At 44.8% G+C, this 72,089-nt stretch overlaps 2 protein-coding genes across 2 annotated transcripts in view; both read left to right on the forward strand.

Annotated features, from left to right (window-relative positions):
* The first annotated feature begins 16,914 nt into the window (after positions 1-16,914).
* alkbh5 (alkB homolog 5, RNA demethylase) lies at positions 16,915-43,188 on the forward strand. The gene is made up of 4 exons (XM_060898544.1): positions 16,915-18,457; positions 34,346-34,426; positions 35,854-35,982; positions 41,474-43,188. Exons 1-4 carry the CDS (start codon positions 17,703-17,705, stop codon positions 41,661-41,663), a joined length of 1,155 nt encoding a protein of 384 aa, XP_060754527.1. The 5' UTR covers positions 16,915-17,702; the 3' UTR covers positions 41,664-43,188.
* Positions 43,189-70,829: 27,641 nt separating this feature from the next.
* The window catches only part of LOC132866653 (collagen alpha-1(X) chain-like), a 3,860-nt gene continuing 2,600 nt past the window's right edge, over positions 70,830-72,089 (forward strand). Inside the window, exon 1 of the mRNA XM_060899439.1 lies at positions 70,830-70,980. Coding sequence (XP_060755422.1) covers positions 70,830-70,980 — 151 coding nt within the window. The remainder of the gene's footprint in view (positions 70,981-72,089) is intronic.

Consider the following 72,089-nt stretch of genomic DNA (forward strand, 5'->3'; position numbering starts at 1 on the left):
CAGCCATCAGCATTCTGATTCGGATTCTATGATGATCCATGAGAGGATAAATACTGGATACTCCCTATTAGTCAGACAGAACTGAGGAAGCCTTTAGGATGAGAGGCGAAACGTTTCCAAGAATCTTCAAGCAAGTCCAGTTGCTCTCTTCAACCAACCACAGATTACTATGTACCTGGATGACTGAGATTCTTCACAGATAACCATTCACACTCACAGTCAATTTAGAGCCACTAATTAGCCTAACCTGCATGTCTTTGGACTGTGGGGGAAACCAGAGCACCCAGAGGAAACCCACGCAGACATGGGGAGAACATGCAAACTCCACACAGAAAGGCCCTCGTCGGCCACTGGGCTCGAACCCAGAACCTTCTTACTGTGACGCGACAGTGCTAAACACTACACCACCGTGCCACCCCTGTTTTAGACATCCATCCATCCATTATCCATAACTGCTTATCCTGTTCTACAAGGTCGCGGGCAAGCTGGAGCCTATCCCAGCTGACTATGGGCGAGAGGAGGGGTACACCCTGGACAAGTCGCCAAGTTATCGCAGGGCTGACACAGAGACAAACAACCATTCACACTCAATTTAGAGCCACCAATTAGCCTAACCTGCATGTCTTTGGACAGTGGGGGAAACTGGAGCACCCAGAGGAAACCCATGTAGACATGGGGAGAACATGCAAACTCCACACAAAAAGGCCCTCGTCGGCCACTGGGCTCGAACCCAGAACCTTCTAGCTGTGAGACGTCAGTGCTAAACACTACACCACCATGCCACCCCTGTTTTATACATTAATACGCAAAATTATATTAACTTGTTAACTTGGGTAATTCCACATGTCCTGCCCTTGAAAGGCTGCCATCATGTTTAACATGTAAATATAATTTATAGCTGTAGTTTTTAAAGCACTTACTAACAATGAATGAATTCTTCTCAAAGAACCCTGTGTTTCCAGATGGGGTTTGCTGCACAAATTTTTTTTAAATATATCATCCAGATCTTACTACTATAAGGTGACCAGATTTCTGAGAAGAAAACTGGGGACATTTTCGGTTTGGTGGTGAAAATATCATTAAAACATCTAATATTTTCATCTTTGTAATAAAAAGGGGGGGCATTTCTGATTTTCATGTATTTTGATCATGTATTGCATAAAAACTGGGATTTCCCTCACTGAGTGCACTGTAGGCCGATTCTGCAACTGCTTTAAGTTAACATTAATTAGACAATATGAAAATCTCTGGTAAGGGTACATCATTTAGATTTATAGACTTAAATTGTAGGCGAGCTGAAATAGAGGTTTTAGACCCATGAAAGTAAATATATTAAATTAACTACCATATATGCCACGAGTAATGGACAATGTATTTAAAAAATATACAAAAACACACAACACTGTTTAAATAAACAGGTCATTCAATCCAAGCAATTTCAAGGTACGGTATTTATTATTATTATTATGGGCAGCACGGTAGTGTAGTGGTTAGCGTTGTCGCCTCACAGCAAGAAGGTCTGGGTTCGAGCCCCGTGGCCGGCGAGGGCCTTTCTGTGCGGAGTTTGCATGTTCTCCCCGTGTCTGCGTGGGTTTCCTCCGGGTGCTCCGGTTTCCCCCACAGTCCAAAGACATGCAGGTTAGGTTAACTGGTGACTCTAAATTGAGCGTAGGTGTGAGTGTGAATGGTTGTCTGTGTCTATGTGTCAGCCCTGTGATGACCTGGTGACTTGTCCAGGGTGTACCCCGCCTTTCGCCCGTAGTCAGCTGGGATAGGCTCCAGCTTGCCTGCGACCCTGTAGAACAGGATAAAGCGGCTACAGATAATGAGATGAGATTATTATTATTATTATTATTATTGATACAAATGGTTCCCGATCTCCCATAGCCTAAATTGTAGCCATAGCTGAATTGATGACTTCGCCTAAATGACTAGCCTTAATCAAAATGTGTCGTCCGCTACACATCACAACAAATTATACAAATTACTGACACTTTGGTAACATTACCATAAGCCTACAGCTTTAACACACCAATTTGTGTGTAAGTTAGCTTATGCCATTGAACTGTTATAATTTTACCTCAGCTGGATTTCTGTTACAGCAACGCTACGTCTAACAACAACTTCAGCTGACTGATTGGCGCTGCACTGAGCTTTCTCCTGCTAGCATTAGCTGCAGTAGGGTACGTTTGTTAGGTCAACCGCTACATCTCCAATACAGCGTGACAAGCAATGTTATGTCATATACAACATCGCAAAATGTAGCTTACACATTTAATGGCTAAATAACAGATGATAAACAATGTCACTTAGGCCTACAAGAAAAGACTATGGTTCACCTGTCCAGGAGCGGATGAAGCGATCCGTCAAACCTGAACAAATGACTTTAGTTTAGGCAAAGATTCTAACGCGCCGCTAAAAAGTTGTTCCTCTGCTCCACCAATCAAAATACCGGAAAGGCTATCACCAGAGGTGTTCTAGAACGTCTCTGCTATCGGCCCGAGGCCGTCTTAAAGTGATCCGCAAAACAATACATGAGACGTTTGCTGGAACCTGGTAGATGTTTCGGTCTTCTTTTTTTTTTTTCCAGGTCTGTCCGTCATGTTTAAAACAGGGACATTTCCAGAGACAGGCCAACAAAAACGAGGACGTCTGGTCACCCTATACCACTATAATTAGCTATTTAATTAATCTTGCATGATGTTCATCTCCAGATTTACTGAATTCAACAAAGAAAAAAAAGGGCCAGTGCAGAGGGACAGAGCCACATTTATTCTTTCCTTAACTCAGACAAGGGACCGTGAGTTGGCCTAGTGGTTAGCGTGTCTGCCTCTCGATCAGGAGATCTACTCACAGTCAGGTCATACCAAAGACCATCATAAAAATGGCACCTACTGCCGTCTGGCAAGGCGCGCTGCAATACAGATGCGAGTGGGGAGTCAAGCTCTCGCGGTTACCAGAGGACTAGCCCCCCACTGTAACCCTAGCTATGTAATAGGCTAGAGGCCGAGGGCTACGGAGATCGGCACCGCCCTATGCGCAGAATGGCGTGGGAAGGACTTTTAACTCAGACAAGAGGTGTGCAAGTATACACCCAGGGCCATCCCAAGCAGGATTACCGTATATACTAAACAACTATCGATTTTAGTTTATTTGTCACAATTGCAAAATGTTACAGGCTAAAAAGATTATCTATATACACAAACACAACTCAAACAGAAAAAAAATACTATGAAACAAAATAAATTGTGACTGTAAAAGGAAACAGGACTCTCGTCCCAATTGACAACCCTTCCCATTATTATAGAATAGAATAGAATGCCTTTATTGTCACTATACACATATAGTGCATATATTATGCATCATAGCATACATATCGATGCTGATACTGTATGCTAATAGATAAAGGAGTGATGATCTTGCATTCCTTGCTTTGAATTCCTTAGATATAGCAATGCAACTGCTATACACTTGCTCTACTATACACTGCTAAACACTTGTTCAAAGCAAACTGGATGGAATGCAGCAGATAATAGAAGAGACTTGACTTGGACTTGCAAAAACGACTTAACAGCATGGCGACATAGTGGTTAGTGCTGTTGTCTCATGACAAGAACGTTCTGGGTTCGAGCCCAGTGGCTGATGGGGGCCTTTCTGTGTGGAGTTTGCATGTTCTACCCGTGTCTGTGTGAGTTTTCTCCGGGTGCCCCGGGTTCCCCTACAGTCCAAAGACATGCAGGTTATGCTAATTGGTGGCTCTAAACTGAGGTGGTGTTTACATTAGACCGTATCAGCGGATCATCAGATTAACGTTTTTAAAACGATTCGCGTGCACACAGCAACGACAATACAGGATACGCTCGGCTCTGCAGGCATCCTGCGCTCCAAATCACTCCGCCCTGAACAGCGAGTGCCCTCTGGAGGGTGCGCACTCCGGCCCTGCGCAGCTCACAGAACGCGCGAGTGAAGCGCACGAGCAGTGATTCGGGACAAATAGCAGGAAGTGAAAGTTCGCGCCGTTTTTCAGCAGTCGCGTCACATGACCAACGTGGCATGACCAACGCCAGCAAATCAGGAAGGTGGATGTCACAGTGACGTTGTCCAATGACGATGTCAGCTAGAGCTCAGCACAGCGTATCCTCGTTCCTCAATGTTTACACAGCACCGGATCAGATACATAATGGATTGAATACGTGGGCCCTGGCGGATTCAAGTTGTTCCGCCTGTGGAGTCATTTCCCGGCGTTTTGATGTGAACGGACAGTGCATCCGCGACGAAAACGAGACGGATACGGTCTAATGTAAACACCACCTGACCGTAGGTGTGACTGGATATTTGTCTCGGTTACCCGTTTTCCACCAAATCAGTTCCAGGGCTGGTTCGGGGCCAGTGCTGGTGCTGGTTCACAACTCGTTCAACTTGCGAGCCAGCTGAGAACCAGTTTGCTTTTCCATAGCTCGGGGTGCTAAGGGGAGCCATGTCATTACGTCGCTGTATACGTCAGTTACGTCGCTGCATTTGTATAAACCTTGGCGCGAACATCGAAGCAACAACAACACGGAGAAGCAGCAACAACAACAACAACAATAATAATGGATGACTTCGCGTTTGTACAGCTGCTGCTTCTCGCCGCTTAAAAATGGTGAACTTTCACGATCTTGCTATTGTTGTTGGTCTTAACAACTCCGCCCCCCCACTGACGTAAGCAGTTCTTTCCTCTGGCCCAGCAGAGAGTTGGTGCTAGCCTGGAACCGGTTTTTCTGGCCCCAGAGCCAGTTCTTTGTCAGTGGAAACAGAAAACCCGGTTCCAAACTAAGCACTGGCCCCGAACCAGCCCTGGAACTGCTTTGGTGGAAAAGGGGCATGTGTCAGCCCTGTGATGACCTGGTGACTTGTTCAGAGTGTACCCTGCCTCTCGCCCATAGTCAGCTGGGATAGACTCCAGCTTGCCTGTGGCCCTGAACAGGATAAGTGGTTACGGATAATGGATGAATGGACTTATCAGCATCTCTGGGACATAGTGAGAATAGTTCACATGCTTTACCTAGTGAGATATTTAAAAAAAAAAATCACACTGATTAGTGCATTTATTTAGTGGTGTAGTGGTTAGCATGGTCGCGTCACAGCAAGAAGGTTCTGGGTTCGAACCCAGCAGCCGGCAAGGGCCTTTCTGTGTGGAGTTTGCATGTTCTCCCCGTGTCTGCATGGGTTTCCTCCGGGTGCTCCGGTTTTTCCCACAGTCCAAAGACATGCAATTAGGTTAACGTGGGGCGGCCTTGGGCTGAGGTGCCCTTGAGCAAGGTACCGAACCCAGTGGCGGAACAACTGCACACAAGGCCCCGGGGCAAAACACCAATCAGGGCCCCCCCCCACGGCAAAACTGCAAACAAACAAATTAGAAGGCTTGCGGCATATAGGCCTACTCAGGCTATATCTAACAAAAAGCAGTTTTTAAGAACGTAGCCTTTGGACCTAGCCATAGCGAAATTGCAAACAAACAGAAGGTCTGCGGCATATAATCCGGCTATATTAGAACAGAACTTGCTCAAAGTTTTTATTATTATGATTATTATTTTATTTTTTATAGGCCTACATAGCCTGTATTTTCCATTCATTTTTTATTATGTTCCAAATAAACACTAAACAAAAAAAAAAAAAATCTAGCACTCATGAATGATACACCCTCATTGTGTAAGCACATCTTCAACTACAAAGCCGACACGGAAACCTGCGTTCGTCATTAAAAAGGCATTCGTCGACTATTTGAGGGATGTTAAGCGCTCTTGCTCGCTCATTCTCAATTGATAAAATGGCCAATCCACAGAGTCTCTCTTGACCCATTGTGCTCCTGAGATAATTTATCAATTTTAATTTGGAGAAAGAGCGTTCTGCTGTTGCAACTGAGACGGGGAGAGTGAGAAAAAGCAAGAAGGCCATGCACACCTCACTAAATGTAGAAGTTACTGCTGGATGATCTACTACCAGCAACCTGGCCAGGCTAAGCACAGATGTGTCTCTCGCTATCTGCTCCTTGAAACAAGCCCTAAATGACCAGGAAAGCTGGAGTCAATATCCTGACTATAGTGATCACACAGTCGACGGGCCACTTCGTATATAGCTCCTCGTCCTTGGCATGCTGGAGCGTATTTGGATGAATAGCAGGGTGCATCAGTTGCCCTCACTTTCATAAAATCTGATGCATTTTTGTTTGGGTGTTCCTTTTCACCAATAAAGACATCCTGTAAAATTTTTGACCATATTCAAAAGTCTAATGGTGGCACCATGAGGTTCTTTTTTTTTTTTGCCAAAAAACGCTTATTTTATGTTTTCGCGTAAGGTTTGAATCACAATGTTGGACTCCATTTATTGATTTCTTGTGCCCCAGAGATCATGTTAAGAACCTTTGCAAGGGATTGAGAAGCATTAATGTGATTCATAATACATTTGTACTGTTTAAAAGTAGTTGAACAATGATTCAATGAACAGCTAAAACTCAAACTGTGCTTGATAATATATTTAGAATATGTACTAAAAATGTGTATCTAAGATATTTGGTATACTCTATAAGGTGCCATAATGTTTCATGAAAAGTGATCGAAATTTTGTCATACAACCCCTGGCAAAAAGTATGGAATCACCAGTCTTGAATGAGCACTCATTCACACGTTTTATTCTGTAGAACAAACTGAGATCACAAACATGATACAATAATAAAGTCATTCCAAAGTGCACCTTCTTGGCCTTCAGAAACACTAAAATAAACGAAGAAAAAGCATTGTGGAAGTCAGTAAATGTTACTTTTATAGACCAAGCACAGGGAAAAAATATGGAATCACTCAATTCTGAGGAAAAAAATATGGAATCATCAATCAATCAATCAATCAATCAATCAATCAATCAATCAACCTTTATTTGTCCCCCAGTGGGGCAATTCGTTTCACAACAGTGGGGAGCACCAAACATACTATAAAAGCACAAAAGACACATAAATAAATACATAAATACATAAATAGGCCATATCATGAATAATGAAAGAGAGCTATCTGTTCCTCTTAGAATTAAGAAGAGAAATGGCAGCAGGAACAAAGGAATGTTTAAATCTGTTTGTTTTGACCAAGGGAAATCTAAGTAATGTACCAGATGGTAGAAATTGAAACTGTTCATGTAGAGGGTGTGAGTAGTCAGACAAGATAGCATTTGCTTTCCTAAGAAGCTGTTTGTTGTAAAGATCTTGTAAGGTTTCTTGTGCAGACCCAATTACTTTACTACTAATACTGACAACCTTATTCAATAGGCTTCTCTCTTTCACCTTCAAGGATTGGAACCAGCAAATAAAAGAAAACGTAATCACAGACTCTATAAAAGAACGATAAAACATACTCAACAGTGCAGGATCCACTTGAAATTTAGCTAATTTTCTAAGACAATACAGACGCTGTTGACTCTTCTTATAGATTAAGTCAGTATTATTCTGAAAAGTCAGCTTATTATCAAGACACATACCTAAGTATTTATAAGATTCAACAAGACCAACTTCCTGACCTTCTATCACTATAGCATCTGAAGTGGGCTGCACACGCCTAAAATCTATACACATATCCTTTGTCTTTAGAACATTCAAAACTAAAAATGAATCCTTACACCAGTTTAGAAAATAATCAACCACAGGACCGTGCAAGGATTCAGTACTATTTAACAGGCTAACTATGACTGTGTCGTCTGCAAACTTCAATATATGACGATTTTCGAAGTTACTACGACAATCATTTGTGTATAATATGTATAACAAAGGAGAAAGAACACACCCTTGGGGTGATCCCGTAGATGTTACAGATATTTCAGACAATTTACCATTCACTCTGACTCTTTGAGTTCTACATGTTAGAAAATCCAAAATCCAACCCACAATACTGCCTTGTAGACCAAAGTTATTCATCAATCGCTGTATCAATAAATGAGGCTGAATAGTGTTGAAGGCAGATGAAAAATCAACAAACAACAATCTAACATGGTTGTTAGGAGTCTCAAGGTGTCTATAGATATAATTCAACAGAGTTATGGTGGCGTCCTCAACCCCCCTCTTGGTCCTATATGCAAACTGCAGTGGATCAAGAAGGTGTTCTGTACGTTTCAACAATTCAGCTTTAATCAATTTTTCAAATGACTTCATAACTAATGAAGTCAATGCTATGGGCCTAAAATCATTTAGACATTTGGGATGTTTAGATTTAGCAGCTGGAACTATTGTAGACATTTTCCACACATCAGGCACCTTCTGTTGAGACAGAGATAAATTAAAAATATAATAAAAAATAGGGCCTAACTGTGCAGCACAACTAGACAATAATTGACTGCTAATATTATCTGGGCCGGGACTTGTTCTCCTTTTGCAATATTTAAAGGTGTTAACAACAGACTGAACATCAAAGAAAAAAGGGGTGTGTATAGAATATTGCATTCTATCTCTTAACTCCAATATATCATTCCTAAAATCATGTACATCGAATCTAGAATAAAATTTGTTTAACTCTTCTGCCAGAACAGTATCAGAGGTAAACCTATCTAATGAGATACTTTTCTTGGCATTATCATTTAGGCCAACCATAGTCCTAATACAGTCCCATGCTTAACCCATATTGTTATTGCTAAACTTATTTTCTAGTTTTCGCTTATAGGATAATTTAGCTTTCCTTATTTCCCGTTTGATTTCCCTTTGAACAGACACAAGCTCCATAGAATTACCCTGTTTAAAAGCCTGCTTCTTTTTGTTTATCAGAACTTTAAGATGACTATTTACCCAGGGTTTACTATTTGAGTATGATTTAACAGTCTTTACAGGAATAATAATGTCCTCGCAATAAGTTAACCATGAACCGACTACATCAGTGAGTTCGTTGATGTCGGAAGAGGATTCAATGAACTCCTCCCAGACTGTGCTATCTAGACAGCTCTGGAGAGTCAACGTGGCCTCTTCCGACCACACTTTGATGTTTCTGGTTGTCACCTTGCCCCTCTGCAAACATGTCTTATATGATGGCACCAGATACACACAGTTGTGGTCCGCTAAACCAAGGGGGGGGTAATGGAATTGATTTATATGCGTTTTTAATGGAACCATAACACTTATCCAAAATCTTGTCCTTTCTAGTGGGGCAAGAAACATACTGATAAAAATTCCTTAAGGATTTGTCCAATAAGCAATGATTAAAATCTCCGAGCACAAAATTCGGGGCATCAGGAGATATTGACTGCAAATTATGCACGCACTGTGAGATGAGCTCTAAGGCATTTTTTTCATTAGCCTTTGGGTGAACATAGGCGACCGTAACAAAGATCTGAGGGAATTCTCGAGGCAGGTACATTGGGCGCATAGACAAAGAGAGCAACTCCACATCCTTCGTGCAGAGTCTCTCTCTCACTAGAACATTTTTGCACCAGCGGTCATTTATGTACGCACATACCCCGCCACCGCATGATTTCCCAGTGGTCACAAACAACCTGTCGGAGCGAAACGGAACTCCGAACCCATCTATAGCCAACTCCACGTCAGCGTCCCTATCTCCGAGCCAAGTCTCAGAGAAAGCTAGGATGCAGGCGTCTCTGAATGAATGTTGGTGGCGAACGAGAGCCTGGAGTTCCTCTGTTTTATTACGAAGAGAACGAGCGTTGGACAGGATAATTGAGGGCAGCAGTATGCGGGACAGGTGTTGCCGTCTCATGCGCTCTCGAACCCCGCCTCTCCTGCCTCGCTTCCTCAATTTCCTTTTTGGAGATCTGAAATGATCCCCTTTCTCATAATCCCCAATTTCCTTCAGGACCGGAAAGACCAGGTCTGCAGGAGGTCCACTGATCACAGATTTTTCAACTTTGAGCAAATAGTCTCTTGAGTATTGAATCCTACTGGGTTTAGATGCTGCCAACAGCCCCAGATGCAATACAATCACAAACGCCGTCAGTAAAAGAATCGGAGTCAGATCCATAACGCCGGCCCGATTCTAAACAAATTTACATAAGCAGATTTACATACACATTCAAACAAAAAACTATCGAAAATGGCCTTGTTAAAAGAAACTTTGACAAACAAACAAACAAACTTGCTTCCCACTGCCGCCGGTCGCTGTGTACACATGCGCCCTACCGTCATCATGAAAAACAGACAAACAAAAGAACATTCAAAACACATCACTAGTACTTAGTTGCACCACCTCTGGCTTTTATAACGGCTTGCAGTCTCTTAGGCATGGACTTGATGAGTGACAAGCAGTATTCTTCATCAATCTGGTGCCAACTCTCTTTGATTGCAGTTGCCAGATCAGCTTTGCAGGCCGGAGCCTTGTCGTGGACCATTTTTTTCAATTTCCACCACAAGTTTTCTATTGGGTTGAGATCTGGACTATTTGTAGGCCATGACATTGACTGGATGTGTCTTTCACCAAGGAATGCTTTCACAGGTTTTGCTCTATGGCACGATGCATTGTCATCTTGGAAAATTATTTCATCGTCCCCAAACATCTTTTCAATTGAAGGGATAAGAAAACTGTCCAAAATGTCAATGTAAACCTGTGCATTTATTGAAGAAGTAACCACAGCCATCTCCCCAGTGCCTTTGCCTGACATGCAGCCCCATATCATCAAGGATTGTGGAAATTTGGATGTTTTCTTCAGGCAGTCCTCTTCATAAATCTCACTGGAACGGCACCAAACAAAAGTTCCAGCATCATCACCTTGTCCAATGCAGATTCGTGATTCATCACTGAAGATAACTTTCATCCAGTCATCCACAGTCCATGATTGCTTCTCCTTAGCCCATTGTAGTCTTGTTCTTTTCTGTTTAGGTGTCAATGATGGTTTTCTTTTAGCTTTCCTAGATGAAAATCCCATTTCCTTTAGGCGATTTCTCACGGTTCGGTCACATACTTGTACACTGACTCCAGCTTCCTCCCATTTATGCTTCATTTGTTTTGTTGTACTTTTTCGGTTTTCAAGACATATGGCCTTAAGTTTTTTGTCTTGACACTTTGATGTCTTCCTTGGTCTACCACCAGTACACTTGGCTTTAAAAACCTTCCCATGCTGTTTGTACTTGGTCCATATCTTAGGCTACATCCACACGACAACGGCAATGAGATGTTATTTAAAAATATATCGCGTCCAAATGGGCAACAATCAGTAAAATATCAGGTCCATATGGCAACGCAACGCTTGCTGAAAACGATGCAATACACATGCCACACCTCTAGGGGCGCTGTAAGACGGTCCCTTCGGAGACACCAGAACAATAGAAGTAGTAAGGACGCATGCGCATAAACTATTATGCGCGAGACTTCATATTAGCCACAAAGTCAGGAAAATCTCATCTCATCTCATCTCATTATCTCTAGCCGCTTTATCCTTCTACAGGGTCGCAGGCAAGCTGGAGCCTATCCCAGCTGACTACGGGCGAAAGGCGGGGTACACCCTGGACAAGTCGCCAGGTCATCACAGGGCTGACACATAGACACAGACAACCATTCACACTCACATTCACACCTACGGTCAATTTAGAGTCACCAGTTAACCTAACCTGCATGTCTTTGGACTGTGGGGGAAACCGGAGCACCCGGAGGAAACCCACGCGGACACGGGGAGAACATGCAAACTCCGCACAGAAAGGCCCTCGCCGGCCCCGGGGCTCGAACCCAGGACCTTCTTGCTGTGAGGCGACAGCGCTAACCACTACACCACCGTGCCGCCAGTCAGGAAAATCTGTTTGTAAAATTACATTATAATGACCAAATACAATGAAAAGTATTTTTCCAGTCTCACCTGTGAAAGGTAATCCCATGTGATCTCGTTTGGACGGCAAACCTGTTGGTACAGTTAAACGCAGCTAATCTTTATTCTCCACTTTGACCTATCCAAAATGGCGGTGAGGATGACGTATGATTCTACGCGGAAAGCGGCGTCTTTAATGGTCCGGAATAAATTGAATGCTACACGTTGATGGATTAATTTGTTGTTTCTCACCTGTGAAAGGTAATCCCATATGATCTCGTTTGGACGGTAAACCTGTTGGTACAGTTAAACGCAGCACATGAATCTTTATTCTCCGCTTTGACCTATCCAATATGGCGGCGAGGATGACGTATGATTCTACGCAGAAGGCGGCGTCTTTAATGGTCCGGAATAAATTGAATGCTACACATTGATGGATTAATTTCTTCTACACCCTTTTTGAGGAATGTATTGTAGGACTTAAACCCACATCTGAAGAGGTGAGATCGCTCCTTTTTTTCCCCTATTTTTGCTGGCGGGATTGACTCTGCCCTAAGGGCTATTCTCTCTCTCTCTCTCACTTTGCACCATTACACAATAAATATTCACAGTGAAAATATTTTGTAAGCGCGTTTCATGAACCAAGTTATAGGATTTGTTGACAACTCGCATCGCAATGAGAAGATCATTGGCACTACTGGTGTTAAGAATCAGACCATTTCATAAATGAATATTTTGCTGTAGAGCTGCAGTGTTTGTACAATTGCATGTTTTTGCTTCACTATTACTGTCACTATTCTGCTTCTTGCATTACTACTGTGAACTAACACTGAACATAATAATAATAATAATAATAATAATAATATCCAAGCTCGTGTTTCACTCTCACTAGTGCTCTGTAAGGCTTTTTCCTGGTGATATTCGTTACACTTCTACCCGGCGTGAAGCACTCACAGTCATGTGGTTGTGACGTCATCGTAAACAAATCCGTTCTACTCATCCAGACAACTTCACAACGGCAACGTTGCCAGATCTTTCCACTCTGGAACCCGTTCTCAAAAAGATTGCGTTTTGGGCACCCAAAACGCCGGTGCCGTGTGGACGCCAGGCCTAAACGATAAGCAATTGTATCGGAGTCACCTGAATCCATTGCCGTGTGGACAGGACCTTAGATACAGCTGACTGTGAACAGCCCACATCTTTGGCAGCCATGCGTGAAGAGTTACCTTCTTTAAGAAGTTTGACAATCCTCTCTTTTGTTTCAAGAGACATCTCTCTTGTTGGAGCCATGATTCTTGCCAATCCACTTGGTCCAACAGCCCTCCAAGGTGTGATAACTGCACTGTTTCTAACTGCAGACTAACGAGCAGATCTAATCTGAGGCAGGTGTCAATTTAGGGAAAGGAAATTGACTGGGCGAGTCCTTATTTTCTACCTGAAAATTGAGTGATTCCATATTTTTTCCTCAGAATTGAGTGATTCCATATTTTTTTCCCCTGTGCTTGGTCTATAAAAGTAACATTTGCTGAATATCACAATGTATTTTCTTCGTTTATTTTAGTGTTTCTGAAGGCCAAGAAGGTGCACTTTGGAATGACTTTATTATTGTATCATGTTTGTGATCTCAGTTTGTTCTACAGAATAAAACGTCTGAATGAGTGCTCATCCAAGACTTGTGATTTCATACTTTTTGCCAGGGGTTGTAAAAGTCATAAAATAGCAGCTTTTTCCATAACTTTGAGCTCCTGGTGCCACCATTAAACTTTTGAATTTTGTCAAAATATTTCACCCAGTGTGTTTTCTTACCAAAAGGAACATAAAAACAAAAATGCATCATGATCGGAGGAACTTTTCATTTTATGATGCACCCTAATGAATAGCCTCAAACAAATGAGCAGTCTGATTTAAATTGACAAACCTTTGTGACAGCTGCTGAATGATTACATCAAGGCATGCATAGAACACATTCACCCGAAAATGATGTTCTGCATCAGAAAACCGACTGTCTTCGCTAAGGTGATCAAAGTGACGCTTCACTTTTTTCAACCTGGTGGCTACAAATTGCGTTTGACTGCCCCATTTCACAGCCAATGCCAGAGTGGAAGCCTTTGCCTCATCAAACTGCTCCCTGTACTCCTGTAGAGTTCGTACAGCATTCTGCAATAATGCAGATGCTCTGAGGAGATCAGTGGTCTTCTCCTGTAGTAACCTTGAGATGGCATTAGTGCACTCCAAAATCTTTGTCTGAAGGCTGATTAAAAATATGAACTGAAATGTAGTAAGTGCATCTGCCTCATCTCGTTCATTTCGTTTTCTCGCTTGTAAGTGAGAGCTTGTGGAGAGCTTTAATGACATCTCCATATCTGTACTTGAACGCAACAAGCGCATCGTAGCGGGAGGACCAGCAGGTTGGGCAGAGGCGTTTCAAGGTTATGTCCCTGCTCTCTGGGCTCAATAAGTCGCCAAGTAATGCCATCTCTTAACACTGTTGGCAACCACATCATAAAGCTGTCTAATCTCTGGGATAGTTTTGACAGTACCAAATTCAGACAATGAGCCGCACAGTGCACGTACAAAGCAAGGGGCTCCCGCTCCGCTATTCTCGCTTGAACACCAGAATAAATTCCGCTCATGTTCGCTGCACCGTCATAACCCTGTCCACGGCATCTGGAGAGATCTAAGCCATTCCCTTCAATGCAGCTAATAATTCGGCCGTCCAGTTCAGAAGCAGATGTTATCTCGAATCCAAGAAAAGCCTCAACTATCCTGATTTCACAGGGGTTTTTTTTAAACCATGATAAGAATGTGTAGCAAAAATTTTATACATCAGCACGGTGGTGTAGTGGTTAGCGCTGTCACCTCACAGCAAAAAGGTCCGGGTTCAAGCCCCATGGCCGGCGAGGGCCTTTCTGTGCGGAGTTTGCATGTTCTCCCCGTGTCCGCGTGGGTTTCCTCCGGGTGCTCCGGTTTCCCCCACAGTCCAAAGACATGCAGGTTAGGTTAACTGGTGACTCTAAATTGACCGTAGGTGTGAATGTGAGTGTGAATGGTTGTCTGTGTCTATGTGTCAGCCCTGTGATGACCTGGCGACTTGTCCAGGGTGTACCCCGCCTTTCGCCCGTACCGTAGTCAGCTGGGATAGGCTCCAGCTTGCCTGCGACCCTGTAGGACAGGATAAAGCGGCTAGAGATAATGAGATAAGATGAGATATATACACTATATTGCCAAAAGTATTTGCTCACCTGCCTTGACTCACATATGAGCTTAAGTGACATCCCATTCCTAATCCATAGGGTTCAATATGACATCGGTCCACCCTTTGCAGCTAGAACAGCTTCAACTCTTCTGGGAAGGCTGTCCACAAGGTTTAGGAGTGTGTTTATGGGAATTTTTGACCATTCTTCCAGAAGCGCATTTGTAAGGTCACACACTGATGTTGGACAAGAAGGCCTGGCTCTCAGTCTCCACTCTAATTCATCCCAAAGGGGTTCTATCGGGTTGAGGTCAGGACTCTGTGCAGGCCAGTCAAGTTAATTTGGATGGGTGAGCAAATACTTTTGGCAATATAGTATATATATATATATATATATATATATATATATATATATATAGGTCAACTAGTCTGTAATCATGTGAAAACTTGTAGGTTTCAAGGAATTTCCAATGAAATCACGTAAGGCACATTTATTGGGAGGGCCTGAATGTCAAAGGGTGGGGCCCTGTACGGCTAGGGGGAGGGCCCAAGGCCCAGGGACAATGGCCCCGCCCCTGACTGCTCTAGTTTGGCTGCCCACTGCTCTGGGTGCGTGTGCGTGTGTTCACTGCTTCAGATGGGTTAATGCAGAGGATGAATTTCACTGTGCTTGAAGTGTGCATGTGACAAATCTCATCTCATTATCTCTCGCCGCTTTATCCTGTTCTACAGGGTCGCAGGCAAGCTGGAGCCTATCCCAGCTGACTACGGGCGAAAGGCGGGGTACACCCTGGACAAGTCGCCAGGTCATCACAGGGCTGACACATAGACACAGACAACCATTCACACTCACATTCACACCTACGCTCAATTTAGAGTCACCAGTTAACCTAACCTGCATGTCTTTGGACTGTGGGGGAAACCGGAGCACCCGGAGGAAACCCACGCGGACACAGGGAGAGCATGCAAACTCCGCACAGAAAGGCCCTCGCCGGCCACGGGGCTTGAACCCGGACCTTCTTGCTGTGAGGCGACAGAGCTAACCACTACACCACCGTGCCGCCCCCAATATAGTATATAGGTCAAGTAGTCTGTAATCATGTGAAAACTTGTAGGTTTCAAGGAATTTCCAATGAAATCACGTAAAGGCCTCTGCATGCTCTTGCGACAAGGCTTTCGCAGATAGCTTTTCGCCGACAGTTGTAATTTATCATTGAGCGGGGAGTAATAGGCGTGCGCGATGTTATTCACCGCCACAACGCAAGGGGGCGTGAAATCGCTAGGAGTAGTTGGTGGGTGTGGTTAGTGGAGTGTTTATCCTCCGGTTACTTATAATGACTAGAACTGGAGTCATATAGATGTCCGTACTTCCTCAATCAACCGCTCTTCGTGCTGCTCCATCTTCGCTCGTGTTTTTAAAAATGCCAGTCGTGAAAACAAACCAAACCGGGAAAGTAGGGAAGCGGAAGTGCGTGTACAGCAGATGTAGAGTGGACCAATCAGAGCCCTCTTGTCTGTGAGGCTGTCTGCGATGGTCACAATTTTTGGGAGGTGCGCGCAGAGCGTCTGTGAAGGTGGGGGGGGCTTCACAGACGCCATCTGCGAGGACTGCGTTGTCAGAATAAATTGGCCTTAAGGCACATTTATTGGGAGGTCCTGAATGTCAAAGGGCGGGGCCCTGTATGGCCCCACCCCTGACTGCTCTGGGTGTGTGTTCACTGCTTCAGATGGGGTAAATTTCACTGTGCATGTGACAAATAAAGGTTTCTTCTTCTTTCTGCTTAACTAGTTGGATCGAAGCTATACATTTTGGCAACTACGAACTAAAAAAAAAAAAAAATCATTGTGAATCCAGTACCAAGCTCAGCGATTCTCATGTTGCGTAGATCGGTGTCAAAACTAACCCACCTTTTACTCAGCAGCGCGCTCACGTGATTACTTTCTCGAGCTCTGTGGCGCATGCGCAGTACTGAAAACAGTTTACGGTAGGCGAGTTTACGCTGCTTTGTGCGCTGTTTTACGGCACCGGACTGAAAATTCCGTTTCCAGGGAGTAACCTTAAATCAGCGGGGTTTTATCATCATCGTTATTATTATTGCAAGATGGATTAGCGATACCGCTTCATCAGGCAGGAGAGATCGGTGCATTGTTGTTGTGTCGCTGTTTAGTTAGCAAAGCTAATCAGTGTTCGGTCCGTTACCGATAAATATCTCATTAGCAGCAAACCGTAACTTTCATTCTTTGGGAAATAATATCGAGCCAAGAATATTTAAGTGTTTGGTGCAGATACATCCGTTTAAAACCCCATCAGACTCGAGTTTCTTTTTTGTTTTGTTTTTTTAGTGTGCTTAGCTAACACTTTAGCATACGCAGTTGGTCCACAGCGTGTCCTCAGTCACGTCGCGTATGTTGCGTTCAAGTGCTGTCGGAATTATGGTTCAATACGAATCCCCAACCTAGAAGTTGCACACAAGTTAATAGCACGACTTGATATTCACAGAGTACTCGGGCTTAGGAAAGTTTCCGTTTTAGAGGTCGATCTTTTATTTATTTATTTTTAAGTTTCATGTAGTCACGGATTAACTTTGTATCTAAACGTTTGGGTTATGCATTTTTAGAGTGAATTAGAAGTCTATAACGTCTCGGTGCGCTTGAAGGAAAGGTCTTTTCTGTGAATTAGAGAATTGCAGGAGCGCTTGAATGCTGCATTAGTGTTGCTAGCGGACCGCTGAGGCGCGTGAACTAACATGGGCACATGAACGGCGCTTTTCGAAACATTGCAGCGCAGGGACTCGACCACATACACAACACAGAAACAAAACCGCGACCCAGAATGTCTACGAGTGGTTTCACGGATTTGCGCGACAAGCTGAAGTCGATGACTCCGCACAGGGAGAACCAGAAAATCACCAAAGTCTCCTCCGGGCTGAAGAAGCGCAAGCGCCGCGACTCCGGGGACGAGCACGAGCAGGCTGAGGAGGAGGCGCGCAAAGTGAGGAGCGGTATTACCCAGGCGCGCGTGTTCACGCCTGAGGAGTGCGCGCGCATCGAGGCGAAGATCGACGAGGTGGTGCTGAAGGGGGACCGCGGGCTGTACCGGGAGCACACGGTGGACCGCGCGCCGCTGCGCAACAAGTACTTCTTCGGCGAAGGCTACACGTACGGCGCGCAGCTGGAGAAGCGCGGCCCCGGGCAGGAGCGCCTCTACTCCAAGGGGGAGGTGGATGAGATCCCGGCTTGGGTGCACGAGCTCGTGATCGACCCCCTGGTGGCGCGCGGAATCATCCCGGAGGGCTTCGTGAACAGCGCCGTGATCAACGACTACCAGCCCGGCGGCTGCATCGTGTCCCACGTGGACCCCATCCACATCTTCGAGCGTCCCATCGTGTCCGTGTCGTTCTTCAGCGACAGCGCGCTCTGCTTCGGCTGCAAGTTCCAGTTCAAGCCCATCCGCGTGTCCGAGCCGGTGCTGTGCCTCCCTGTGCGCCGCGGCAGCGTCACTTTACTCAGGTGGGCACCGTGACAGCAGACTCCTCCCTCCCTCCTCCTGTCCGTCCGTCTCTCCTGTCCGTCTGTCCCTCCTGTCCGTCCGTCTCTCCTGTCCGTCCATCCATCCATCCGTCCCTCCCTCCATCCATCCGTCGGTCCGTCTGTCTGTCCCTCCCTCCTTCTTTCCGTCCGTCCCTCCCTCCTTTCCGTCTCTCCCTCCCTCTTTCCTTCTATCTCTCCCTTCGTCTGTCCCTCCTGTCCGTCTGTCTCTCCTGTCCGACCCTCCATCCATCCGTCGGTCCGTCCGTCCATCTGTCCCTCTCTCCCTCCCTCTGTCCGTCCTTCCGTCCCTCCCTCCCTCCCTCTGTCCGTCCTTCCGTCCCTCCCTCCCTCCCTCTGTCCGTCCTTCCGTCCCTCCCTCCCTCCCTCTGTCCGTCCTTCCGTCCGTCCCTCCCTCCCTCCCTCTGTCCGTCCTTCCGTCCGTCCCTCCCTCCCTCCCTCTGTCCGTCCTTCCGTCCGTCCCTCCCTCCCTCCCTCTGTCCGTCCTTCCGTCCCTCCCTCCCTCCCTCTGTCCGTCCTTCCGTCCCTCCCTCCCTCCCTCTGTCCGTCCTTCCGTCCCTCCCTCCCTCCCTCTGTCCGTCCTTCCGTCCCTCCCTCCCTCCCTCTGTCCGTCCTTCCGTCCCTCCCTCCCTCCCTCTGTCCGTCCTTCCGTCCCTCCCTCCCTCCCTCTGTCCGTCCTTCCGTCCCTCCCTCCCTCCCTCTGTCCGTCCTTCCGTCCCTCCCTCCCTCCCTCTGTCCGTCCTTCCGTCCCTCCCTCCCTCCCTCTGTCCGTCCTTCCGTCCCTCCCTCCCTCCCTCTGTCCGTCCTTCCGTCCCTCCCTCCCTCCCTCTGTCCGTCCTTCCGTCCCTCCCTCCCTCCCTCTGTCCGTCCTTCCGTCCCTCCCTCCCTCCCTCCCTCTGTCCGTCCTTCCGTCCCTCCCTCCCTCCCTCTGTCCGTCCTTCCGTCCCTCCCTCCCTCCCTCTGTCCGTCCTTCCCTCCCTCCCTCCCTCCCTCTGTCCGTCCTTCCCTCCCTCCCTCCCTCCCTCTGTCCGTCCTTCCCTCCCTCCCTCCCTCCCTCTGTCCGTCCTTCCCTCCCTCCCTCCCTCCCTCTGTCCGTCCTTCCCTCCCTCCCTCCCTCCCTCTGTCCGTCCTTCCCTCCCTCCCTCCCTCCCTCTGTCCGTCCTTCCGTCCCTCCCTCCCTCCCTCCCTCTGTCCGTCCTTCCCTCCCTCCCTCCCTCTGTCCGTCCTTCCCTCCCTCCCTCCCTCTGTCCGTCCTTCCCTCCCTCCCTCCCTCTGTCCGTCCCTCCCTCCCTCCCTCCCTCTGTCCGTCCTTCCGTCCCTCCCTCCCTCTGTCCGTCCTTCCGTCCCTCCCTCCCTCTGTCCGTCCTTCCGTCCCTCCCTCCCTCCCTCCCTCTGTCCGTCCTTCCGTCCCTCCCTCCCTCCCTCCCTCTGTCCGTCCTTCCGTCCCTCCCTCCCTCCCTCCCTCTGTCCGTCCTTCCGTCCCTCCCTCCCTCCCTCCCTCTGTCCGTCCTTCCGTCCCTCCCTCCCTCCCTCCCTCTGTCCGTCCTTCCGTCCCTCCCTCCCTCCCTCCCTCTGTCCGTCCTTCCGTCCCTCCCTCCCTCCCTCCCTCTGTCCGTCCTTCCGTCCCTCCCTCCCTCCCTCCCTCTGTCCGTCCTTCCGTCCCTCCCTCCCTCCCTCTGTCCGTCCTTCCGTCCCTCCCTCCCTCCCTCCCTCTGTCCGTCCTTCCGTCCCTCCCTCTGTCCGTCCTTCCGTCCCTCCCTCCGTCCCTCCCTCCCTCTGTCCGTCCTTCCGTCCCTCCCTCCCTCCCTCTGTCCGTCCTTCCGTCCCTCCCTCCGTCCGTCCTTCCGTCCCTCCTTCCGTCCCTCCTTCCGTCCGTCCTTCCGTCCCTCCTTCCGTCCCTCCTTCCGTCCGTCCTTCCGTCCCTCCCTCCCTCCCTCCTTCTGTCCGTCCCTCCCTCCCTCCTTCTGTCCGTCCCTCCCTCCCTCCTTCTGTCCGTCCCTCCCTCCCTCCTTCTGTCCGTCCCTCCCTCCCTCCCTCCCTCCTTCTGTCCGTCCCTCCCTCCCTCCTTCTGTCCGTCCCTCCCTCCCTCCTTCTGTCCGTCCCTCCCTCCCTCCTTCTGTCCGTCCCTCCCTCCCTCCTTCTGTCCGTCCCTCCCTCCCTCCCTCCTTCCGTCCGTCCCTCCCTCCCTCCTTCCGTCCCTCCCTCCCTCCCTCCTTCCGTCCCTCCCTCCCTCCCTCCTTCCGTCCCTCCCTCCCTCCTTCCGTCCGTCCCTCCCTCCTTCCGTCCCTCCCTCCTTCCGTCCCTCCCTCCTTCCGTCCGTCCGTCCCTCCCTCCCTCCTTCCGTCCGTCCTTCCGTCCCTCCCTCCTTCCGTCCGTCCTTCCGTCCCTCCCTCCCTCCTTCCGTCCGTCCTTCCGTCCGTCCCTCCCTCCCTCCTTCCGTCCCTCCCTCCCTCCTTCCGTCCGTCCCTCCCTCTTTCCGTCCGTCCCTCCCTCCCTCCTTCCGTCCCTCCCTCCCTCCTTCCGTCCGTCCCTCCGTCCGTCCCTCCCTCCCTCCCTCCTTCCGTCCCTCCCTCCCTCCCTCCTTCCGTCCCTCCCTCCCTCCCTCCTTCCGTCCGTCCCTCCCTCCCTCCCTCCGTCCGTCCCTCCCTCCCTCCCTCCTTCCGTCCCTCCCTCCGTCCGTCCCTCCCTCCCTCCCTCCCTCCTTCCGTCCGTCCCTCCCTCCCTCCGTCCGTCCGTCCCTCCCTCCCTCCCTCCTTCCGTCCGTCCCTCCCTCCTTCCGTCCGTCCTTCCGTCCCTCCCTCCTTCCGTCCGTCCCTCCCTCCCTCCCTCCTTCCGTCCGTCCTTCCGTCCCTCCCTCCCTCCTTCCGTCCGTCCCTCCCTCCCTCCTTCCGTCCGTCCCTCCCTCCCTCCTTCCGTCCGTCCCTCCCTCCTTCCGTCCCTCCCTCCCTCCCTCCCTCCTTCCGTCCCTCCCTCCCTCCTTCCGTCCCTCCCTCCCTCCCTCCCTCCTTCCGTCCGTCCCTCCCTCCCTCCCTCCCTCCCTCCTTCCGTCCGTCCTTCCGTCCCTCCCTCCTTCCGTCCGTCCTTCCGTCCCTCCCTCCTTCCATCCGTCCTTCCGTCCCTCCCTCCCTCCTTCCGTCCGTCCTTCCGTCCGTCCCTCCCTCCCTCCCTCCCTCCTTCCGTCCGTCCCTCCCTCTTTCCGTCCGTCCCTCCCTCCCTCCTTCTGTCCGTCCTTCTGTCCGTCCTTCCCTCCCTCCCTCTGTCCGTCCTTCCCTCCCTCCCTCCCTCCCTCCCTCCTTCTGTCCGTCCTTCCCTCCCTCCCTCCCTCCTTCTGTCCGTCCTTCCCTCCCTCCCTCCCTCCTTCTGTCCGTCCTTCCCTCCCTCCCTCCCTCCTTCTGTCCGTCCTTCCCTCCCTCCCTCCCTCCTTCTGTCCGTCCTTCCCTCCCTCCCTCCCTCCTTCTGTCCGTCCTTCCCTCCCTCCCTCCCTCCTTCTGTCCGTCCTTCCCTCCCTCCCTCCCTCCTTCTGTCCGTCCTTCCCTCCCTCCCTCCCTCCTTCTGTCCGTCCTTCCGTCCCTCCCTCCCTCCCTCCTTCTGTCCGTCCTTCCGTCCCTCCCTCCCTCCCTCCTTCTGTCCGTCCTTCCGTCCCTCCCTCCCTCCCTCCCTCCCTCCCTCCTTCTGTCCGTCCTTCCCTCCCTCCCTCCCTCCTTACGTCCGTCCTTCCGTCCCTCCGTCCGTCCCTCCCTCCCTCCGTCCTTCTGTCCGTCCCTCCCTCCCTCCGTCCTTCTGTCCGTCCCTCCCTCCCTCCGTCCTTCTGTCCGTCCCTCCCTCCCTCCGTCCTTCTGTCCGTCCCTCCCTCCCTCCGTCCTTCTGTCCGTCCCTCCCTCCCTCCGTCCTTCTGTCCGTCCCTCCCTCCCTCCGTCCTTCTGTCCGTCCCTCCCTCCCTCCGTCCTTCTGTCCGTCCCTCCCTCCCTCCGTCCTTCTGTCCGTCCCTCCCTCCCTCCGTCCTTCTGTCCGTCCCTCCCTCCCTCCGTCCTTCTGTCCGTCCCTCCCTCCCTCCGTCCTTCTGTCCGTCCCTCCCTCCCTCCGTCCTTCTGTCCGTCCCTCCCTCCCTCCGTCCGTCCGTCCGTCCCTCCCTCCCTCCGTCCGTCCGTCCGTCCCTCCCTCCCTCCGTCCTTCCGTCCGTCCCTCCCTCCCTCCGTCCTTCCGTCCGTCCCTCCCTCCCTCCGTCCTTCCGTCCGTCCCTCCCTCCCTCCGTCCTTCCGTCCGTCCCTCCCTCCCTCCCTCCGTCCTTCCGTCCGTCCCTCCCTCCCTCCCTCCGTCCTTCCGTCCCTCCCTCCGTCCTTCCGTCCGTCCCTCCCTCCCTCCCTCCGTCCTTCCGTCCGTCCCTCCCTCCCTCCCTCCTTCCGTCCGTCCCTCCCTCCCTCCCTCCTTCCGTCCATCCGTCCCTCCCTCCCTCCGTCCTTCTGTCCGTCCCTCCCTCCCTCCGTCCTTCTGTCCGTCCTTCCGTCCCTTCCTTCCCTCCGTCCCTCCTTCCGTCCCTTCCTTCCCTCCGTCCCTCCTTCCGTCCCTTCCTTCCGTCCCTCCTTCCGTCCCTTCCTTCCCTCCGTCCCTCCTTCCGTCCCTTCCTTCCCTCCGTCCCTTCCTTCCCTCCCTTCCCTTCCTTCCCTCCTTCCGTCCCTTCCTTCCCTCCGTCCCTCCTCCCTTCCCTTCCTTCCCTCCTTCCGTCCCTTCCTTCCCTCCGTCCCTCCTTCCGTCCCTTCCTTCCCTCCGTCTCTCCTGTCCCTCCATCCGTCAGTCGGTCCGTCCCTCCCTCCGTCGGTCCGTCCCTCCCTCCGTCGGTCCGTCCCTCCCTCCGTCGGTCCGTCCCTCCCTCCGTCGGTCCGTCCCTCCCTCCGTCGGTCCGTCCCTCCCTCCGTCGGTCCGTCCCTCCCTCCCTCTGTCCGTCCCTCCCTCCCTCTGTCCGTCCCTCCCTCCCTCTGTCCGTCCCTCCCTCCCTCTGTCCGTCCCTCCCTCCCTCTGTCCGTCCCTCCCTCCCTCTGTCCGTCCCTCCCTCCCTCTGTCCGTCCCTCCCTCCCTCTGTCCGTCCTTCTGTCCCTCCCTCCCTCCCTCCCGTCCGTCACTCCCTCCGTCCCTCCCTCCCTCCCGTCCGTCCCTCCCTCCGTCCGTCCTTCTGTCCCTCCTTCCCGTCCTTCCCTCCTTCCGTCCGTCCCTCCTTCCCTCCCTCCTTACTTCCGTCCCTCCTTCCCTCCCTCCTTACTTCCGTCCGTCACTCCCTCCCTCCCTCCATCTGTCCCTCCTTCCCTCCCTCTGTCCGTCCATCTGTCCCTCCTTCCCTCCCTCTGTCCGTCCATCTGTCCCTCCTTCCCTCCCTCTGTCCGTCCATCTGTCCCTCCTTCCCTCCCTCTGTCCGTCCTTCTGTCCCTCCTTCCCTCCCTCTGTCCGTCCTTCTGTCCCTCCCTCCCTCCCTCTGTCCGTCCTTCTGTCCCTCCCTCCCTCCCTCTGTCCGTCCTTCTGTCCCTCCCTCCCTCCCTCTGTCCGTCCTTCTGTCCCTCCCTCCCTCCCTCTGTCCGTCCTTCTGTCCCTCCCTCCCTCCCTCTGTCCGTCCTTCTGTCCCTCCCTCCCTCCCTCTGTCCGTCCTTCTGTCCCTCCCTCCCTCTGTCCGTCCTTCTGTCCCTCCCTCCCTCTGTCCGTCCTTCCCTCCCTCCTTACTTCCGTCCGTCACTCCCTCCCTCCATCTGTCCCTCCTTCCCTCCCTCTGTCCGTCCTTCTGTCTCTCCCTCCCTCCCTACCTCCGTCCGTCCTTCCCTCCTTCCGTCCATCCCTCCTTCCCTCCCTCCTTCCTTCCGTCCGTCACTCCTTCCCTCCCTCCATCCGTTCGTCCGACACACATATGTACAGGCTCAAATAGTGGTGCTGTGTTTTGTGGCCCCCAGGGGACACGCCCTCTCTAAACTCTCATTTATGTCTCAAGATCACCATAATAACCAATACGGAACTAATCACATGCTGGTGATATTCTCCACTGCTGTTGATTTTTTTTTTTTTTTTTTTAAAGGTTTTTCTGTATTTGAAAAAAAGGTTTAAAAATCTCCTAAACCTGTTGAAAGATTTGTGTTGTACCAGTCTTGCGCTTGTTTAGGGTTTTCTCTTTGAGTCACAGATCATGACAACAAAAGCACAGTTTTAAAGAGAGCTAAAGGCAATTTTTTTAAATCATCAAAATTCTATTTATCTTATTTTATTAAATGTAGGAATGCATTTCTGATGGCTATTTTGTCACTGCTATAGCAAGTTATGAGACCGCGAGTTGGCCTAGTGGTTAGCGTGTCCGCCTCTCGATCGGGAGTTCTACTCCCGGTCGGGTCGTACCAAAGACCATCATAAAAATGGTGCCTACTGCCGTCTGGCGAGGCACGCTGCAATACAGATGCGAGTGGGGAGTCAAACTCTCGCGGTTACCAGAAGACTAGCCCCCCCGCTGTAACCCTAGCTATGTAATAGGCGAGAGGCCGAGGGCTACGGAAACAGAGATCGGCGCCATCCTGTGCGCCACATGGCGTGGGGAGGGACTTTGATGATTTGATTGATAGCAAGTTGAGTGTTTTTTGGGCAGCACGGTCGCCTCACAGCAAGAAGGTTCCGGGTTCGAGCCCAGCAGCCGGTGGGGGCCTTTCTGTGTGGAGTTTGCACGTTCTCCGGTTTCCCCCACAGTCCAAAGACATGCGGTTAGGTTAATATGGGCTGAGGTGCCCTTGAGCGAGGCACCTAACTCCCAACTGCTGCCCAGGTGCTGTTAGCATCTGGGTATGTATGTATGTGTGCGCGCATGCTCATTGCTCAAGTGTGTGTGTTCACTGCTTCAGATGGTTAAATGCAGAGAGGAATTTCACAAGTGTGTGATGAATAAAGTTGTGCTTTCTTTCTTGAAATATGCTATGTAATATCAGTCCATATGTCAAAGCAACGGCCGTAAACATGGTTCGTTGAGACATCGTAGGACGGAAGTAAAACGTACAGCAGAAATCAAAGTGACCAATGCTGTGTCCAAAATCACTCACTTGTTCACTACTCCCTATATAGGGAGTTACTATATAGAGGACTATATAGTGAGCTCATTGGTAAAATGAAAAAACGCTTCCAGACACTAATGCCGCTTTTCCACTACCAACGCGGCTGAGTCGGGCTGAGCCGTGCCGTGCTGAGTTGGGCTGAGTCGAGCTGAGCGGGGCTGTTGGAGTTGCATTTCGACTACAACCGCGCTGAACCGTGCTGGCTGGAAGTGGGTGGACACATTGGGTGGAGTTAGCGAAAGTGGGTGGACGTCACGTGATGTCGTTAAGCAGCGCAAACAGTGACATCAGTGATCTTTTAAGCGGTAGTCTCACGACCCGAATAGTAAACAATAAACATGGAGGACATGGAGTCGTTAGTGTTGCTGGTCTTGGTGCTGTGGCTTGTTGTCACCGACAACGCCAACAGATACTGGCAAGAGCGTATAGATGAGGCGAGGCGCATAAGGCTTCAGAAATTTTCGTAATTCTTCTTCCGGGTTTACGGTGTTTACAGATCCCAGCGTGCTCGCGGGGCGTGTGTGGGCATGTGAGGACACTCCTCCTCACCAGTCAGTGCACAGGGGAGTGTCTCCTCACGCCCCTAGCCTCACTCGGCTCGGTTTGGCTCGCTTCAGCCCCACTCCAACACCGTGCGAGTTTTGGGTGCTGAGTAGGGCTGAAGCGAGCTGAGTCGTGCTGCTCTGAGGTAGTCGAAACGCGAGCCGGGTCGGGCTGAAGTGAGCTGAAAAAGGGTAGTGGAAAAGGGCCATAAGTCTGGGATTAAGACGTGCCAGATCAGTTGGCTGGTTGGTTTTCAAAATAATAAATAAATGTTATTTACCAGCTGGGAGGTCCGTATCGTGAAATACCGTGACCGAGGTCTTGAAAGTAGTGACTGAGGCCCTCTTGGCCGAGGTCACGGTATTTCACCATACAGACTGACCTTAAGCTGGTAAGTAAAATAATATATTTATTTTTTTCTTTACCAAATTCTAACAGAAAACGAGAGCGCCCGAAAGGGAAAACCGAGCTGCCATTTTGAATCCTCATTCACAGCTGTAATGCAAATGGCTTCCTCCTCGGTATACAAGTGCACTTCCATGGCAGGAAAAAAAACTACATTTTGCTGCCTATGTAGTCCCCTATTTATATAAATAGGAGTTATTCAGGATTCAGCCATGTTTTTAGCTTTCTCCTGAAATGTTTTCTTTTATTTCTTCTTCCTCAGGGTAGTAAAACTCGCTTTCGCTGTGAACACTGTCGTTATCGCTATCCATGCTGTAAAATTAATGCTATTCTCCTGAGAAATGCTGGCAAAGATTTATACGATTTTTGATAATCTTATAAATAAATCTTGTAAAAAAAAAAAAGATAAATGTTGACAAAAAATGCTACTATGTTTGTTGTTGTGAACGAGCGAGTCGACAGAGGTCCGTAACCGGGGTCTGTAGCGTAGGATACGGACCCGCTCGCCAGCCAATCAGAGCGCAGGATTTGATGAAAACCGCACCGTGAAGAAAATAAATGTATGTTATTTACCAGCTTAAGGTCGGTCCGTATCGTGAAATATCGTGAGCTTGGCCTTGAAAATACTGGGCCTCGGTCAGTATTTTCAAGACCTCGGTCACGGTATTTAACGATACGGACCGACCTTAAGCTTATATATATATTTTCTTTACCAAATGCTAACAGAAAATGCGAGCACATGAAAGGGAAACCATATGTAGACCAAACCTTCTACAAGCTCGTTTCAGCTTTCTCCTGAAATGTTTTTTTTTTTTGTCTTCATCAGGGTAGTAAGACTCGCTTTTGCTGTGAACACTGTCGTTATCGCTATCCATGCTGTAAAATTAATGCTATTCTCCTGAGAAATGCAAAAATAAATGTTGACAAAAAATTGCTACTATGTTGTTTATTGTGAACGAGCGAGTCGCCAAAGGTCGGATTCCGGAGCGCTCGCGAGCTGATCAGAGCGCACGATTTGATGGAAACCGGACCGCGAAAAAAATACATGTATGTGTTTTTGTGATAAATCCATATTATACTGAGCGCATTTCCCACATTAATCAATACAAAGTAGCTGCGTCTTTCAGTTCTTTTAAATCGAGGCTGAATACTTTCTTCTTTGCCGCTGCCTTTATTAAATCAAATTTGAGACTTTTTTTAAATTTGATTTCTTTCAGCGCGATCGCAGTGCATGATTTGAAACAGATATATTGCTTTGGTTAGTGACCATCATTGTGCACTACTTTTCATGATGGATTGTGGGATACTTTGAGTGCGCTATATAGGGTGTAAATAATCCTCACTAAGGTTTCGGACAGCACTACAAAATGGCGTCCTCGCTATCTAGTGCCCTATGTAGTGAGTAGGGAGCGATTTCAGACACGGGTTGTCAAAAGACGCGCGCGCCCTCTTTCGAATGCTGACGTGATCAAGCCGGAAGTTTTGTTTGTTTTGACAGCAATCAGGAAAGTTTGAAAAAGTAGGCAGTAATTGTCAGTTAAACTCGTTTTTGTGCAATACTTCGTTTGGAAAAGGGTCATTCCGTGCCAACTCACCTAAGGGTCCCCACATCACCGTCTCAGATTTTGCTCAAAAAATTCTATAATCAAGAATCATATGTTTGTACCACACATGCAAAATATTAGCTCCCAATTCATTGTAATTTTGGAACTACTGGCCTTTGAAATTTTGATGTCAAAATACCACGTCGAAATTGGCTCTTTCCCCAACTTCAGAGACCCATAACTTTTTATTGCAGCTATCTAGACAGTTGTGTTTGCAGATTCTTACTGAATGATACCCACTCTTTTCAAATCTGTTGTCAGAAAGCCTCTGAAGGACATACGTTTTGCATAATGGGAAGCCAAAAATGACGTTTTGGCCAAAATCACATAAAATTCATTAAAACTCTAGGGGGCATAGTAGAAATATGAAGCTAGTTAGATTTTTTTCCTCACTACATAGTATTTGTAGGGTTGTTATCTGTTCACAGAAACATATTTTGCCATGAAATTTCAATTCCTGAATTTACAAAAAAAATTTTAACATCTTACGTCCTTTCCGAGGGGGCTAAAATAGGGCATTTTCGCCATCTTATTTGGTCATGTGGCTAGGGGTTTAGGATCTTCAATTTTTTTGTGAAGATGCTCTCATATAAGATGTAACTACTCCCTGATTTTTTTTAACAAACGCCCCTTGCTTCATATTTTAATAATTTTTTTTGTACATGGACAGTTTCATCATTTTTCACTTTTTTCCACATTCAGAACTCTGTAACTCTAAATTGGAAAATTCCTACTAGCAGCTATTTCAGATTTACATACACTGACACACAAATTTTCATATTTTAGTAGTTGTATGCCCAAGAAATTCATATTTTTCTTTCTATTGGGACCTAAAAACAGCTATTTGGCCAAAAATGACAAAAACGCTGGGCAGCTTTTAATAAACAAGGGAATAATAAAGGGGTGTTTTGCACACAAATTAAGGCTTATAAGAACCTAATCTAGGCATACACATTTCCTGAACAACTTTTTCTGTATTGTATATTATTTTTTGCAATTAGAAAATTTTAGGTATAATTGCAATTTTTGTTGAATATCCTTGGAAAATATAGAAAAATAACAACAAAATTCTGGAGTAGTATTTTTTATATACTTCAAGGTTGTGTAAGCACAAAACATTTAGCAATGAGGTTTTATTTACATATTAACACATTCAATGATCCATGATCATGATGTTGAAAAACATCACAAGATTTGTACATAATTTAAAGTCAAATATGGGCATCCGTGATAATGGGTAATTCATTCACAGGCAGTACAGTTTCATGTGATGTGCTAAGACACTCATAAACTGTCATCTAGTAGTACATAAGTTAAAACTTAAGTCTTTCACAAGTTTGAAGTCATCCTCTGTTAGTTGGTAATGGCGTCCCCCACTTTTTATGTTTGGGGCCTCTACCACACAAAGGACATGAAGCAAAGGCACCCAACATTCATCTTTCCTGCTTTGTGGTGGCCATGAGAATGTGTTGCCTCGTCCTTGTCTCATGAAATTGACATACACATCATTTTCTTCTTCATTTCTGGTGACAATATTTCCAATGTACCATTTTCTGTCATAAACACAGGCAATATATTTGCCTGGCTGGTACATATTTGGTGCAGATTGGGACATTTGGCTTGGGGCCTGTAACTGGGACTGTAAAACTGGTGTGGTTTCAGGTCCTATGTCCACTACCGATGATGGTACCACATCAGAAGAAACCCTTCTCATCTCCAGCTGAGTGGGTGCAATTGGGCAGAAGCTGTGATGAGATCTTGTTCCAGGATAGAAAAAGTCACCACATCTTTAATTTATGAGGAAAATAGCCCATTCCCTCCAGAACTTGAAAAATATCAAGTCAACATTTTTGTCATTTTTGGCCAAATAGCTGTTTTTAGGTCCCAATAGAAAGAAAAATATGAATTTCTTGGGCAGACTACTACTAAAATATGAAAATTTGTATGTCAGTGTATGTAAATCTGAAATAGCTGCTAGTAGGAATTTTCCAATGTAGAGTTACAGAGTTCTGAATGTGGAAAAAAGTGAAAAATGATGAAACTGTCCATGTACAAAAAAAATTATTAAAATATGAAGCAAGGGGCGTTTGTTAAAAAAAATCAGGGAGTAGTTACATCTTATATGAGAGCATCTTCACAAAAAACTAGAAGATCCTAAACCCCTAGCCACATTAACAAATAAGATGGCAAAAATGCCCTATTTTAGCCCCCTCGGAAAGGACGTAAGATGTTAAAAAAAATTTTAAAAATTCAGGAATATAATTTTCATCGCAAAATATGTTTCTGTGAACAGATAACAACCCTACAATTACTATGTAATGAGGAAAAAAATCTAACTAGTTTCATATTTCTACTAGGCCCCTTTGAGTTTTAATGAATTTTAAGCGATTTTGGCCAAAATGCCATTTTTGGCTTCCTATTATGCAAAAAGTATGTCCTTCAGAGGCTTTCTGGCAACAGATTTGAAAAGAGTGGGTATCATTCAGTAAGAATCTGCACACACAACTTTCTAGATAGCTGCAATAAAAAGTTATGGGTCTCTGAAGTTGGGGAAAGAGCCAATTTCGACATGTGGTGTTTTGACATCAATATTTCAAAGGCCTGTAGTTCCAAAACTACAACATAATTGGGAGCTAATATTTTGCATGTGTGGTACAAACATATGATTCTTGATTAGAGAATTTTTTGAGTAAAATCTGAGACGGTGATGTGGGGGAGTTCCTGAAATTTAGGTGAGTTGGCACGGAATGACCCAAAACAGTTTTCAAAATAGTGGTGCTGACACGTCACGTTTCGAAGTCTCGCACAAGTCTCGTGAAGATCGCGCGGATAAGCGACGCCTGCCGTGGACCAAACGAACTACATTCAACGTGGCTAAAAACCGAATAGGCTGATAAGGCCATTATTAAAAAATGTTCTGTTTCCGGTCCACCGGCCGGGTGAGTGCCGTTTGTGCGGTTGAATTTTTTTTTTTTAACGCCGGTTTTTCGACATTTTTTTCGGGTTTGTAAATCTAAAATCGAACTTGACATTTCCGCATTCCCAGGGCTTTCCACTAAGGCTCATACTAGCCAGCCATGACAAATAAGTAGCCAGCCGGGGGGAGTAAACACAAAATAAACTCCTGTGCACGCAGTTCCCAGGATTAAATGCATTTTCCACAGACCATTTATTTATTCACTTTACTCAAATACAAAGTAAAACGGCAGTAAATCTTCTTTCTTTTCTTGCGTATTGCATCATGAGGCGTTCCTGGCTTGTAAATCTCTTATTTTCGCTGCATGACACATTCACGCAGCTGAGCATGCTATGAATTAACAACGACAACGGTCTGCAGTGGGGCGACACAATTACACACTCAGCCAACATTTCTCCATTTGTGTATGAAAATACACTCCAACCACTCAGTTTGGCTTCATTTACAACCAACGGAGTCTTTTGATGCCAGCACGGAATTGAACGAGAGAAGACTGGTTTACCGGAGACAAAATAAGCATCATCTCTGCTTCTGTTCCCTCCAACACACTACTGCCTCCGCCGAGCGCGCGCACACCGCATGTCGGGGCCGCGGATGAGTTACTCTCCCTTGATCAACGAAGTCTGCGGGGAATTTGTGGTTATTATCGGTACAAACAGTGCAAAGCACAACTTAAATGAGTGCGGTTCAGTTTGACATTGTCAGTCCGTTAGATAAACATTTAATTTTATTAAAATCGAAAATTAATATTTAGAGCCTGTGGGCTACAAAAATAATAGTTGTTAAAGTAGCCGGCTGGACTTAATTGTGTAGTCGGCAGCCGGTGCTTGTGGAAAGCCCTGCATTCCGCGCAGAATATAGAACTGAATCAGCTCTGCGCATGCGCTGTGCGGCACAAAAAATGTCAGCCACCATGAAGGAAGGAGATCCGGAGTTTTCAAGCATTCGCTTAAGTGTGAAATTGCAAAATGGTATTCTAGCGAACAACAAAATAGTAAAGATTCAGAAAAACAAATCATTCAGTGATCATTTTAATAGTGTAATTTCATCCGAACTCGGCCTAACGCTCGATTTAGAACTACAGAAAGGCCGTGTGTCGGACATTTTAAGTACCTTTGTAAAAGTTTTGCAAATGTTGCAGTCAGCGTTTAAAATGCTAACTTAGTTTTTGTACAAGTTTCAGTTGATTAAACCGTCATATTTTATTAAATGTGTCTGCTTTTGTAATAAAGTACTGAAAGAAAAAGCAAACACAGCATTGCGATTTCTTATCCATCCATATAGTAAAAAAAAAAAATCCCTCCCTACCGACTGAACATTTTTTTGCTCACCCAGTGGACAACTTTTTTTTTTTTTTAAGGATGGCCTAAGTATAATATTTAATTGCAGTTAGTTGCCAATACTAGTCACGATATAAGGTTACTAAAAGCGAAAACGTTATTGAGTAACATGTTAAGAAATAAAGCAAGTTTATAAATGACTTCAGTTCTCCTTTAAACGTTACGCTTACAGTCTGACATTGTAATTCGATGAACAGAGATGTTTCGGTTCTAGTGTTCTGTCTAATAGGAGTCACTTTTTAATTCTAAAGATGTACATAAGATGCACGTGTGTGTGTGTGTGTGTGTGTGTGTGTGTGTGTGTGTGTGTGTGTGTGTGTGTGTGTGTGTGGACGGTCTGTGTGTTCTTGTACATGTGGTGAAATTGAAGTACATTTGTTCCTTAACACGGATGTGATAACAGTCAGGTTTGGCTGTTGGCTCCTAAAAAAAAAAACCCTCACTTTTAATTTTCTAGTAATGTTCAGCATCATATTAATGAGAGATCCAGTGGAGACTTTGGCGCAAACACAGAACTCAAACTCCCAGAATGCAGTGCAGCTATACTACCAAAACTCAGAGACTCGGTTCGACAAGTTAGCGATGTACGACAATGACAACCGTGATGGTGCGAATTAGGGATGTTAACCGATGACCGTTTGACCGGTGGTTGACCGAATCAACGTTAACTGGTTAATTTTTTTTTGGTTGTCGGTGAAAAAAAAAAAAATCAATCGTTTTGAAGCTGCTGATTTTGGAGCGGAGAACCTGGAATTCTGTGTTGTAAACGCTTGGGGCATGCCATGCGGTGTAAGGACAACAGCTGACAAATCAGAAACACCCATTCAGTCATGTCCCGCCCCAGTTAAAGACAGCTGACAAATCAGAAACACCCATTCAGTCATGTCCCACCCTCCCGCCCCAGTTAAAGACAGCTGACAAATCAGAAGCACCCATTCAGTCATGTCCCACCCTCCCGCCCCAGTTAAAGACAGCTGACAAATCAGAAGCACCCATTCAGTCATGTCCCACCCTCCCGCCCCAGTTAAAGACAGCTGACAAATCAGAAGCACCCATTCAGTCATGTCCCGCCCCAGTTGAACACAGCTGCCAGTGGTTGCCAGATTGGGCGGTTTCAAGTGGATTTTGGCGGGTTTTGAACATATTTTGGGCTGGAAAACGTCAGCAATATCTGGCAACATTGGCTGCCACTCGGCGAAAGAAAAGTGTAGACACGGTTTTTAGCTTACAAATTACTATTCTGTTTTTTTTTTTTTTTTTTTTTATTATTAGAAGGCACATGGAGTTTAGTCCTGCCTTGGCCAGTGCATTCTGAAAGTATGTTTCGGTCTGTAGCCAGCAATGCATGTTATTGCAGATCAGATCTCTCCACACAAACTAAAGGCGCAGATGCCAACTTTTTCATGGCTTTTTCATGGACTGTAACGGCATTTGCTTATGTAGTAATTTTAATACAGAATTTACTCTGATGAAATTATTCAGACACTCCAACGCCCCCCCTAAAAAAAAAAAATCGGATCTGCACGAGCCGTGAAAAAGGCGCGCCGTTTGCATCCCTGTTTAAACTCGTAGGTTAACCGACTTTAACCGGCTAATGAGGCTCGGTGGTCGGTCAAGATTTTTTTTTTTTTTTAGTTTTCGCCATCCCTAGTGCGAATACTGAAGTTTGGGAGCCGATCTGTTTGAGCAGTGGAGAGACTCGAGTGCTAAAATGCCGCTGCATCGCTTTCAGTTGGTAGAGATTCCATAAGAAGGGGTTAAAACGTCTAGATTTGCACACTGCATGTGAAATTTACATTAATATCGATCCTGCTGTAAAACAAGACGCGCTCGGGGTTTTCTGTTCCTGCTGTGTCGTACACACCCCTCTGCAAAATACTGCACATTTACATCTGTTCTGAATTTCTTTTCAGCGGCTACGCTGCCGACGACATCACACACTGCATCCGGCCGCAGGACATCAAGCAGCGCAGAGCGGTCATCATCCTCAGGAAGTGAGTAGACCACCGCCGCACTTCTGTTCGTCATTAATGAAGACTTCACACCAAATGTTGAAAAGAAGGAAAATCTGTAGCAGTCAGCGAAAAAGAGAACAAGTCCGGTTTAATTGAGGGAAAAAATCATCGTTAATAGATCATAAACCAAAATTAATCAGTTATCAAGTGTTGTGTGTGGGAGGAGGGGTTAATTTAGCGTGCTTATTATTTCATTTCAAGTTCATGGTCCTTTTTTCCTTTATTGCACTTAATTTCTTATCAATTTTAATAGGGCATTTATTTATTTATTTTTTATGTTTTTGCTCTGTTTTTGTTTCTTTTTATTTATTATATTCTGTTAAACTTGTTCCCATTCAGAGGAAAAATGGCTTTTGAGGAGTTTTAAAAAATCCGAATGGTTTTCAGATCATAAGTATTGGTGATTTTGGTTACGAAGATGTTAATCATAAGCAGGCTTTCGTCTAAACCGGGGAACAGGGGCGCTGCGCCCCCTTACTGAAATGCCGATTGAACCCCAAGTCACACTTAAGGCCTCTGCATGCTCTTGCGACAAGGCTTTCGCAGATAGCTTTTCGCAGACAGTTGTAATTTATTGTTGAGCGGGAGTAATAGGCGTGCGCGATGTTATTCACCGCCACAACGCAAGGGGGCACGAAATCGCTAGGAGTAGTTGGTGGGTGTGGTTAGTGGAGTGTTTATCCTCCGGTTACTTATAATGACTAGAACTGGAGTCGTATAGATGTCCGTACTTCCTCACTTCCTCGATCAACCGCTCTTCGTGCTGCTCCATCTTCGCTCGTGTTTTTAAAATTGGCGGTCGTGAAAACAAACCAAACCGGGAAAGTAGGGAAGCGGAAGTGCGTGTACAGCGGATGTAGAGTGGACCAATCGGAGCCCTCTTGTCTGCGACGCTGTCTGCGAGGCTTCTGCGGTGGTCACAATTTTTGGGACTGAAGTCCACTCGATCCTTGTTTACCGTCAATGGATCGGTCACTCGTCAAACAGTCCGCCAGAATCCGAGTAGGGAATGGCCGAGCGTAGCTGTCAGTCAAACACAAGTTAGCCAATGGGAATCATTCCTGGACAGCCCACCCACACGTGAAGTTTGTGCCAAAACTGCAAGCAAAAAGTCAGGGAGCGCAAACGAGAAAGCTGGAATCGCAACCAAAATAAATTGCGTCAAACAAAACTGAGAAAGACGCGGAACAAAAATAAAAGGTTTCTGAAGAGTAATAGACTGATATTTTGCACGATTACACAAATAATCTGTTTGCCAGTCTAAAAAAATTGACTTTTTGTATTTTGATTTGTCTTTTTTGTTTGATATTTCAAAAGTATTGTATGAACATTTTGACACAAAACTGATTTCATATACTTGCACCCATGATTATTTTAATTATTATTATTTAATTATTCATTTTTAGGACGAGACCAAACGCACCTCGTCTGGACACGGGTTCTCTCAGCCCTTTCTCCAGTCCCACTTCAGAGAGACGGCACGTGCTGAAAACGAAGCGCTCACATCGCAAAGCCGACCCAGATGCTGCACACAGGTAAGGGTGTGTGGGCGTGCCAGGCTTGTAGTACTCGAGTCTGATTCATGCCCTAATTCTAAGGACTCGTGACTTGACTTGGACTCAGACTCGTAAATTGGAAACAAGGACTTTTTTTTTTTTTGTAACATGGCATAATAATTTGGCATAAGATATTTATATCTACATTAATTTTATACTAATTTTGTGTAAGTGTCACAGCTGCACGCCTTGGTGCGTGCATCAGATAGACTCTCGGGCACGCTCTGGACAGCACACGCGCTAAGCGGACTCTCACAGGCGCCGTAAACGACTCGCACCTGCACAAGGTTTAAGGTGCAATCAGCGCACCGATATAAAAACTGTGAAAACGCACTTGCTTCGCGAAGTATTGAGTTGCATTGCTGACACATTACCGAGCCTTATTTCCTTGTTTGGTTTCCTGTTTCTCGTCTTTGATTCTGCCGAGTCTCCGATAACCTGTTCGTGCCTCGCTCGACCTGTTGCCTGAGTAATAAACACACCTTCTGCACTTCCATCCGTCTCCCAACCATCTCTGATCGAATGCTTCACACTCCCTGATAAAGAGAAGCACATTCACCTGTTCATACGTCATGTTCAGGAACAAACTAATGTTAATGGCGCTGAAACAGCCACCGTCACATGGTGTGATTGGAGTGTTGGACTCCAATTTTTTATTATTATTATTATTATTATTTTTTTAATAACTCTGACTTGAACACTGGGAACTCGAGACTGTACTCAGATTGGAGGTTTTAGTGACTCGACGACAACACTGGTGTGCATGTGCGCTCGGTACAGATCACTCCAAATAAGACGAATGAAAAATTCATTTGTAAACATCTTTCTGGTTGCCTAGAAACCCAAAATGAGTATTGTGATGCGCAAGATAAGTGCATTTAGTAAAGAACAGGTAAGCACGTGGAGGAGTCTTGGGAAGGAGATATAGCCGTTATCCTATCCTTGTGTTGCAGATCGTGTTTTCACCCTCGACTAACATTCCAGCGAGAGCGTTGTAAGATCCGAGAGTCTTTCTTCACGCTGGTTGTGTGTCGTAGTAACGCCGACTCTTTCAGCTGCGCCGCACGGTAATGAATCTGACCCGAGTAAAAATGGTTCCCGCCTTGTCTTTAGTTGAGCTGTATGTATGGATACAGCAACTACATCAGTGGTGAAATAATGCCATTGTTTGCTTTTATAATTATTAATAATTCTGATAAGAAGGGGCTGACTAGATGAAAAAAATTCACTCCTCATATACGGCTCTAAAAGGATAAAGCAGATATGCAGAGCCTTTTATTTTTAAATAAATTTCTGAGTGGATAGTATCTCCATCCTTGACTCTTGTACGCTGCATAAATGGGAATAAAAAATATAAATATTTTTGAGAGTTAAAATCGACCGCAAAGTTGGTGTATTCGAGCTGCCCCGCTGAGCCAGCCAGCCCTGAGCGCGTGACGTCACAGTGGGAACCGGTTTTAAGGCCGAGGGCTTTTACAGCTATAGACCAAAGTCATATAAATAAACATTTATGGTGAAAGTAAGAAATCCCGTCACCGACTCGCTCAACTAAGACTGATTTGACTTCACTGATTGTGGGTTGACTCTCATTAAAACAGGATGGGTGTTATAACTTGCACGTGCATGCATTTTCACTGATAAAACGTAAAAGGCTCATTAAATAATCAGATGAACTGAGACAATCACATTCTGAAGCAAATTAAATAATCTTATACCGCCAACCTTAACACACAATACAAGTTACATGTATTAATCTAAATGCAGGTAAATAACGTGGTGTTTTGTATCTAAATGAGAGTCGGAGCTTACCCGTCTGCGTTCTCGCTTCTTGAAGGCCGATTGTTTTGAAACAATCTGACTTTCAGTTGTTTGTTCAGTTCTCCGTTCATTCGCTTCTTCCACGTAAGGGCAAGATGTCAGCAATATCCAGTCGAGAAATCAGGCGGCTGCTCCACTCATTCTCTGTTTTCTCCATACTGAGTACTCCGCCATTACTGCTCAGCTCAGGCAATTACTAAAACCCGGGACGGAACGTCACCAGTTTTAGCAACAACCGCAGGGAGGTCCCTGCCCGAGTGATATGTGACGTCCCGTTCCATCCCGGGTTTTAGCACCAACCCTCGGCTCACTCCGGGAGAACTGGTGCAACTGAACTTACTTTCCTTTTCTTGTAGTTTTCTTTAATTGTTGGTACTGCACCCTCTTTCAATACGGCCTTATAGCCAACACTCCTCAACAGATCAGAGGTCTCGTACGAGTCTTCAGTAAAATGTGCAGAGCAGAGGAGAGACCACTTCGTAGGCGCCCAATGCGTCAGTGAACTTCTCGCAAAATGCGTCCAAATCTTTGCAGTTTGAACATTCTTGGGCCATGAATGCAACGTAAATCCACCTTCCTTCTGTCGTGTTGCTGCACCCCCAGCAACACATCTATGTGGCATGGCGATAAATTAGCTCAAAATGGAGGCTCGGCGTTGCAGTCAGCTCTGCGGAAATGGCGATGAGACCGATAGACTTCCTGCTGTGACGTTACAGATGTCCAGGTCATTCACTCAGACTGCTACCTAATATAAATCACTTTAATCGTAAAAATTACTATATTAGATTTATTGTTAACGCTTAAAACTGTTCCTGTGCCATTCTTGAGGTCTCAAGGCATTTATAAACGAAAGTGAAGCCATGGCTCTGCATATCTGCTTTAAGAATGGTTAAGTCCTTCAGTAAGGAGACGTTTATTTCTGGAAGGAGTCTCCAGTCTCGAAGGTGAAGCTGTCACCTTTTTTCCGAGATCTCTAACATGAGAAGCTGCGTTTTTGTTTGTTTTGGTCTTATTAACTTCGAGAGAGAGAAAACAAGAGACTGGTGAAGGAATGACTGTTTACACACAACACAAACTTACTTGTATCTGGGTCTGTCTCAGAAACTGGGTACTGTGGGGGTCCCCCACTAAATATACTCTCAGTCAATAAACTATAGGGTTTTGAATGGTGATGTTGGTTTGAATTTGAAATAAAATGATGAAAGAAATAATACAGATAAAACTAAATCTTTGATGTGAATACTCTGTTCAGAATTTGGCAAAAATTCTGCAAATTTGTGGAAAAATGGCGGCTTGATCTGGGACATGATAAACGGTCGACTACATCGCATTCCCTTAAAAAGGTTGGAGTCCACTGAAAAGTCTACATTTATCACTAATTGTATTTTAAGTTGTAACTTTATCCACCTAAGGATTGGTGCGCTCACAGAATAATCATAACCGTAATAAAACATGCAGAATATTTCATCACCGTCGTAACTCCGTTTCCCGCAAACCCAAAACCAATACGATCGTGTGTTTTGATCTAAACGGAAAGCCTCAGGGTCAAGGTCACGACCTCACCAAAAGTAGGAACTTAAAATCACTACGCCATATAAACAACGGGAAGTATGTGGGTATCGTTCCAAGTGTTTTAAGAAGTGCAAGTGAGCATACCTTTCAAGTGAGTGAGCTGAAGTTTCAGGTGTCTGTGCATTCACATTGTTTAACTGTTGTTTTCTGCATTGTTGTTTGACCAAAGATGGAATTGAACAATTCTGCTTACAGTGTGACTCCCCAAGCAGAGAAAATAATAATTAAAAAAAAAAAAACTGTTGCATTGTAGCCTGGCAAGCCAAACTAAATGTGAATATTTAGTCTGGCCTCGCTCGTAGACATTTCCGAAGGGTGTGGGAGGAACAACCCGCTGTCTTTCAAACTGTCTCTGTGCGTATAGGCCAACGCTCTGACCGATCAGCGCAACAGTGACTGTGACGTAGTCAGAGCGACAGAAAGCAGTGGGGGAGGCCTTGAAATAAAAAATTTTTCAAAATGCGTATTAATTAATAAACAGGTTCTAGATATTAAGAAGTTTGGAGATAATGACCACAAGTTTGGAGTCTGTACCACATACTTAACATTTTTCAAGTGTTTTTCAAAGGTTTGCTTAAACTGTTTTTGAGAGTTTTTATTTAGTGGTGTTTGGTGAAATAATTTCCCTTAAATTTAAAATAACGGGAAAATAAGAAACAATCAAAGTAATGTTTCAAAGCTGTTTATTAATTCTTCGTACTGCACAAACTAGCCCCATCCTTTTGGCTACGAGCGGAGCCAGCTGGTAGATCAGACTTTTGCCATAGCCGGTCGGCAAAACAGCGAAAACGTCCTTCTTGAAAAGGAATGAGCGGAGAGCCTCTTCCTGCTCATGTTTCAACGAAAACTCCAAGTCTAATTCTTCTAAAACTGATTCCAAAGCGGAGTCAAACGCGCACTGTTCACTAGCCCGTAGCCATCTTTCCTGCTGCGCTTTCTCCAGCGTCGCGCAGCTTTGTCGTCACTCCTGCAAAAGCCCGCCCAAAGAATCCAAACAAAAACCTTGCGTTGTGATTGGCGGGCACGATTTGATGCCCGGGGTGTTTTTGTTTATATGGTGCGAGGCTAGACCCACTCGTAGGCAAAAATATTTTTGGCCGCTAGGCGGGTGGGTCTAGTTTACTAGGCTAGTTGCATTGGATTGTGTGTGTGTGACTTCATTCACATTTTCATTGTTACATCGGATTCAAACGTTGTGACTGCATTCTGATCCTCACATAGTTACAAGTTTATCCGATCCTTGTATTGTGTTCTGAGTGTGTGAATGCCTGTCAAGGAAAAGAAATGAAGTACTTCTACTAGAATAGTGTTTTCTGGTGAATGTTTACAAGAACAATAAGTTACATTAAATTATATAGTGTTTGTTTGTTTTCAAAAGAGTATGTTTTTGCTTGACTTTATGCTGCGTTCATGTGCTATGGGAAGATGATATTTTCCAGTTGGGAAGTGGTATTTACCAGTGTGTTGTGTTCACATGCTTTTGTTGTTGTTGTTGTTGACAAATTAAAGATGGTGGACCAGATTCAAGTTAGCAATAGTTAGTTAGCTATCGTTAGCAATAGCGTCTGCTCTGGCTAGGTAAAAACAAACCATAACACATTTTTAAAGGAAACGGATTTCTAACGTATTATATTACACTTGTTAATGACGCAACATTGCATAGACACCAAAAACTACCCACTAGTACTAGTAAAAAAAACTTTAGTAGCGTACAATGCTTAACATTCAAGTGTCTTGTACCGCTCGCCGCCATGTTGAAAAGGTTAAAGTTCATCTCATCTCGGCAACTCGTGTATCAAAATTTTCTACGAGTTGCCCAGTGGAAAATACCACAAGAGGGGGCGTTCATGTGTGCTTTCCATGTCGGCGTTTGGTATTTACCATAATTCCCATAGCACATGAACGCAGCATTAGATTTGGTCTTAATTTTTTTTTTTGGAACATGGTATGAAAGTCTTAAATTTAACTTGGACAAACCTGTAGACACCCTGAATAAAAGACTTGAGGACGTGATGGGGGAGGGGGGGATAATCAGCGTCAGGATGGTAACAGTAACTCCACCTCTCTCCCTCTCTTTCAGGCCTCGCATATTAGAGATGGATAAAGAACAGCACAGGCGTTCACTCCTCCTCCAGCAGAGTCGTCACGGCAACGACGATGACGACGGTGCCTCAGAGAACTCCTGGAGGAGAGTGGTGAACACGTCGTCGTACCCGTCACACTCTGAACACACGTCATCATTTCGCCGAGTGAAGATGAGACGCCACTGAAGACCTCGGATCATTAACAATCGACTGTTAGTAAAAACCGTAACGTTAGACACGTTCTAAACGTCAGCGTAGAGAATCCATCAGGCTACCGGTGAGGAGAGAGTGGCATCAGCTTACTGCGGGTTCGTTCTTATTTATATGTTTTTTTTTTTTTGTAAGAAGGGGTGTGAATAGAGCAAGTTTTAGTTTTAGACCTCATTACGGACGTCTTATAGCAGCGTTACGAACAAACCTCTGCAGTCACACAATCAAAAGAAATTCTGTTTTGTTTAAGGATTTAAATATTCCCTTTTGGTCTGCTTTATGCTGTTTTTCAATTTCTGGCACCTTAATATGAAATTCTTGAACTGACGTCTCCTTTTTTTTTTTTTTTTCCCCCTTTAGTAGAATCGTTATCTACTTGCAAAGGAATTATACGTGTTTTGAAGATTTCCAAGATGATTCATAAGCCGTTGTGTGCATGCGAGTGATTTATTTTTTTTAAGGGATGCATCGATACCGATGATATAGGATATTTTGAACTTTTAGAATTTTCTGCAGCCAAGACTAGAATACTACTTGACGCTACATGATACGAGCTTAGCGATCTGGACGTATTTCGCGGTTAATGATCAAACAGAGCAGAAAATATCACCATGTCTTCCTACAACACAAGTGACCTGATTTAAAACATCTGTATGGCGTTGAAACGGCAGCATCAGCAAGCATGCCGGTTTATTTAAAAAAAAAAAAAAGAGCGCAAGGTGCTGCGAGTTACACGCAGCACAAACTGATCATACAGAGAAACCGAGCACTTCACTACGACGTCTGCGAGCACTGAGGCACGCCCACTTCCTTTTCCTTTACTCATCACAAGCTGTACTTTCATCAGCACCTTGCGCACTACTTTTTTTTTTTTTTTCCTTTAAATGACCACGAGTACCAAAGAAACGTACTTGATCTGATAAAGGTATCGCTGCATCCCTGGTTGAGTTGAACAGTGGAGTAGAAATACAGCAAACCTTCAGGCTCAAATAGGAATAATTCTTTAATATGGTCCATACGGACATGTGCAAAAAAAAATCTGTTAAATGATCATTTTTGCGTGGATTTTTTTTTTTTTTTTTTTTGAAAGACGAAGGACCCTTTTTTTTTTTTTTTTTTAGTTTGTAGGTTTTCAGATATTCTTCTATTTCTGGATGACTTTTGGAAGTAGAAAGAAACATCGGATATAAGGATTAGACACTCGTACGAATCTTCGCGCTCAATGGTTAAATCAGTATTCAGATAGACCAAGACATTTAAGTATTTAATTTGTTCTGTTGGGGGTGGCATTCAGGGTGAGCTGTGTAAAGCTACAGTGGACGTTAAACCCGCAAGTTTGAGTTGAATTTCTTCATGCCTGTAACGAAATTCTATTTTGAAAAATGAATTGAACGGTTGTCATGTGGTTTACTGTAATGATAAATGGGTATTTTTGCATTAAAGATGTACAGGCCTGAAAAGAAATTAAAATGAGTTTTAAAAAAGATGCTGGATGTGCAGTGTTTCTGTTCTGAAATGGTCAGGGTGCTCATTTTCAATAAATCAGTTAATGATGTTGCTGAACGATGAAACTATTCAGTCTAACCTGTATAATCCTACTGACAATAAAAGCCACATGATTTGAGACGAGTCCTGTACATATGCCACTGACTGTGATGTCATTCTAGATTCTGGTTGGTCAGAATTGATGGTGTTGATTAATTTTCTGACCGTAGTTCCAGCTCCAAGAAGTATTACAGATTATACACAGTACTGTACAAAGCAGTGGCGGCTGGTAGTCTTTCAAACAGGGGAGGCTGGTCAGTTACGATATTTCCAGATTTTAAAAGAAAAAACACATCAATTTTGCCCATACTCTTGCCTCTGATCTGGCTGATTGTTGGCAGGGTCACAAACTGTGAAATAACAGGTTCTTTTGGCCCATTAGCCTACTGTCCAATATACATGATGGTGGTGTTGGGGGGGGATATTTTAACATTTTATATTTTAAAATTGTGGCATGTTGTTTAAAAATTGATCATTATTGAAAGCAGCTCTTTGTCAGGAACCTCAGCAGTAACAGCAGAGTGTTCTGGAATAGGCACAAGCACTGACCTTGGGGAGCCAAACATAGAGCTGGGTGCCACACATTTCATTCAATGACACTTTCCCTATATTTTACTTATTTTGACTGAGATGTTTTATTGAGGGGCGGCACGGTGGTGTAGTGGTTAGCGCTGTCGCCTCACAGCAAGAAGGTCCGGGTTCGAGCCCCGTGGCCGGCGAGGGCCTTTCTGTGCGGAGTTTGCATGTTCTCCCCGTGTCCGCGTGGGTTTCCTCCGGGTGCTCCGGTTTCCCCCACAGTCCAAAGACATGCAGGTTAGGTTAACTGGTGACTCTAAATTGAGCGTAGGTGTGAATGTGAGTGTGAATGGTTGTCTGTGTGTCAGCCCTGTGATGACCTGGCGACTTGTCCAGGGTGTACCCCGCCTTTCACCCGTAGTCAGCTGGGATAGGCTCCAGCTTGCCTGCGACCCTGTAGAAGGATAAAGCGGCTAGAGATAATGAGATGAGATGTTTTATTGACAATTTTGATAACCCTTCACTTTTAATCCAGGTCTGTAGTGTGAAATGTTCTCGGCTGTGTTTTTGTTTAAAAATGTTTTCCAAATTGTAGCTGTGTTTAATTCACATCCAGAGAAATATATATTCCAATATAATATATTCAGCATAAACATTTTAAATAGATTCTATATTTTTGGTCCATCCATGACATATTACTAAAGTAGCCTATTTACTGTTGTTGATGTGGGTCACTTGCTGTTAGCCAATTCACTTTCTCGTACCAGGAGAGCTGAAAGGAACGAGTATTATTCCCTACCTTTTTTACCAAGTCAGTTTGAGGCGTTGGTCTACCCTGCTCTTTAATTTTAATTTTTTCCTCGAAAGGAAGACTGGCAAATGGCTTCGCCAAAATTAAATCAGCAATGCTTGGCATCCGTGCGCAGCTTTCTTGCTAGCTGACTAGCCCCCTCAAGTTCAGTCACTCAAATAAACGAAATTTCTGGAACTGAGATAGCAAACTTGACAACACTATATTTACACTTTATTTACAATGAAAATATATACAAACTAAAAAAGCTGGTAGAAACCGTATGTAATGAATGAAATCGAAATGTAAGCTGATCTCTTACAATACACCACACCACTTGCGAATCCGCATGGGACTGAACTGAAATTCACCGCTGCTTGTCTATATTTGAAACGAGCTGTCAATCAAAGAAAATATCCGTCCGCTTTCACCAATCACCAGTCTCCTCGCGGAAAGCTTGGCCATGTCCCTCCCACTGTGAGGCTCGGAGTCCATGGGCGGGCGTTTTCACAGTATTTGTCCAATAATCGTCTTGCATTTTGAGATTGAAAAGTGCATACTGTAGCTCCCAAATGCCAGTGAAGTCCACTGAGGCTGGGCTGCATCGTGCTGTCACGAGGGGGAAAAACTCACGCACACATTAGGCGAACTGGGGAAAGTTATAACGGAATGATTTCGCACTGTAGTTGGGTTGAGTACATATATTTCTATGATTCTGGATCTGAAATAGCAATGTTATAAGGTCGGCTATAACATAAGCCTAGCGCAATTCATCCTACACGATGTTCGTCATTTTTAGAGGAGGCTGAGCCTCCCTCGTTGTCTTAGAGCAATCGCCCGTGGTACAAAAGTCTTAGGCATGTGTAAAGAAATGCTGTCGACCAAAAATGGCTTTAAAAAAAATACTGTAAACAGTAAGCCATAATAAACCAGTGTTGCCAGGCAAAACAAACCTCGCCCGGTAGCACTTATGATGAATATGAAGGAAGATATTGCGAAAAAAAATCGGTACCCTATGGGTCCATGTGGCTACTGCTTATAAATAAAAAAGCTTTCTGATCCCATGTCCATACAGTAAATACAGCATATATATATACACTCTATGAGGCAGTAGCCACAAAAATGAAGCGTAATCCAAAAATGAACAATTTAAAAATCACAGAAGTAAAATATAGCAAGTGTCTGTACTTTATATTATTCTACTCTTACCTCTTACAGTTTTCAAAACTGAAACCTCTGAACCGAGGCTGACATACACACGCTGTCACCATGACCCAAACTCTTATTTCCTGGAAATGGCCTGGCACTAGAGCTCAGTGGAACGCACTTTCCCTCTGTAATAACCATAAACATGTCTGAAAGCGATTTCTTTAGTCCATTTATTTTGAATGGTGAACCGAATTGTATACATTCACCAGCCATTTTAATTGGAACACGTGTATGCATATGTGCAGTGCGCGATTATTACACTTACATTCTTACAGCATGATGACGTAGTGGCGAGCGCCTCTATATGAGGCAGTAGACACAACGAAAATGATTTTGACCTTTTTGGTCACCTTGACCAGATGACCCTTAAAATGTTGGCGGTCCTATTTGAGACCAATGCCCATCTATCCTGAAAATTTCATGAAGATTGATCCAGCCATTTTCCCGGAATATCGTTAACAAAGAAACCCCACTGAAAACAATACCTCGCCATAATTGAACATAGGCATAATTGAAAATAACATACAAGAAAACAAAATAAGTATGATTACACATAGGCAGGGTTACCACAACATCCATCTCATCTCATTATCTCTAGCCGCTTTATCCTGTTCTACAGGGTCGCAGGCAAGCTGGAGCCTATCCCAGCTGACTACGGGCGAAAGGCGGGGTACACCCTGGACAAGTCGCCAGGTCATCACAGGGCTGACACATAGACACAGACAACCATTCACACTCACATTCACACCTACGGTCAATTTAGAGTCACCAGTTAACCTAACCTGCATGTCTTTGGACTGTGGGGGAAACCGGAGCACCCGGAGGAAACCCATGCAGAAAGGCCTTCGTCGGCCACTGGGCTCAAACCCAGGACCTTCTTGCTGTGAGGCGACAGTGCTAACCACTACACTACCATGCCACCCGGTCACCACAACAGTTTACACCAATTACTGTGGGCCCGGTTAATAAAACTAAAGAAGATGGATAGATACGCCAGAGGTGTCAAAAGTATTACCATTTATTATTCAAGTAGAAGTATAGACACTATGGTTTAGAAATACTTTTCATGAAGTAAAAGTATCAACTGAAGCTTTTTACTCAAGTAAAAGTAAAAAGTCTACTGATTTCTAAACTACTTTAAAGTACAAAAGTAAAAGTAATGAAAGAGGAAAAAATGCTATTAAGGACAAAGGCGCAGCCTAGAAGTCCACATACAGTCCATTCTCCTGTCCTGACCCATTAAAATGTGTTTCATGGAGCACAAGTAATAATGATTTGTTGTCTGTAAGTGTTGTAATGGTGTAAAACTTCATACCTCAGAAGTAAGTTATCAATAAATTTTTATTGAAAATGTATATATTAAAAAAAAACATTGTAATGTCCAAAATATTGTATAACGCAATATTTTTGCAGTATGCTGGCAATCATTTTGTGTCCAAAGTTGCATTGCATTCACTGTCTAAACGGCAGTAATAATACAGTATTTGAATGCTATGAATGAATGAATGAATGAATACTACACTAACACTACTGTAAAATTACAGTTTTTTTCTTTTTCATATGGGACGTGCAGTAGAGGGAGCAGGTTCCAGTTAAAATGCAAGAAAAACACTTTCTCATCCCTACTAGTTACTGGCTCACCGAGAGAAGTCGACAGAATGTTTGTGTTCCAGCAATGCGAGGCTGAACACAGGCGAGGAGAGAAAGGGCGGCCGCTGGAATGCCGACACACTATAAGCTAATATAACGTTTACTAAGCTAAGACCTGTCACTTTACTCACTAACACCCACCAAGATACCATAACTGCGTTTGTAAACTTAACCTGACTCAGAAAAGAGAATGCCGCATATGGTTCGTGGGGTGGTGGTGGGGGGATTCCACTCCTGACAAACGAACGAGAGCCCGCAATTTACTAACGGTGTCGAAGTCAGAACTCTGATTGCTGTGTGCTTGGAGCGCCATGTGGCAGTTTATTAGGTGGACAAAGCAATATAAGTAATATAAAGTTTGGCGCAGTGGCGGTTCTAGACCAAAATTACTAGGGGGGCCGAGGTGGGGCCAGTGTTTTTTCAGGGGGGCACATATGGGCAAAACATGGCAATATTTAAGTGTTCAAAATGTTTTGTTTAGTTTATTTAAAACCAAAACAAAATACATTCAGCATAAATACAATGAGAAACATTCTGTCTCAATAGCCTAAACATAAAATAAATTGTGCTCAGTAAATCTTAAAACCATGTTTCTTTTTTTTGTAAAATAAGATTTCTATTTTTGCATACAATGAACCTTTTCTTCAGACGTGGCTGCACTGGAGTGTCGTCCAAGCACTTGCTGATATCTGGAGAAAGATGAATACAGTAAATATGGGACTGCGACTGAGAACAACATTTATTTATCATTATTCATTTATTAATTTATTATTATATCTATTATTTGTATTTTATATTTATTAATTATTATTCAGACTTCACACTTTCAGGGTAGGCTATATGAATTGTAGGCCAACACTGCTCACACACATACATTTGTTCAACATCACAAACCTGATGGTGCTGTACTTGATATGCATGGTGAATCTGGTTGTCCCAATGACTCGTTGGGTTGTCCCTCATTCTGTCCCTCAATCTGATCCTGAATGTCTTCATCCTCACTCTCAGATTGCCTTTCAGATGCCTCACTTTCCACCTTTCCAACCACCACCTCTGGCTCTCTCTCCACCTCTGGCTCTCTCTCCTCTTTCATAATCTTCATCTTCCTTACTCTCTCTATGTTGCTTTTTGCCAACAGGGGCAAAAAAGGACATAATGTCCTTCTTGCTCCTTTCCATGATGACAGCCTACAGTAGGCCTATACTAAAGTAAACGGAGAGGAATGTAGCCTCTACATATCAAAAGGCCATTAAAGTTTTACAAGAAGGTTAAACACTGTCGGTTATTTTACCCATTTCCCAAAAATATTAAGTTAGGCTACTTATTGCTGTGCAACACACTTTTAAGAAAGCGCAATAAAACGGATTTATTATTGTAGTGAACAACAACAGTAAAACACGGATATGTGCAAACACTGACGTTACGAAATTGAATAATTTTCCTTACCTTCGCCTCTTTGCAGTAGCCTAGTCCTTGCAGGGCTGCAGCTGCTGTTATCTCTCACGTCCGAAGTTTACAATTCGCGCTGCTGCGGGTCTTTCTGCTGCAGGTAACAGTGTGCGTGTAGCGCTTTAAGGAGTCCGTGTAGAACACTCCGTCATGTCAGTTCTGATCTTTGAGCCAGCGCACGTCAAAATTAATAAATCTTGTTACCTGTTCAGCACAGGGGCCACAACAGGGGCCAGGAGCAATTTTACAGGGGCACTGGCCCCCCCTGGCCCCCGTTTAAAACCGCCTATGGTTTGGCGCAATGAAATGCAAGTAACGAGACTATTATAAACGTAACGAAGTAAAAGTAAATGCTTGAAAATGTAACGAGTAGAGATAAAAAGTAGGTTGAAAAATTATTACTCCAGTAAAGTAGAAAGTACCAAAATTTCTACTTAAGTAAAGTAACGACGTATTTGTACTTCGTTACTTGACACCTCTGAGATACGCTAATACATTAAAGTGCATATCACGGGTAAATTCAGGAGCAAGATCAGTGTAATTCTCCTATTTTATATTAAACTTTAGTCAAATATCTGTCACATTCTGCATTCTCTGCAATTTTTTTTTACCTTGCGCAATACCAGAAAAATTCAGTTGAAATCAAACCATTTGAGGCGAATTGGTCCACCTCTGAAAAAACTTGTCATTTGGATTTCCCGGCAAACATTGATTTTCGTGACGTCGCGTGCGGGACGCCTCCCTCTGAATCCTACGTCAGCGCTGGTTTGTTTATGAGAAAACGACCTGGTGGTTTTCTGCAAATTTCTTCAACGTTATCGCGTAATTATTAAAATGGTTAACAGATGTATCGTAGGAGGGTGTAGCAACACCAATCTTGATGGGATTAGTACTCATCGTTTCCCAAAAGACCGGACAATGAGAGAGAAACGGGAGCGCTTGGTGTACACAGGCTGTGCACTGAAACCGTGCAAAGCTCGCGCAGCCTGCTGGCGCTTCCGCAGGTGACGTCACGAATCTGGCTCCAGACTCCCTTGGGATTTTTCCAGACGCGTTTTGTTATTTTATTTTTTTCTGCTGTAGACAGATGGCCTTGTGCAAAATTACCCTTCTGGATGAGTGTGTAAAGGGACATGCGTTCATATAAAAAAAAACCAAATTGGTCCAGGATATGCACTTTAAAATGCAATAATAGAAAAAATCTGGACATTAATCTAAAAACAACAGGTAATGGGGCTGGTAAGGATGTTGTTGCATTTCACACAGATAGTTTTCCATGAACACGGGTCTCTTCTACGTTATACACAGAGATAAGTGCATCATGATAGTAAGCTTGTAACAAGAATTTAAACTGTATGAGAGAATCCTGAGTTAATCTAAAATGTTCGGGAAAAGAGTTCCAAATTCTAGTGGTTCTCAGAAAAAATGAGTATTGATGTGTCATAGTTCTACACTTACGAGGATGGAAAGAAATCACGTTGGGATTTGCAGTAGATCTAGTTGGTATCAAACGACTGGGTAGAACATCAGATGAGATTGTTACAATGCCATTTATGACCTTAAAAAAGAATACCATGTCCAAAAACTTGTGCCAATAGCAAATTGGCAAAAGGTTAATTGCAACGAGTCTGTCCGTATAGCTCTCCGAACAAAGAAAGGGGAGGTCTAAGATAAACTTGGATGCCCGACACTGAATGTGCTTGACACGTTTGATAAGCTCAACTGACTGCGGACACCAGACTTGAGTAGCGTATCCTAAGACTGGGCGAGCAACCGCTAGGTACAACATGCGGCATGTTCTTTGATTGCTAATCTCTATCGCACATCTGCGCAGAAAACTGAGTAGCTTGTTGGCCTTTGTGCACTTTTCCATTACATGTTTCGACCACATCAGGCCACTTGACACCCAGACGCCGAGATCTTGCTCCATAGAGGTGATTGTCTGTTGATCTTGTAAGGGTACTGAACAGGTGAGACTTTCCTTGTGATCCGCTGACATTTGCACTTTTCTTGGTTGAACGTTAAGCCGGACGAAGCAGACCAATTCTCCAAGTTAATAAGGTCGCTCTGTAGTAAGGCGCTATCAGAGATGGAATCAATGCACCTAAACAATTTTGTATCATCCACAAAACAGGCGGTGTTCCACGACATCCAGCAGATCGTTAACATACAGCAGAAACAGTATCGGGCCAAGTACGGACCCCTGTGGGACGCCTGACATCACCAGCTTTTCAGGAGAAGTGGCCCCATGAACAGTGACATGTTGTCTTCGATCCTGCAAATATGAGCAAAACCATGAAAGCAAGTTGCCAGAGATGTGAAAACAGCTGTGCAGCTTGTTGATAAGTGCTGCATGGTTGACCTTGTCAAACGCTTTTGACATGTCCATATACAGTTACGGTCAGAAGTTTACATACAGTGATATGAATGTCATCGTGGATATGAATGCCATGGCAATATTTGGGCTTTCAGTAATTTCTTTGAACTGTTCTTTTTCTGTGGCAGAATGATTGTACAGCATACATCTTTAATAAAAATAAAAAAAAAAGAATTTTGTGCACAAGATTTAATTTTCTTTGGGTTTTCTGAAATCAACACAGGGTCAAAATTATACATACAGCACACCTAATATTTGGGTAGAATGTCTCTTCGCAAGATTCACCTTGACCAAACATTTTTGTTTTCCATGAACAAGCTTCTGGCAGAACTCTGGTTGGATATTTCATGATTCTTCATGGTAGAATCGGTAGAGTTCAATTAAATTTTTTTTTTTCTTGGCATGGACTCGACTTATAAGCACGGTCCATATATTTTCAATAGGGTTGAACTCAGGACTTGTTTAAAGCTTAATGTTAGCCTGCTTTATCCTCCACAACCAGCTCTGATGCATGTTTGGGTTCATTGTCCTGTTGTAACTCCCAAGTCGTGTTCAAGTTTCTGATGGTTTATGCTGAAGAATTTGGAGGTCATATTCCTCCTTCATTATTCCATCCACTTTGTGAAATGAACCAGTTCCACTGGCAGCAAAACAGCCCCAAAGCATGATGATCCTACCACCACCACCAGCTGGTACAGTGTCCCTCTGTACATGGTGGTCACTGGGGCCAAACAACTCAATCTTTGTCTCATCCGACCATACAGCTTTCCTCCAGAAGGTCCATGTGGTCAGCTTCAAACTTTAGTTAAGCTTGAAGGTGTCAGTTTTGGAGCAGGGGGTTATTTCTTGGATAGCAGCCTCTTAGTCCATGGTGATCTGAACTGTAGACAGTGATCCATCAGCTTCCAGTTCATGGCAGGGCTGTGCCATGGTGGTTCCCAGGTTGTTCCTGACCATCCAAACCAATTTCCTTTCAGCTGAGGGTGACAGTTTGGGTTTTCTTGAAGCAAAGTGGCTTGGCAAAGTGACTACATCTCACAATAACTTGCATACAATTGTTTGAACCGATCTTGAAATTTGCAGCTGTTTAGAAATGGCTCCAAGAGACATTCCGGAGTTGTGTATATCTGTGATCCTCTTTCTCAGATCTGCACTGAGCTCCTTGGACTTTCCCATTTTACTGTGTGTTGGTCAATCCAATGAGTGCTGTAAACAAACCCTTTTTATGAAGGCACAGAGAAGCTACCAGCTGTAGTCAATCATGATCACTAACAGGAAGTTAAGAGACCTCGGCCTTGGCAAGATAAGAGACATTTTGGAAGTTTTAGCACCTCTGAATTAATAATCTAAGTGAGCGTATGTAAATTTTTGACCCTGTATGTATAATTTTGACCCTGTGTTGAGTTCAGAAAACCCAAAGAAAATTAAAACTTGTGCACCAAATTATAGTGTTTTGTTTTATTAGAGATGTATGCTGTACATTCTGCCACAGAAAAAGAACAGTTCAGAGAAATTACTGAAAGCCCAAATATTACCATGACATTCATATACAAGATCACATTCATGTCACTGTATGTAAACTTCTGACCACAACTGTATCTCACATCAGTCTGCTTCCCAGCATCCAACAACGCACTGATGAGCTGTAGGTTTCACTGAGCATCTTGCAGAACCAGCCACAGTTCTTCTGGACACTTTGACTCTCACACTTTTGCTTTTTAATTTTGCACCAAGCCCCAGTAGCCTTCATTATGTTTTCTTTTTTCATCTGAACAGTGCTCTCTTATGGAATATGCTGCTCAGATACAAAAAAAAAAAATCTGCAACATTTAATTTTGTGCTGGGAAAAAAAAAAACCAAACGTTTGAAACTCTAAAATGTTTTTGTACTGACTCAATTATGTAGAAGTCATAAAATAGAAATCTAAAAGTTTGTACGGAAAAAAATAGGGGGACTAGGACTTTTGCACCGTACTGTAAATGCAGTCTTCTAACACATTGTTTCCATACATAGAGACTTGTATAGAAGAAAGATTTATTTTTTAAATATAGTTGTTGATTGGTGACAACAAATTTATGGTACATTTATGGAAGGAGTCTCCAGTGTCAGTGCTTTGTAATGGAGATTAAAAAAAAAGAATGAATTGACTATATTTGCAGTTTCTCAGGAACATGACAAGGTGGGTTTTTTTTATTTTGTTGTAACTTTGAGAGAGAATGATGACAGTTTGGAGTTAATTGATATCAGGATTGTTTTGTGTACGTCCCGTGATCCTGATACGCGTCTATAATTGACGTTCTTTAATAAATTACAAATTGTAACTGTTGTTGATTTGCTGTGGTATAAAAGGAATAGAAAACTTCGGTGTGATAATATCCTGTTGTTGGTTGATTGTTTTTCTGTAACAGCACAACACAAGTAAGTGTTTTCTTTATTCCTTGTGTATGAGTATGCTTATTCAGTCAGTTATCGTTTCTATAGTAACAGCTCCTTCACAGGAGCTTGTTTAATGGGCGCTGTGCGGATTTTAAGCCAAATGGTAAACTCATCTCATCTCATTATCTGTAGCCGCTTTATCCTGTTCTACAGGGTCGCAGGCAAGCTGGAGCCTATCCCAGCTGACTACGGGAGAAAGGCGGGGTACACCCTGGACAAGTCGCCAGGTCATCACAGGGCTGACACATAGACACAGACAACCATTCACACTCACATTCACACCTACGGTCAATTTAGAGTCACCAGTTAACCTAACCTGCATGTCTTTGGATTGTGGGGGAAACCGGAGCACCCGGAGGAAACCCACGCGGACACGGGGAGAACATGCAAACTCCACACAGAAAGGCCCGCCGGCCATGGGGCTCGAACCCCGACCTTCTTGCTGTGAGGCAACAGCACTAACCGCTACACCACCGTGCCGCCCCCAAATGGTAAACTGATATTTTTATTTTATTTTTATTTATATAAAAGTTACTTAACAACAAAAATAAGAAAATGCTGGGGGGAGGGGGTTCCCTTTAAGACAGAAAGCCTCACATACTTCACGTCTTGAGATTCTACCACTGATCTAAAATATTTGGAGAGCCCATTCCCCGCTATAGAGATGAATGAAGCCATCTGGCCGCCATATTGCCACACCCAACGCGTGTATTTGGTTTGTGTTAAATTGACGTATCCGATCAAACTTGGCCCAAGAAAAGTATCTCCTTTCATCACCTCCTTATTTTCTCCACTTTACCCCATTCCTTACATATCTTTATAGCGCTATCCTTCATTCTTATTGTTTTTTTTCCCTTTTCCAGTTCAGTCTCTGATCATTTTTTTGAACGGCTCTTTTACTACTATAATTATCTTTGTGGAGATTATTTAAGTTTTTCTCTTATACAGTGTATCTTTCATATATTTCTTTCTCCTTTCTATTTAGGACAGTTGTTGAAAGAGGGTTATTACCTCGCTCACAATGGAGTAAGCGGGGCGAGGTATTGTAATCAGTATGGTTTGTTTGTTTGTTGGTTTGTTTGTTTGTTTAGTGTGTCTGTTAACAATCTAGCGTCTAGACAGTCGCACCGATTGACTTCAGATTTTCAGGGTAGGTGGGCAATGGTCCATAGATTACCTGATTAAGTTTTGGGGGTAATCAGGTCAAGGTCACCAGAAAGGTCAACCTTTCGGTCAAAATATTTTCCATTATAACTCAAAAATGGTTGCCAATAGACAGATGTTTACTATTATGAACATATAGGAACTCCCATATGGCCTTTCATTTGACACCATGATCTTTGACCTTGAATGACCCTGAAATGTCAAACTGAAGGTCATGGTTTTTCAAAGGGCTTTAAAATGGTTCATGATAGCCAGATGTTTACCATTATCAACATATAAGTCATCCCATATGGGCTTTCAGTTGCTGCCATGACCTTTGACCCTGAATGACTCTGAAATATCAAACTCAAGGTCATGGATTTTCATAGGGCTAGAACCTGACAGCTGATGATTGAGAAATACAATCCCGATTCCAAAAAAGTTGGGACAAAGTACAAATTGTAAATAAAAACGGAATGCAATAATTTACAAATCTCAAAAACTGATATTGTATTCACAATAGAACATAGACAACATATCAAATGGCGAAAGTGAGACATTTTGAAATTTCATGCCAAATATTGGCTCATTTGAAATTTCATGACAGCAACACATCTCAAAAAAGTTGGGACAGGGGCAATAAGAGGCTGGAAAAGTTAAAGGTACAAAAAAGGAACAGCTGGAGGACCAAATTGCAACTCATTAGGTCAATTGGCAACAGGTCATTAACATGACTGGGTATAAAAAGAGCATCTTGGAGTGGCAGCGGCTCTCAGAAGTAAAGATGGGAAGAGGATCACCAATCCCCCTAATTCTGCGCCGACAAATAGTGGAGCAATATCAGAAAGGAGTTCGACAGTGTAAAATTGCAAAGAGTTTGAACATATCATCATCTACAGTGCATAATATCATCAAAAGATTCAGAGAATCTGGAAGAATCTCTGTGCGTAAGGGTCAAGGCCGGAAAACCATACTGGGTGCCCGTGATCTTCGGGCCCTTAGACGGCACTGCATCACATACAGGCATGCTTCTGTATTGGAAATCACAAAATGGGCTCAGGAATATTTCCAGAGAACATTATCTGTGAACACAATTCACCGTGCCATCCGCCGTTGCCAGCTAAAACTCTATAGTTCAAAGAAGAAGCTGTATCTAAACATGATCCAGAAGCGCAGACGTCTTCTCTGGGCCAAGGCTCATTTAAAATGGACTGTGGCAAAGTGGAAAACTCTTCTGTGGTCAGACGAATCAAAATTTGAAGTTCTTTATGGAAATAAGGGACGCCGTGTCATTCGGACTAAAGAGGAGAAGGACGACCCAAGTTGTTATCAGCGCTCAGTTCAGAAGCCTGCATCTCTGATGGTATGGGGTTGCATTAATCCCAGAGAAGCCAGCGCTTGAGGAACTTGATCTGCTACCCACCCTTGAAGAAGTCACCGCCGCAGTGAAGCAGACGAACTCGGGTAAGGCACCAGGCATGGACGGCATCCCAGTCGAGATATACAAGGCAGCCAGCCCATTGGCCCTGGACACACTCCACGAGATACTTTGCAGCATTTGGGAAGAAGAATCCATGCCACAGGACTTTCGAGATGCCATTGTTGTCTCTTTATTCAAGAACAAGGGCAGCAAATCTGACTGTGGCAATTACCACGGCATCTTCCTCCTCTCTATCGCTGGGAAGATACTCGCCAGGGTCATCCTGAACCGCCTTGTCAGCGCCGTCTCAGAAACGTCACTGCCAGAGTCCCAGTGTGGCTTCAGACGAGGCCGTAGCACCATCGACATGATCTCGGTGAGACAGGTCCAGGAAAAGTGCATCGAGCAGTGGATGGATCTTTACGCAGTCTTCATAGACCTTACAAAGGCCTTTGATACGGTGAACAGAGAAGTGCTGTGGGTCATCCTCGCCAAGCTTGGCTGCCTGAGGAAATTCACTACCATCATCCGCCTCTTCCACGACGACATGGTTGGCACTGTACTTACTGGGGGTGACATTTCTGCTCCCTTTGAGATTTCAAACGGTGTCAAACAGGGCTGTGCCCTTGCCCTGGTCCTGTTTAACCTGTTCTTCACATGCGTGCTGAACCATGCCCTCAGAGGTCTCGACAGAGGCATCTACATTAAGTACAGGTTGGCCGGCTCTCTGTTTGACCTGCGCCGGCTGAATGCTAAGACTCGAACAATGGTGAGACTTGTGACAGATGCATTGTTTGCCAACGACTGTGCACTGATGGCACACACAGAAGCGGACCTCCAGTTCATCATCAGCAAGTTTGCGGAAGCCTCCCAACTCTTTGGCCTGACAATCAGCCTAGGAAAAACAGAAGCCCTCTTCCAACCATCCCCAGGCCCTGCTGTGTACCCTCCCCCCACCATCTCTATTGGAGGTACTGCACTGAAGAACGTTGAGAACTTCAAATACCTCGGGGGCATTATATCCAGCGACGGCTCCCTCGACAAGGAAATCTCTGCCAGGATCAGTAAAGCCAGTCAGGCTCTTGGTCGCCTTCGATCTCGTGTAATGAGTCACAAAAGCATCAAGCTCGAGACAAAAATCAAAGTGTACAAAGCTGTCGTGATCACAAGTCTCCTCTACGGTAGGGAGACCTGGACGCTGTACAGGAAACAAATCAAACAGCTTGAACGTTTTCACATGAGATCCCTACGGTCGATCATGGGCATCAAGTGGCAAGACCGAGTGATGAACCTCGAAGTCCTGGACACAGCAGACCTAGTTAGCATAGAAGCTATGGTCTTGAAGGCTCAACTCCGCTGGACTGGTCACGTCATTCACATGGAGCCTTACATACTGCCTCGCCACCTACTCTATGGAGAGCTGAGGCAGGGCCACAGACCCAGGGGCCGACCGAGAAAACGGTACAAAGACTGCATCAAAGACAGCCTGAAACATGTCGGCATCCCTTCAAAAGACCTTGAGGCTTGTGCACAAGACAGACCAGCATGGCGTAGTCAAATCCAGCAGGCCCAGGACAACTTTGAAAGCAGTCGCCGTGACTACATCACCCAAGCAAGAGAAAGAAGAAAAGCCTCAACATCCTCCCTTCCTGCAGCAGCCACGTTCCAATGCCCTTACTGCCCACGAGTGTGTGCCTCCAGAATTGGTCTCTTCAGCCACACCCGTGCCTACAAAAGGAGGCCCACTGCACATTGACATTATCGGATCGACGGTCTACCAAAGAGTGCATGTGGCATGGGCAGCTTACACATCTGGAAAGACCCCATCAATGCCGAAAGGTATATCCAGGTTCTAGAGCAACATATGCTCCCATCCAGACGACGTCTCTTTCAGGGAAGACCTTGCATTTTCCAACATGACAATGCCAAACCACATACTGCATCAATTACAGCATCATGGCTGCGTAGAAGAAGGGTCCGGGTACTGAACTGGCCAGCCTGCAGTCCAGATCTTTCACCCATATAAACCATTTGACGCATCATAAAACGGAAGAGACGACAAAAAAGACCTAAGACAGTTGAGCAACTAGAATCCTACATTAGACAAGAATGGGTTAACATTCCTATCCCTAAACTTGAGCAACTTGTCTCCTCAGTCCCCAGACGTTTACAGACTGTTGTAAAGAGAAAAGGGGATGTCTCACAGTGGTAAACATGGCCTTGTCCCAACTTTTTTGAGATGTGGTGTTGTCATGAAATTTAAAATCACCTAATTTCTCTCTTTAAATGATACATTTTCTCAGTTTAAACATTTGATATGTCATCTATGTTCTATTCTGAATAAAAATATGGAATTTTGAAACTTCCACATCATTGCATTCCGTTTTTATTTACAACTTGTACTTTGTCCCAACTTTTTTGGAATCGGGGTTGTATTACCATTATCAACATATAGGTATAAAATAAGTGCTGCTGGGTGAGGATTGTTTTGCCTGGCAACACTTGTTTTCTTATGTTATTTGCTATTTTCACTTCATTCTCACAGTCATGTCTTAACAGTATTTATCGGTCACATAATTCACATCACACATGAATCGACCCTGATGGAGTTCAATAACTTATAGATTATTCCTCAGTGCTACTGAATAGTTAGATTGATCTTATTTTTGTCCGATATAGTTATAAATAGATATCACCTGATGTTATTTAGGTTTTCTTGAAATTTATGTCAAAAATGTTTAATGTTTTGGAAATATTAATTTGTATGGAAATATTTTCTAATAAATGGAGTATTAGAATAATTTTTGTTATAATTATGCAGTAAATGGTAATTAATTTAGGACTTGTTTAATTTTATTATTATAAGTTGATTGATTATACATCATTTGTAACTATAGCTATAAATTGGTATCAATCTGTTTCGAAAGAGTTAATTTGTAAGATCTACAGTGGGGCAAAAAAGTATTTAGTCAGTCACCAATTGTGCAAGTTCTCCCACTTAAAAAGATGAGAGAGGCCTGTAATTTTCATCATAGGTATACCTCAACTATGAGAGACAAAATGAGGAAAAAAAATCCAGAAAATATCACATTGTCTGATTTTTAAAGAATTTATTTGCAAATTATGGTGGAAAATAAGTATTTGGTCAATAACAAAAGTTCATCTCAATACTTTGTTATATACCCTTTGTTGGCAATGACAGAGGTCAAACGTTTTCTGTAAGTCTTCACAAGGTTTTCACACACTGTTGCTGGTATTTTGGCCCATTCCTCCATGCAGATCTCCTCTAGAGCAGTGATGTTTTGGGGCTGTCGCTGGGCAACACGGACTTTCAACTCCCTCCAAAGATTTTCTATGGGGTTGAGATCTGGAGACTGGCTAGGCCACTCCAGGACCTTGAAATGCTTCTTACGAAGCCATTCCTTCGTTGCCCGGGTGGTGTGTTTGGGATCATTGTCATGCTGAAAGACCCAGCCACGTTTCATCTTCAATGCCCTTGCTGATGGAAGGAGGTTTTCACTCAAAATCTCATGATACATGGCCCCATTCATTCTTTCCTTTACACGGATCAGTCGTCCTGGTCCCTTTGCAGAAAAACAGCCCCAAAGCATGATGTTTCCACCCCCATGCTTCACAGTAGGTATGGTGTTCTTTGGATGCAACTCAGCATTCTTTCTCCTCCAAACACGACAAGTCGAGTTTTTACCAAAAAGTTCTATTTTGGTTTCATCTGACCATATGACATTCTCCCAATCCTCTTCTGGATCATTCAAATGCTCTCTAGCAAACTTCAGACGGGCCTGGACATGTACTGGCTTAAGCAGGGGGACATGTCTGGCACTGCAGGATTTGAGTCCCTGGCGGCGTAGTGTGTTACTGATGGTAGCCTTTGTTACTTTGGTCCCAGCTCTCTGCAGGTCATTCACTAGGTCCCCCCGTGTGGTTCTGGGATTTTTGCTCACGATTCTTGTGATCATTTTGACCCCATGGGGTGAGATCTTGCATGGAGCCCCAGATTGAGGGAGATTATCAGTGGTCTTGTATGTCTTCCATTTTCTAATAATTGCTCCCACAGTTGATTTCTTCACACCAAGCTGCTTACCTATTGCAGATTCAGTCTTCCCAGCCTGGTGCAGGCCTACAGTTTTGTTTCTGGTGTCCTTTGACAGCTCTTTGGTCTTGGCCATAGTGGAGTTTGGAGTGTGACTGTTTGAGGTTGTGGACAGGTGTCTTTTATACTGATAACGAGTTCAAAGAGGTGCTATTAATACAGGTAACGAGTGGAGGACAGAGGAGCCTCTTAAAGAAGAAGTTACAGGTCTGTGAGAGCCAGAAATCTTGTTTGTAGGTGACCAAATACTTATTTTACTGAGGAATTTACCAATTAATTAATTAAAAATCCTACAATGTGATTTCCTGGATTCTTTCCCCCCATTCTGTCTCTCATAGTTGAAGTGTACCTATGATGAAAATTACAGGCCTCTCTCATCTTTTTAAGTGGGAGAACTTGCACAATTGGTGGCTGACTAAATACTTTTTTGCCCCACTGTACATGTAACTCTCTGCTCCATCCATTATTTGCATGATTAGTTTAATTTCATTTTTCATTCTGTGCAACAGAATGTAGTTGTTTATTTTTTATTGCTGATCTGAAACAGTATATGAGGGTTCACATGCCTCTGGGCAACCGGAAATAACGTTACTTTTGTGGACCCTGACCCACATGCTGTCTCCATCTCTGTGGAAACCAGAATAGTGCTGTAATGTTGGAATGTACACTTAGTTTTCTTCTCTGTTATGCATGTATTTTCTGTTTAGTCAAATGAATGAATAAATAATAATAATAATAATAATAATAATAATAATAATAATGTACATTATGATTAAAATACAAACACCCCCACAAAAATCAACCATTCACACACTGACGCACACACACGCACATATATACACACATCCATAAATAACATGTTCAGTTTTGTGTAGCTTCCTTGGCAGAGATATGATCGTACTGATCCGATGTGCATGGTAATTGCTGGGTTTTGTGTGACATCACATCCGCCTCATTAGTTATTCAAAACTTTAGCTGGTGGTCTACCAAAGCTCAGTTGACAAAGCGTTTGTATGGAAAAGGTGCATTGCTCGCATGAAAAATGCCTTACGCTTGCGTTGTTCGAATTGATCAAACCATGAAACTGATAGAAGTTTCTTCAGGGTTCCCCGTGAACTAATAAAAAAGGCTGAACGAACACAGGATTTCACAAAAAGACGTGGAGAAAGGTGGCTTTTGAACCTCTCACTGAAATCGAAGGGAGACGAGTCGAAACATGCTCGAGTTTGCAGTGATCACTTGGTGAAAGGTTTGTATCTCCCTCTCAGCTCTGTCCTTAGTGTTTTCCAAGGACTTATCTTGCTATGTGTCGTTATTTTACGGTACTTTTTTTGTCCCGAAGTGCTGAAGTCCCCAGCTGTTTCTTTGTTTACTCCTCACAAAGTCCATATGCATGAAGGTCACGACAAAATTCTTCCCCAGCCGTACAGTTACAATGCGCCGTGATCACTTCTCCGTCTTGTTTAACTAAGATCCAGGTCTTTAAAGGGGTTTCTGATGATCTTTGTGAATAATTTACCTGAGAGATAAGAGCCAACACAAGTGAGAATCAAGCCAACTGTTGTTTGTTTACACTTCAACTTGCAGCGCTTCGTTGTAAAGACGTGAACGAAAAGCTTAAAAAAACAAATTTACAAGGGCAAAAACAATACAGGATTCATTCGGCAACAACTTGATACCGAGGTCCTTTACCCAGCCACGTACAAAAAAGTTGTAAGCCTCCATACTCTTCCACGCTTTCATCTGTTTTGCGGTGTAGAAGGACGTCTGCAACACCAGATAGTTCGAGATGTTGGGGAACTTGACTGAAGGGTAGTTTTCGAGATCGTATGACAAATCCTTCTTTCTCAGACTGTAGGGGTCGATTCCATTGCACATAGTGATCTTCTGAATATATCTAAAGCAAGCAGGGGCTTCTAGATTACGAGCGTACTCTGATAAGTTATCGCTAGTTGTTTGCACTATGGCAGCCGATAAGACCACCAGCTATTTCACTTCTGGTAAAACCGCTAAGAAAAGTCACGTGACTGAAATCCAGCAATATGGTGGACAGATGGCTTCACCCTGACTGACCATTGAGCTCTCCAGATATTTTCCGTAGAGATCAGGGGTCAGTCAGTCCAGTTTTTTCAGTGGAGTTTGTTTGAGAGTGAATGACTCCGACCCTTACTACACCCGACTTCCGGGATGGTTCATCAGGGAAAGGAGGCGAGTACTGGATCTGACAGGATTAACCATCTTGGGTCATATGCAAAAAATCGAAAAAAGATTAACAAGAAATGACTAAGAATTGCAGAATTTTTCACTCACCTGCTGTTTTCTACAGCAACGTTAATGTCCGGTGGAATGACGAAGGTGCTGTATGGTAGTCAATAAAAGCCGAAACTATGTACAGTTCTTTTCGCATTTTTTAATAGTCAGTTGGTTCTTGATAATACAGGAAATGAATACAGGAAATTGAACCTGAGGTTAAATTTATCTTGATTTTTTCCCTTTCTTTTTTGGCGCGTTCAGCTCTGCTGTACTAATATCTGTAAGAATATACGGATTATTCCAGACCTTACAGTTGTGGTCAGAAGTTTACATACAGTGACATGAATGCTATGGCAATATTTGGGCTTTCAGTAATTTCTCTGAACTGTTCTTTTTCTGTGGCAGAATGTATAGGAGTCCCTGGGAGAGGTACTGAGAGGTGCTCAGACTGGGGACTCCATTGTTCTACTGGGGGACTTCAATGCTCACGTGGGCGATGACAGTGACACCTGGAGGGGCATGATTGGGAGGAACGGCCTCCCCGATCTGAACCCGAGTGGTGTTTTGTTATTGGACTTCTGTGCTAGTCATGGTTTGTCCATAACGAACACCATGTTTGAGCATAAAGGTGTCCATAAGTGCACGTGGCACCAGGACACCTTAGGTCGGAGGTCGATGATCGACTTTGTTGTCATTTCATCGGATCTCCGGCCCTATGTCTTGGACACTCAGGTGAAGAGAGGGGCTGAGCTGTCAACTGATCACCACCTGGTGGTGAGTTGGATCCGCTGGCGGAGAAGGAAGCTGGACAGATCGGCAGGCCCAAATGTATGGTGAGGGTCTGCTGGGAACGTCTGGCCAAGCACTCTGTCGGGGAGGTCTTTAACTCCCACCTCCGGGAGAGCTTCTCCCAGCTTCCGAGGGAGGTGGGGGACATTGAGTCTGAGTGGACCATGTTCTCTGCCTCCATCGTCGACGTGGCTGTTCGGAGCTGTGGCCGCAAGGTCTCCGGTGCCTGTCGTGGCGGCAGTCCCCGAACCCGGTGGTGGACACCGGAAGTAAGGGATGCCGTCAAGCTGAAGAAGGAGTCCTATTGGGCCATGTTGGCCTCCGGGACTCCTGAGGCAGCTGATGGGTATCAGCAGGCCAGGCGTGCCGCAGCTCGGGCAGTTGCGGAGGCAAAAACTTGGAACTGGGAGGAGTTCAGTGAGGCCATGGAGGAGGACTATCGGTTGGCCTCGAAGAAATTCTGGCAAACCGTCCGGCGCCTCAGGAGGGGGAAGCAGTACTCTGCCAACACTGTTTACAGTGCGGGTGGGGAGCTGTTGACCTTGACTGGGGACATTGTCGGGCGGTGGAAGGAATACTTCGAGGATCTCCTCAATCCCACTGTCACGTCTTCCATTGAGGAAGCAGAGGCCGATGACTCAGAGGTGGACTTGTCCATTACCCAAGCCGAAGTCACTGAGGAGGTTAGCAAGCTCCTCGGTGGCAAGGCACCAGGGGTGGATGAGATCCGCCCTGAGTATCTCAAGTCTCTGGATGTTGTGGGGCTGTCTTGGCTGACACGCCTCTGCAACATTGCGTGGCAGTCGGGGACAGTGCCTCTGGAGTGGCAGACTGGGGTGGTGGTCCCTCTTTTTAAGAAAGGGGACCGGAGAGTGTGCTCCAATTATAGGGGAATCACACTTCTCAGCCTCCCAGGGAAGGTTTACTCCAGGGTACTGGAGAGGAGAATTCGGCCAATAGTCGAACCTCGGATCCAGGAGGAACAATGAGGTTTTCATCCTGGTTGCGGAACACTGGACCAGCTCTATACCCTTCATAGGGTGCTCGAGGGCTCATGGGAGTTTGCCCAACCAGTCCACATGTGCTTTGTGGATTTGGAGAAGGCATTCAACCGTGTCCCTCATGGTATTCTGTGGGGGGTGCTTCAGGAGTATGGGGTTCGGGGCTCTTTGCTAAGGGCTGTCCGGTCCCTGTACGAACGGAGCAGGAGTCTGGTTCGCATTGCCGGCAGTAAGTCAGACCTGTTCCCAGTGCCTGTTGGACTCCGGCAGGGCTGCCCTTTGTCACCAGTTCTGTTCATAATCTTTATGGACAATTTCTAGGTGCAGCCAGGGGCCGGAAGGAATCCTGTTTGGGAGCCACAGGATTTCGCAGATGATGTTGTCCTGTTGGCTTCTTCAAACCAGGACCCTCAGCATGCACTGAGGCGGTTTGCAGTCAAGTGTGAAGCGGCTGGGATGAGAATCAGCACCTCCAAGTCAGAGGCCATGGTTCTCAACCGGAAAAGGGTGGCTTGCCCTCTCCAGGTTGGTGGAGAAGTCCTGCCTCAAGTGGAGGAGTTTAAGTATCTCGGGATCTTGTTCACGAGTGAGGGAAGGATAGAGCGTGAGATCGACAGGCGGATCGGTGCAGCCTCCGCGGTGATGTGGTCGCTTTACCGGTCCATCGTGGTGAAGAAGGAGCTGAGCCAAAAGGCGAAGCTCTCGATTTACCGGTCGATCTGTGTTCCGACTCTTACCTATGGTCATGAGCTTTGGGTAATGACCGAAAGAACAAGATCGCGGATACAAGCGGCCGAAATGAGTTTCCTTCGCAGGGTGGCTGGGCACTCCCTTAGAGATAGGGTGAGAAGCACAGTCACTTGGGAGGAGCTCAGAGTAGAGCTGTTGCTCCTCCACATCAAGAGGAATCAGCTGAGGTGGCTCAGGCATCTCTTTTGGATGCCTCCTGGACACCTCCTTGGGGAGGTGTTCCAGGCATGTCCCCCTGGGAGGAGGCCCCGGGGAAGACCCAGGACACGCTGGAGGGACTATGTCTCTCGGCTGGCCTGGGAACGCCTCGGTGTTCTTCCCGAGGAGCTGGCCGAGGTGTCTGGGGAAAGGGAAGTTTGGGTTTCCATGCTCAGACTGCTGCCTCCGCGACCCGGCCCGGGATAAGCGGAAAAAGACGAGACGAGAATGTACAGCATACATCTCTAATAAAAAAAAACACTAGAATTTGGTGCACAAGTTTTAGTTTTCTTTGGGTTTTCTGAAATCAACACAGGGTCAAAATTATACATACAAGGTCAAAAATTTACATACACTCACTTAGATTATTAATTCAGAGGTGCTGAAACTTCCAAAATGTCTCTTATCTTACCAAGGCCAAGGTCTCTTAACTTCCTGTTAGTGGTCATGATTGACTACAGTTGGTAGCTTCTCTGTGCCCTCATAAAAAGTGTTTGTTTACAGCACTCATTGGACTGACCAACACACAGTAAAATGGAAAAGTCCAAGGAGCTCAGTGCAGATCTGAGAAAGAGGATCGCAGATGTACACAACTCTGGAATGTCTCTTGGAGCCATTTCTAAACAACTGCAAATTCCAAGATCGGTTCAAACAATTGTATGCAAGTTATGGTGAAGTGTAGTCACTTTGCCAAGCCACTTTGCTTCAAGAAAACTCAAACGGTCACCCTCAGCTGAAAGGAAATTGGTTTGGATGGTCAGGAACAACCTGGGAACCACCATGGCACAGCCCTGCCATGAACTGGAAGCTGATGGATCACTGTCTACAGTTCAGATCACCATGGACTAAGAGGCTGCCCTCCAAGAAATAACCCCCTGCTCCAAAATTGACACCTTCAAGCTTAACTAAAGTTTGAAGCTGACCACATGGACCTTCTGGAGGAAAGCTGTATGGTCAGATGAGACAAAGATTGAGTTGTTTGGCCACAATGACCACCATGTACAGAGGGACACTGTGCCAGCTGGTGGTGGTGGTAGGATCATCATGCTCTGGGGCTGTTTCATTGCACAAAGTGGATGGAATAATGAAGAAGGAGGATGACCTCAGAATTCTTCAGCACAAACCATCAGAAACTTGAACACGACTTGGGCCTTGGGAGTTATAACAGGACAATGAACCCAAACACGCATCAGAGCTGGTCGTGGAGGATAAAGCAGGCTAACATTAAGCTTAAAACAAGTCCTGACTTCAACCCTATTGAAAATATATGGACCGTGCTTATAAGTCGAGTCCATGCCAAGAAAAAAAAACAAATTTAATTGAACTCTATCAATTCTACCATGAAGAGTGAAATTTCCAACCAGAATTCTGCCAGAAGCTTGTTCATGGTAAATAATGTTTGGTCAAGGTGAATCTTGCGAAGAGACATTTTACCCAAATATTAGGTGTGCTGTATGTATATTTTTGACCCTGTGTTGATTTCAGAAAACCCGAAGAAAATTAAAACTTGTGCACCAAATTCTAGTGTTTTTATTTATTTTAATTAAAGCTGTATGCTGTACAATCATTCTGCCACAGAAAAAGAACAGTTCAAAGAAATTACTGAAAGCCCAAATATTGCCATGACATTCATATCCAAGATGACATTCACATTGCTGTATGTAAACTTCTGACTGCAACTGTATATTTTGTTTTTATTGGCACTGTGTAAATTTTTTAGCCCTGCACACTGAGTCTGACTTAAAAAAAAAATGCACTTGATGCAAAACATGTTATCAGGTCAACTAGATGAATTTAGTGAGTATACAACAAAGACAAACATAAATAAATATTAAACAAATTGTAGACATGTAACTTGGCAGTATGTATAAGTGCTCCTAATGTGTGTACAAAACTGGAATTACTGATTTCAATCTCAAATTGTTTGCTTTGTGAATACATCAATAAAGATTTATGTTGGAGAAGTAAAAAAAAAATGGATGGACGTGATGTATTTATAACAAAAAATGTAGAAGGAGAGATGATCAGCATTTTGCACTTCGTTCACCACAAAAGTTGGCGCATGATACAAATAATAAGCATTTTTATTGTGAGGCTGAAAAGCCGATTTATCAAGAATCTGTGGTTGGTTGAAGAGAGCAACTGGACTTGCTTGAAGATTCTTGAAAACTTTTCGCCTCTCATCCTAAAGGCATCCTCAGTTCCGTCTGACTAATAGGGAGTATCCAGTATTTATCCTCTCATGGATTATCATAGAATCCAAATCAGAATGCTGATGGCTGCATTGTAGGTGGCTGATAAAAGATGTCATAGACACCCACCTCTGTTCAATGATGGTCGTTCCAGGTTGACAAAAATGAACGATCCTCTCTGGCTAAGATGTCTGCCAGTTTTCTGGAAGTCCTCTCATACTCCCGCACTAGTCCAAGGGATCTCATCCCAAAGTGCGTAGAAACATATCTGTGACGAATCTCAGTCATCCAGGTACATAGTAATCTATGGTTGGTTGAAGAGAGCAACTGGACTTGCTTGAAGATTCTTGAAAACGTTTCGCCTCTCATCCTAAAGGCTTCCTCAGTTCTGTCTGACTAATAGGGAGTATCCAGTATTTATCCTAAGATGTCTGCCAGTGGGCGGCACGGTGGTGTAGTGGTTAGCGCTGTTGCCTCACAGCAAGAAGGTCTGGGTTCGAGCCCCGTGGCCGGCGAAGGCCTTTCTGTGTGGAGTTTGCATGTTCTCCCCGTGTCCGCGTGGGTTTCCTCCGGGTGCTCCAGTTTCCCCCACAATCCAAAGACATGCAGGTTAGGTTAACCGGTGACTCTAAATTGACCGTAGGTGTGAATGAGAGTGTGAATGGTTGTCTGTGTCTATGTGTCAGCCCTGTGATGACCTGGCAACTTGTCCAGGGTGTACCCCGCCTTTCGCCCATAGTCAGCTGGGATAGGCTCCAGCTTGCCTGCGACCCTGTAGAACAGGATAAAGCGGCTAGAGATAATGAGATGAGATGAGATGTCTGCCAGTTTTCTGGAAGTCCTCTCATACTCCCACACCAGTCCAAGGGATCTCATCCCAAAGTGCGTAGAAACATATCTGTGACGAATCTCAGTCATCCAGGTACATAGTAATCTACGGTTGGTTGAAGAGAGCAACTGGACTTGCTTGAAGATTCTTGAAAACGTTTCACGTCTCATCCTAAAGGCTTCCTCAGTTCTGTCTGACTAATAGGGAGTATCCAGTTGCTCTCTTCAACCAACCACAGATTACTATGTACCTGGATGACTGAGATTCGTCACAGATAGATTTATCAAGAAGTGTGAAATCAAAGGTCATTCTTGAGGCTAGGCTTCATTCTGAATATTTAGAATCCAAGGTTTAGGGTGTTGGTGTTTAGTTGTGTGCCTTTTATGTCAGATGAGGATCGTATATGCAGGCCGTACACAAACAGGGGAAGTCACATTATGCCGTTTTTCTCCAGATGCAGATTAGTGTTTTGTCCCACCCTACATAGAGATAGAATCAAGTCATTGGGTCTAACATGGCCACCCTATTGTGAAAGGTTACATCCCTGAAACTTGGGGGGTGGGGGGTGGGGGGGGAGTTTTATAGGCAAATCAAGAAAAGTCCCACTTGTCTCTGATTCTAGTTTTTCCAAAGTTCAAAAGTTACTGTTTAATTTAGAAGCCACGGATTTATACAACAAGGGCAAAACTTAAAGGAGCAAAAATCAAAGTGTCATCCATTAAAACGAGATCTAAAGGCAAGCTGTGATCACTCCTGACCGAACCTCCATCCTACAGCTGGATCTAATGAAACTGCAGCTGGACTAAACATGGTTAAAACAATACGGTCTTTCAATTTCATAAAATCAGTGAAATTTAGTTCCCTCTGAAATTTGGACATGGTGATATATGTTTATTTCTGTAATATCTCACAAAAACAGGCCATTCTGTGGCTGGGAAGTTATTTAATTTGAGAGGATTCCCTAGCAAACAAGTGTTGCCAGGCAAAACAAACCTCGTCCGGTAGCACTTATGATGAATATGAAGGAAGATATCACGAAAAAAAATCGGTACCCTACGGGTACATGTGGCTACTGCTTATAAATAAAATAGTTTTCTGATCCCATGTCCATACAGTAAATATAGCATATATATTTACTCTATGAGGCAGTAGCCACAAAAATGAAGCGTAATCCAAAAATGAACAATTTAAAAATCAGAGAGGTAAAATATACCAAGTGTCTGTACTTTATATTATTCTACTCTTCCCTCTTACAGTTTTCGAAACTGAAACCTCCGAATCGAGGCTGACATACACACATTGTCACCATGACCCAAACTCTTATTTCCCGGAAATGGCCCGGCGCTAGAGCTCAGTGGAACGCACTTTCCCTCTGTAATAAGCATAAACATGTCTGAAAGCAATTTCTTTAGTCTAGTCCATTTATTTCTAATGGTGAACCGAATTGTATACACTCACTGGCCATTTTAATTGGAACACGTGTATGCACATGTGCAGTGCGCAATCGTTACATTCTTACAGCACGATGACGTAGTGGTGAGCACCTCTATATGATGCAGTAGACACAACAAAAACAATTTTGACCTTTTTGGTGACCTTGACTGGATGACCCTCAAAATGTTGGAGGTTCTATTTCAGACCAATGCCCATCTATCCTGGAAGTTTCATGAAGATTGGTCCAGCCATTTTCCTATAATATCGTTAACAAAAAAACAAAGAAACCCCACCGAACACAATACCTCGCCTCCTGGTGGACTCCGTCCCGGGCGAGGTAATAATGTGCATGAAATCGCTCGCTTTGTGCAGTCAAGCAGACAGAGGAAGTCCATGTGCGCATGCGCAGGTTCACCTTCTTCTTTTGGGTTTTACGGCAGCTGGCATCCACAGTGTTGCATTACTGCCATCTACAGGTTTACCTTGACCGTGCACTGACTGTTCCATCATTCTGTCGCTAAACGAACAGCTGATCACACCGAGGTGCTCGCTGACCGCCGATATTTATTAGTTTGGTCCTGCGTTTCCTTTCTTTCGCAACATAACACCTTTTCTTCTTGCTTTCCGTTACTGTAGTCAGTCTTTCACATTTCATTCGCACACTCACGTCCTGTATTTTTCTCTCCTGTTTCAAATTTGTATCCTACAATGCTTTGCACGAATGGGGAAAGCCCACCACGTGATGCATGATGTGGTATCTTGTATTGGGTAACGGTAAAGCAGGAAAAAATAGAGAATTTAGGGCCACATGGCCCTAAATATATTAACTGTTCTAGTAAAAATAAAAAAAACTAATAAAATTGGAAGTCTGTGATTCGAATTCAGTAGCTTTTGGTCCACTAAACAAAAATAATTAGGTGTTAGGGAAAATTATTTTTATGACCTAAACTTGAAAAATCTGAAAGGCAGTCTACCTTTAAATCGAGCATGCTGAATATCGCCCAATTAGTTTTGCTGCTTTGCGCATGGTGTGTTCAAACGCAGGATGTTATGGCACCCAACGTGACTATTCTTCATGAAATTGGAAAAATGAAGAACCTGGAACAAAGACTGAGTATGACGGAGGACATGGTGCAGAGACAAAACAGCTTGGTGATTGAGCTAATCTCAAAACTGGAGGAGCTGAGGAGTGAAAATGGAGGTACAGGTCTTATTCTTTTGCTATGTTAATTTAGATCAAACAAGTATGCTGGAATTAATTACATTATTTTATAATGCAATTATAAAATTACATTTTGAATTTGATGTCAGCAACATGCTTCAGAAAAGTTGGGACGGGGCAACAAAAGACTGAAAATGTTGTGTAATGCTTAAAAAAAACTAATTTGTTTAATTGGCAACAGGTCAGTAACATGATAGGGTATAAAAAGAGCATCCCAGAAAGGCGGAGTCTCTCAGAAGTAAAGATGGGGAGGGGTTCACTGCTCTGTGAAAGACTGCGTGGGCAAACAGTGCAACAATTTAAGAATAACATTCCTCAATGTAAAATTGCAAACAATTTGGGGATCACATCATCTATGGTACATAATATCATTAAAAGATTCAGAGAATCTGGAGAAATCTCTGCATGCAAGAGACAAGGCTGGAAACTGACACTGGATGCCTGTGATCTTCAGGCCCTCAGATGACACTGCATTAAAAGCAGACACATGTCTTTCGTAGAAATCACTGTATGGGCTCAGGAACACTTCAGAAAACCATCGTCTATGAAAAACAGTTCATTACTGCATCCACAAATGCAAGTTAAAACCAGATATAAACAATATTCAGAGCTCTTTTATGATGGACTGAGGCAAAGTAGAAAATTGTCCCGAGGTCTGATGAATCAAAAGTAGAAATTCTTTTTAGAAATCATGGACACCACGTCCTCCAGGCTAAAGAGTAGAGCGACCATCTGGCTTGTTATCAGTGCACAGTTCTAAAGCCAGCATCTGTGATGGTATGAGGGTGCATTAGTCCACATGACATGGGAAGCTTGTACATCTGGGAAGGCATCATTAATGCTGAATGATATATACATGTTTCAGAGCAATATGCTGCCATCCAGACAAAATCTTTTTCAAGGAAGGCCTTCCTTCTTTCAGCAAGACAATGCCAAACCGCTTTCTACACATATTGAAACTGCATGGCTCCGTAGTAAAAGAGTCCGGGTGCTAAACTGGCCTGCTTGCAGTCCAGATCTGTCTCACATTTAAAAGATTTGATGCATTAAGAAGCGCAAAATACAACAAAGGCGACCCCAAACTGTTG

This window comes from Neoarius graeffei, chromosome 18 (assembly GCF_027579695.1).
Source record: "Neoarius graeffei isolate fNeoGra1 chromosome 18, fNeoGra1.pri, whole genome shotgun sequence".
Lineage (NCBI taxonomy): Eukaryota > Metazoa > Chordata > Actinopteri > Siluriformes > Ariidae > Neoarius > Neoarius graeffei.

Bases quoted from the DNA above. Each gene is read 5' to 3' on its own strand.
- alkbh5 (XM_060898544.1), top strand. From the start codon at position 17,703: ATGAACGGCGCTTTTCGAAACATTGCAGCGCAGGGACTCGACCACATA. The intron at 18,458-34,345 runs GTGGGCACCGTG...ATTTCTTTTCAG, and splicing joins GGCAGCGTCACTTTACTCAG to CGGCTACGCTGCCGACGACA. The intron at 35,983-41,473 runs GTAAGGGTGTGT...CCTCTCTTTCAG, and splicing joins GACCCAGATGCTGCACACAG to GCCTCGCATATTAGAGATGG.